The sequence below is a fragment of the Colius striatus genome, chromosome 27 (assembly GCF_028858725.1).
Source record: "Colius striatus isolate bColStr4 chromosome 27, bColStr4.1.hap1, whole genome shotgun sequence".
Classification (NCBI taxonomy): domain Eukaryota; kingdom Metazoa; phylum Chordata; class Aves; order Coliiformes; family Coliidae; genus Colius; species Colius striatus.
The window spans coordinates 1,711,184-1,777,806 of NC_084785.1; the positions used below are offsets into that span (position 1 = coordinate 1,711,184).

The window sequence follows — 66,623 nt, forward strand, 5'->3', positions numbered from 1 at the left end:
CCCCTGCCAACAGCGAGAAGGGCTCAAGGTTTATCTTGAGGGTTAAACGTGCCCCTATCCCAGCAGAGCTGTCCCTGAGGGGTTCAGCCAAAATAAAAGAGCCTCCCCCCGCAAATCCCTGACACACGGGCTGGGAACACTGCTGCCTCACAGCCCCCAAGGAAGCGAGGTGTGAGGAGAGACGGGCACTTGTGGGGAGGGACGGGCACCTGGGAGGAGGGACGGGCACCTTTCTTCCTTAATATAGCCTTTATTTCTTAAAAATGACGCCCCAGCACGTCAAGCTCTGTTTTCTCGAGCTGGAACGAGGTTTCTAAACGTTGTGCTCAGAGCTGGCAGCAGCAGGGTAATGGCATAGAAACAGGCTGAAGGAAAAGAAGTGAAGCAGAAAAGCAGAGTATGGGGGGGTTTGTTTCCTTCCCCTCACGCAGGGTGAGGAAGCAAGGACATAAATAATGCTGCTTCCAGTCAGGCTCCCTTGTGTGAGCGGAATACAACACCCCCCAGCCTTTCTCCAGCCAAACACCAGCGCTTGGAAATAACATTTAAAAGAAAGAAAAAAAAAACCAAACCCCCAATAAACCATTAAATTCCAGAGGTGCTCCTGGAGGCCTGGCAGGCCCAGGCCAGGGCGATGGCGGGGCTGCCAGTGCCACCTTCCGTCGGGCACCCCGCACTGCACAAGCAGGATTGCATCACCCGGCCCTTCCAGCCTGCCTCAAACCCTTCTCCTTGGGAAAAGCCCGACCCACAGGAGCTCCCGGCCCTTCACGGTCCCGGCAGCACGGCCCCCGGGGAGGTTTCTGCCCCTCAGGCCTGCCGGGGAGCCTCTGTCAGTACAGGATCGGTTTTATTCATGGAATTTTACAAATAACTGTACAATTCACGTGACATAAGTTATGTTCTTTGTTTTGACAGGTTATCTCTTACAACACCTGAGTTATTGAAATACTGAGATGGAACTTGAGCTTGGACTGGACACGGGAAGGGAAACACGGATGCAAATCCATAACAAGCTCCATTTGGGTCGTTTTCCCTCCTCGTCCTCCTGGCCCATCCCTTCCCCAACGGCGGGTACCAGCCTGCCCGAGCCACGGACCAGAGCTCTGTCCTCAGCTGAGGGAAGGTCCCTCTGCCAGGAGCCTTATTTCTCTGAGGGGTTTCACCCCTTCACACCCTCCCCATCCTCCTCCCTCCCCAAATCTTCCAGTTGCAGATTTCTCAACATCAACTCAGTTGACAAGAAAACAGGATTCAACCCGAAACCAGACAAACAACAGACTCAGGATCCACCCCGGGTGCTGAGGGGCTCGTACCAGCTCCCAAGGGGCTGTACCAACTGTGAGGGGCTCGTACCAGCTCCAAGAAAGCCCAATGTCACGCGTCCTTGCCATGTTTCCAGCTCTCAGGGATGCAGAGGACCTCCCTGGCACAGTTTACAAGCACCTCATGCTCTCCAGGGCACAGACAACAACATTTCCCCCTCCTCCCTTCACCTCCAAGGCAGAGGTTTTTCCATCTGAGCGTGCTGCTGAAGGGCTCCTGCCAGCCCCAGCTCGGCCCTGGCAGCAGCACAGCTGCCCTCTGCCCCGTGGAAAGCCGCCAGCAATACGGTGTTTTCCAAATACCTCCTTGCAAGAGAAAGAGAGGGCACGTATGCCATTCAGGGGACTCAGTTTTTCCACATCAAGTCAGTCAGACGGGGTTGCAGCTCTCTCAAGCAGGGAAAAGGAGTTTCCAATACCAATTTGCTCCCAGCTGCTGAGAATTCAGCAGCAACAGGTAATGAGTGTGAGGTGCCAGAGGCAGGACAAGGCACGCTGCTTCAGGACAGCTCTGTCCCACAGACCAGCATGGAGGGAAGAGGGACAATGACACAAACAAGAGACACTGGGAGGAATAAAGCAGAGCCTGTCTCTCCTTGAAGGCATCACCCACAGCAGCGAGCAGCCCAGGGACTGTGCGGTCCCTCTGGCTTGAAGGGTGCTCCCAAGATAATTAACCTTCTGGGTACCAAGGGGACAAAGTCATCTCAACAGACAGAGACCTAGAGACTCAGTGACAACCCTTAGGAGCCTAAAAGGAACATGATCCAGCTGGCACCTAAGGCAAAGCAGGAGCTACAGTGAGGTACAGCCAGCGATCAAACCTGGGTGAGACGTGACCAGGATAGTGCTGAGCCCACCCCAGGCTCTGCCAAGCACCGAGGGCCCTTGTCACATGCCAACAGGCAGAAAACCACCCAGCACACCTTCTTTCCAACACACTTTGGCTTTCCAACAGGAAAGGGAAGATGTGAGGAGCCTCAGCTCCAGCCCTCAGCACCGAGCAGCACCGGGGTGAGGTGACAGGATGGCCATCACCCCCCCCACCCCAGCAGCTGGGGAGCGAAGGAAGACGCTCAGTGAGAAGCACAAAACACCAAAACACATCCCAAACCATCCACACTGTGCCCCTCCAGCACTGTACCCACTAGGGGAAGGCTCCTCAACCAGCTCCTGCTTATCAGCGTGGCTGCAAACTGAGTTCCTGGGTGGGGTGGGCAACATTATCAATATGATAATAAATCAATTCACCTAGTGAATCTGGGGAAAGCCAGCCCAGAAAGCAGAGCTGTGGACACCCTTCTCTGGCTACTCCCTAAGGCTGGAAACACACAACCTAAAGAGGTTCACAGTCTAGTTTTGTTTTGTTTTCAAAACCCCCCACCCTCCCCCACCCCAAAGCTCAGCAGCAGCATTTAAAAACCGGTGTCTGTTCAGTCAGGGTGAGCTCAGCCCCCGTCTAAGGAACAAGCCCCTGGCTGTGGCCAGGCTGAGGCTCACTGTCCCACTCTGCCCTTGCCCCTCTCCTCACCAGCATCGCCACGCAGCTGCTCTCACAGAAGAAAGGGGCTTTTTCCCCCCGGCAGTACAGCAGCAGGGACCTCGGGGAGGGTCAGGACATCCTGCCCAGCCTTCTCCCACTGCACAGCCCAGGCGTCGAGGGGCAGTTTGGTGCTTTGGTGTCCTCTGCTCCGAAGGCTGATGCCCAGAATGTGCTTTTTTAAACCTCAAAACCAAAAAACCCCTCTCTCTTCACCCTGCTCTTCCCAGGGCATCATCATCTGTGCTGCTGAGGCAGGACGGGAGTCAAACCCAGATGTGGCTCCAGAGACGTTTCTGAAGACACAGCGAGGATGATGGTCAAATGATGAGCTGTGCTCCTTGAACCTCCTCTTCCTCAGCAGCCCTCTGTGCTTGGAGAGCAGAGCTCCAAAGACCAGCTGGCAGGTAACTCTCCAAGAAGTGTCTGTCTCCACCACATTAAAGGGGGTCAGGAGAACACCACATCCCATTGCAGGAGGAGGGGAGCTATTGGAGCTCCTACCTCCCAACACTGTCCTTCCCAGGAGATGTGAGAAGGGATATGACACTGGAAAGAGATCCTCTGGTCAGTTTAGTCCTGTGGCAAAGGGGATTAAGTTCCCCATCAGCCTTAAACCAAAAATAAAATGAAGTCTGTGGAACTGCCTGAAAAATGTCTCTTCTGCAGTGTGATGTCAGTGCCCGCACAGGTACCGCCGTATGCTTGCAGCAGGAAAAGGAAAGGAAAACAAAGAAATACCCCTCCCTCCCCCCCAAAAAAACCCAATCCCAAAACAATGTGAAAACTGGGCCAGGGCTGCAGGTTGGGCTGGTCCTACCCGATCTGGATCTGGCCAGAGTACATGGTGAGCAGCACCATGATGGTGAAGCCCGTCAGCAGCCCCGCGTTCTGGATGGCGAAGGTGATGAGGGCACTGCCGTTCTGCTCGTCCTCCCGGCTCACCTCGTTCATTTCAGGGAACTGGGAGAGAGAGGAAGGGCAAAGGTCAGCCACAGCACAGGTTCAGCCACAGCCAGGCTCCATCCTTCCCACCCCCTGGCAAATATTCACCCACCCTGTGCCAGGGCTCTCATGGGTGACGGCGTGGCCAGCGCGGGAGGTGGAGCGTTGGCCAGAGGGACAGAGCAAACATCCCCTGAGCTCCTCACTTACCATGTCAGCCAGTGCTATGTACAGGAACATCCCCCCAGCCAGGGCGAAGATCCAGTTGGCAGAGAAGTGGCTCCCTGCCACGATGCCAAAGGCCAAGCCCAGGTAACAGCAGCAGGCAGAGATGAAGTTGAAGAAGAGCGCTTGGCGGATGGTCATCCCGGCGTTGAGCAGGATGACAAAGTCCCCTGGGGGGAGAAGATGGGCAAGATGAGGAGGGAGGGGGCAGCAGTGAGGTGCTTTTGCAGGAGGTCAAGTGTGGGCTCCTGGTTGCCCGCTGGTGCCGAGCACTGACCACAGCAGCTGCCTGCCAGCTCCCGGCCATCAATCCGGACATTCAAACCCAAACCACTGCCCACCTCCCCCCTCCCAAACCAAACTCCTTCCTTCAGATGTCTCCATCTAAATTTACATCTCAGACATCATGTTACCTCGTTATTTTTAGAGCTGTGATTACTCAGTGTAGTTTCCAGCCTCGCCTTCCCCTCCCACCACCACATCCTCACTCTGTTTATCCCACCCCACGCTTGCTTTTCTCTCTCTCTCTCAGGACCAGGGAAGCTGCAGGGGCAGATCCCAGAGCCCTGGCAGCGCCTTTCCCCTGAGGACTCACACACCCAGCTCGTGTGGGAACTCCTCGCAGAGGATGGCCACCGAGGTGCTGATCCCTTGGAAGACAGAGACGGTGAAGGAGGCGCCGATGGCCAGGCCGTCGATGAAGTTGTGGAGGCCGTCGCTGAGGGTGATCATCCACGCCAGCGTGCCGATGTCCGAGTACCTCACCTCCTTCAGCCAGTAACACGCGCTCTGCGAGGCCTGCAGGTCCTGCCCCGCCAGCCCAGGTGGAAAGGGAGAGAGGAAGGAGAGAAGAGGGGGGTCACTAGGGAGTGCTCCTTCATCTGAGGGCCGAGGCTGCGGGTGCCACCGCTCCCCTCCACACTTGAAATCCCCACAGGGCTTGGCCCCGAGCTGTTCTCTGTCCCGCACTCACAGGGGATTTTGTCAGGGAGGTGCAATGGGCTCCGGAATCATTTGTTTTCCATGGGAGGGGACACTAACCTGGACAGAGAGGGAGCCCACCACCACCTTCTCATCCCCAGAGGGAGTCTTGCACTCCATCTCGCCGGTGATGTGTGGGATCATGTGGTCCAGGTCCCCATTCTGCAGCTTCTCAGTGATCCCCTCCTCCTGGTCCTTCTTGGAGGGCAGAGCCTCGGGGCCATAGTGGCTGTGCCCGTGATGATGCTGCAGGACAGGAGAGGGGGGATGTCACCCATCCATTTGTTTCTACCAGTTCCCCACCTGAGCAGCCCCTCCTCAAGCCTCACCTGGTCCTTCTGCTTCAGCAGCATCTTCAGGACCTTCTCTGTGAAGAAGAAGAGGTAGAAGCCCCCAAACACAACAGCGGACTTGGAAACGTAATAATCTTCCTGGGGGTTGAACCCAAAGGCCTGCAGGCAAAAGGGGACAAGTGACAGGACTGAGGAAGAGTCCCCAGCAGCATCCTTTGTCTTTTTGCCCCTGGCCTCTAACCTCAAAAAATGTCTTCGTGCCCCCTGACTTGCCCTCATTTCCCCAGCCAAGCCAGCACGGGATCCACCACCCCGCAGAGGAGCAGGGATGCTAAAAACAGGCTTGGAAACCCTCTGTGGTTGACACAAAGGGCATTAAATAGCTCTACTCTGCTTGAAGCAAAATAGAGGTCTCCTTGGAGAGATTCCCTTCCAAAAGAAGGGTGAAACAGCAGCTCTGGCCGCAGTCCTGAGGGCCTTCCAGCCTCCGTCACCTCACTCTCGGCTCCCCAGAGCGAGAGAGAACCAGCCCCCGAGAGAGAGAAAAGCACAGACCCCCCCGGTCCTCACCCTACCTCGGGAATGAGCTGGAAGAGGGCGTTGGAGTAGAGAGTTCCAATCGCCAGAGCTATGAAGTAGAGGAGCAGTCGCTTGTAAAAGGTCTTCTTCATGAAGGGTACGACACTGGCTCCCACCAGCGAGCAGAGGGAGATGACGGTGACGCAGAGGAAACCGTAACCCCAGACTGCAGGACAAACCCACCCCGGGGGCCATGGAGGGAAAGCAGATCAGCGTGGGGAAGGGGAGGCAGGGGAAGGGATCCACGCCAAAAGGAAAGAGAGAGAAAGGAGGGAGGGAGAGAAGAGGACATTCATTAGTGATTGCTTGTTCATCTGGCATGAGGGGAGAACCTGGTGCTGAGCGGCTTTGGAAATACTCAGAGGGCAGAGCTCACCCCAGACGACCCGGAGAGGAGCTCTGCCTCGGAGCAAACAGCTCTCTGGGCTGAGTTTTGGGTTGTTTCAGAGCCAACACCCCAGCTCTGCTCCCCGTGGGAACACCCAGCACACAGGTCCCTGTCCCCTGAGCATCTCGTACGCTCCGTCCCCCCGAGTCCCGGCAGGACAGAGCGCACGGAAGGCGTTTCAGTTCCTGGCAGAGCAGGAAACAAAAGCCTTTGCTGGTTTGGTTTTTTATCTTCAGCAAATAATAACAACAAAATGTCAGTTCTGGAGCTGAAAAAGGAGCCTTGAAAACAAACATTTCCCTCAGCGACACAGACGAGGCGTTCGCTGCCCGAGAGCAAAGCGGGCGGGCGAAACCCCGGCAGCAGCAAAGGCTCTGCCCAGGGGGAAGGCTGGAACCTCGCTGCAGGTTTCTCAGGCTGGAGCCTTGGATCCAGCTCATCACCTGCCCCGGAGCCACAGGGAAGCCCAGGTGTTTTGAAGGTGCCCAGTCCACGGCCCGAGAGCGTGCGGGCGTCGCTTCTTCAGCTCCAGAACAGGGCAATTAACACGGCAATTAAAGTTGCATCCGTCAGTCCCATCAGAGCACCAGGAAACCTCAGGTCAGCCAAAACCCCGGCGGCAACGTCGCTCTGGGAAACCAAGGAGGGGGGGAAAAAAACGGCAATTTGGGTACTTGCAAAAAATTGGATGACTTGAGAGGTAGCTGGTGGCTCTCTGGGGAAAAACTCCCTCCCAAAGCTGAGCCAGGGCAGGAAACAGCTTCTCCCAGCGCCTTCCAGGACCTGCAAGCTGGGCAGCAGCACTGCAAGGACCCAGCAGGGCCAGAGGACACGGCCTCCTCGCTCAAAGGGGTTTCCTGGTGCTGGGAGGAGCGCAAACAAAGCCCCTGCAGAGCCCCTGAGACAAAGCCCTGAGCCTCGGGTGGTGGAGGGATCGGTTGGATTCAGCAGGGTGGAGGCAGAGAAGGGTACCCAGAAGGGCTGGCCTCGGAGACGGGAGAGAGGCAGGGACTTTGTACCGCACCTCTGGGATGAGCTGGAAGAGCGCGTTAGAGAGCAGCGTGCCGATGGAGAGCGCGATGAAAAACGTGAGGACCCGGCTGAAAAAGGCCTTCTCGGTACACGGTACGATGAAGACTCCGAGCAGGGAGGCCACGTTAATCATCGACACACTGAGAAAACCAAAGCCCCACACTGCAGAATGAAAGAAAAACGAAGGGGGCCAGACATTACCCAGGCTCGTGGCGGGGAGGAGCCCGAGGCACCGCGGCCGGGCGCGGGGAGCGGCACGACAGCCCCGGCTCTGTGCCCCCCGGGGCCAACGGAGTGTCTCTGCCTGTGCTCAGGATGCTTCAGTTGCCACACAGACCAGCGTGTGGGTGGGAATGAAGCCACTTGGAACAGGCTTTCCCGAGCCACTGCTGTGCTCGGGGGAGCGGCCGATTCAAGACCTTGTGCTTCAGCAGGACCTGGATGTGTGAGAGCTCGGTGGCTGGAGGACTCCACACGTGCCAAACAACCCTCCTCCCACCGAGGAGGCTTCACAGCAACGTCCCTCCCATCATCCAGCTCCCACCTGCAGCATCTGCCACTGGGCTGAAATCCCCAGCGTGAGCCCACGGCACGAACCAGCCCGAGGAAGAGCCGCGGGGGGCTCTCAGCAAGCTGCCTCTGCTCATCGCTGCCAAACTGCCCATCTCACACCTCCTGGGATACCCCCTGTCCCCAAGCTCCGTGTCCAGGCTCTGGCAGCCCTTGTGCCCGCCCCGTTCCCCACTCACTTTCGGCTGAGCTGGGTCTGCTCTCCTCCGTCTGCTCGTTTTCCTCGTTTTCCAGCTTCTCAGAGGCACAAGCCCCCGATTCCAGCTGCTGCAGGATGGTGGGGCAAAACTCCTTGAACTCGCTGTGCCCCACGGCAGAGCCCTCGCTCAGGTTGTGGATGGCGAAAAGCTCCATGGAGCTGAAGCACTGGAGGGTGGGAAGAGACGGGCACGTGGCCGTGAGCCCCCCGCAGCACTGCCGGGATGCTTTGGGGGGTCTGTGGAGGTTCCCCCTTCCCTGCTTACCCGGGAGAGGTTCACCTGCTGCTGCGGGGGCTGGGACACGTTGGTGTGCCCCACTCCCACGTCCAGGCGGTTCAGCAGGGCCTTCAGCTGCTTCAGGCTCAGGCTCTCGCTCTCGCTGTACCGCTGCAGGAGGTCCTGAAGGAAGGAGGCTGCGGAGAGCACCGGGCCCACGGCGGCGTCTCTGCCCGCCCAGACCCGCGGGCAGGGCAGGAGGCAGAGCAGGACGAGCAGGCAGCGGCCCCAGGGGCCTGTGCTGGGGTTCATGGTGTCGCAGGGATGCTGAAAGAGAAGCCACGTGCTGCCCTCAGCTTTGGCATCCCACCGCCCACCATCCGATGGCTGGGGGGGGACCATGCAGCTCCACCTTGCTGGGGGCACCCAGATCCCCAGGAGGAACTCAATGTCTTTTCACAAGCCACACAAGACTGAGCCTCTGCTTTGCCCCCACCCCAAACAAAACCCCCAGCACCCCTTCCCCAAGCACCATGCTCACCACAGCCCTGCACTAGGGGGGCTTCCAGGCACTGTGCCGCACCTCAGTATCCCTTTGAGAGAGCAGCCAGGGCTCAGAAAAGCAGCCAACAAACCCCAGTGTCCTTAATAACAAACACTGACAGCCAGATTTGGCTGTGAGTGGGGTGAAGAGCTGCCACAGCAGCCCCCAGAGCCAGGACACACACCCCCTCGGGGACCTCTGCCCGCCCACGCCAGCGCTGGGAGGATGTGGGAGCTCAGGGGCCAGAGGTGGCTTTTTCATTAAGTTACAGTTTAACCACCATAATTAAGATGAACTGGGTTGTTCCTTCCCAGCCACAAACTGTAGGTGCTTTCACAGGGTTTGCCTACAGTCAATCCTTGCCCTGGCTGCTCCTTTCATCTGCACCGAGGATCAATGGAAGCGGGGAGCCAGGGGAGCTGGGGCTGAGCCGCCAGCACGAGGCGGCTGCAGATGAAGGGGTTCAGAGAGGTCAGGAGGGAGGCTGGAGCGGGGCCTGGGCCGCCCTTCTGGCAACAAGCAGCTTTGGGACTGGTAAGAAGCAGAGAAAGAATTCACTGTGCTCAGGGGAAGCAGTTTGAGGCTTGGGACAGATCCTGGCACGGGAGCCGTGCTGCCGCCGCCGCCGGCCTCTCCAGCACCTCTCCCGGCACCACGCTGTGCCGACAGCTCACAGATAGCTGTCTCCTCCGAAAAAAAAACACCAGCACAAGACATTTTTGAAGCTCAGCCAAACAATTGTTCTGAAAATAACCCAGGGCTCGGTTAGTGAGGCACTGGGCGGTGAGGCTGAGCCCGGCATGACCCCTGTTCCCACCCAGGACCCCGCTGGCCTCCTCCTAGACCTCGTTTTCCCCTCAGCGTCCACATTCCCCTAGGTTTTACAAGCTTTTCAAGCTTTGTTCTCCAGGCAAGCCAGGCCTGGGAGGTTTTAGCCTCCTCCTGCCAGGGCTTAGCTCAGATGCTTTGGCTTAACCCCTTCTCCTCCCAAAACAGGGGAGCGATCTCGGCTGCTGAGGCCGAGGATACCTGAGGCACCTCTGTCTCTTCAGCATCCCCCAGCGACAGCCAGGCCCCTTCCCTTGCCTCCTCCCGACCCAAATGCACCCCACCAGATGGGTCCCTCCCTGGGCAATGCCTCAGCAGCCACGTGGGTCATTTGGGTGGCCAGTGACTCCCACAAGGTACACAGATGCTGGCACACACACAGGTGCTGGCACACAGCCCACAGTGGCAAAGGCCTGTCCAGGGGACACGACATCCCGGAACAGGGCCATGGGCTGCCTTCTCCTCTCTGTGCCAGCCCCACGTCCCTCATCCTGCCCAGATCCATCCTGTCCGGACCACAACGATTATCCCTGACCCAAAACTCTCTTCTAGTGCCAAAATACCCAAAGCAAAGTGGAAAACAAAAAGCAGAGCCAGGCAGGGCTGTGAACTGCCCGGACTCGCTGCCTGTTTTGGGGCAGAGATGAGGCAGAGGAGCCGTCCCTCAGGGCGAAGGGCACAGGGTGGTCTGTGACCCCCCACAAACCCCATGGTGTCCCCAAGGCAAGGCAGGAGGGTGCTAAACACACCCGAGCCCCCCATCCTGGGCTAACGAGGAGCCGCAGCAATCCCCTGGGGACACACACCCCTCCTGAGCTCTCTCCGGCCGAGCTGGATCCCTCCAAACCCCCTCCCCGCAGCCCCCCGGCCTCCTGCCCGCTACCTTCAAGGGCGTCCTCTGCCCGGGCCCGGGGAGCCGCGGTGCCGCGCTCAGCCCAGCGCCTGACCTACTTTATCGCTCGCTGCCGCGCCGGGACGGGGCACAGGGAACCAGCCTCTGTGGCACGGGGACGGGATGCCCAGGAGCACGTCCCACGGGGCGCGTCCGGGAGCGATGCCCGGTGCTTATGAGCGCACAGGACGTGCCAGGGCCACGCAAAACCCCTCATGTTTTCCCACATCGCTCGGGTTCATTTCCCAGAGCTCATCGATCCCGCTCGCAAACCACCTCCCCCTCTGAGCGGGAAGGTGACGCCGGGAAGGAGAAAACGCTGGCAAAGCCGAGCAGGGCCCTGGCAACGGCAGCCCCGTGCCAGACCCTTCCCGAAACCCCGCGCTGGGACAACTCTGTCGCAAACCTGAGCTGGGAAACGGGGGGAGGAGGCACCAAAGGGTCCCCAAAACCAACCCCGCCAGGGAGGTTTGCAGCCAGCGGTCCCGACATCCTTCCTGAGCAGGAGCCGCGTCTGGCAGCCAGGGCAGGAGCTGGCCACCGCCAGGGAGAGTTTCCGTGCCTTGAGCCACGTTGGCCATGGCCTCCCTTCGTCCCCCGACCTGCTTCCACCCGGCTGCTTCTCCCCTCTTTCCCCGCACCGCCCTGTGCCCAGCCGCTCCGGCCCCATCTGGCCCCGGCCCTGCCACTCCGTGCCGCCCCCAGCCCCTGCCGCATCCCACAGCTGCCCCTCGGCCGGCCTCGCCTGGCTCCAGTCCCCGTCGCTGGCTGCTCTGCCCCACACCCGGCTCCTTCTCCTCACGCTCCGCCGCTCCCTTTGCCCTCACCGGGCTCCGCGGCGGCCCCAGAGCTGCCCCCAGGCCGTGCACGGGCTCCGAGGCGCGATGCCGGTGCTCAGACCCGCTCGGAGGCCGCCGAGCCCGTCCCTCCATCCCTGCCCGGAGCCCGCTCAGCCCCCGGAGCGCCCGCGGCCGCCGGGCCCAGCGCGGAGCCCAGCGCGGAGCCCCCGCAGCCCCCGGAGCGCCCGCGGCCGCCGGGCCCAGCGCGGAGCCCCCGCAGCCCCCTCAGCGCCCGCGGCCGCCGGGCCCAGCGCGGAGCCCAGCGCGGAGCCCCCGCAGCCCCCGGAGCGCCCGCGGCCGCCGGGCCCAGCGCGGAGCCCAGCGCGGAGCCCCCGCAGCCCCCTCAGCGCCCGCGGCCGCCGGGCCCAGCGCGGAGCCCCCGCAGCCCCCTCAGCGCCCGCGGCCGCCGGGCCCAGCGCGGAGCCCCCGCAGCCCCCTCAGCGCCCGCGGCCGCCGGGCCCAGCGCGGAGCCCCCGCAGCCCCCTCAGCGCCCGCCCGCGCGCGCCCTCACCTCACGCGCCGCCGCCGCCCGCTCGGGGCCGCGCAGGGCGCACGCTCGGCCGCCGGCACGGGGAGCGCTCCCATTGGCTGGCGCTGCGCATGGCCACGCCCCCTCCCGCCGAGGCCACGCCCCCGCCTCCCTGACACCCCCCCACCCCGACCCCCGAGACACGGCTCTGAACAGACCCACCGAGACACCCCCGGGTTACGGAGCACCCCTCAGCCTCTTTCAACCACTCCGAGGCACCTACAGAGGCCCCTGCCCAGCTCTTGGGGGGGGTACATGGCATTGAACAGACCCCCTCGGGAGCGCAGGGCATCCCTCAAATGCCCCCAACCCCTCTCTGGGGGCATAGGGCACCCCACAAAGCCCCCTGCCCACCTCTTGGGGATATAGGGCATTGCACAGACCATCCCCAGCCAGGGGAGCCGCTCCAGTGGGAATACCACACCCCCAACCTCTTCAGCCCCAGCATCCACTCAGCCCCTCAGAACCAAGTTTGACCCTGTGCCCAAACCCAGGCAGGGAGGAGGCTGCCAAAGTTCACCAATAAAAAAGGATAAAAACAGGGAATTATTAACTCAGGGGGCAAAGGGCAGAGGGACGGGCTCAGCTCCTGCCAGGGAGGGTGTGTGTCTGTGTCCCCCCCCACCCTGGGACATCCCCCAGGGAAAAAGGGCTCAGGACATCCCTCCCCTCTCTCTGCCCCCAACAACTGAGCCCACATCCAAAGGAAGGCAGAAACATTTTATTGAGGTTAAACACTCTCAAGAAAAAACAGAAAACCAATAAACCTTTGGCTTTTGAATGCAGCCCCTGCACAGGGCAGGAGGGAGGGGGAGCTGCAAGCAGGGCAGGGGGAGCAGTTTGATCCAGTCAAGCTGAGAGAAGTGGGAGCAGACGGGGTGTGCTCCAGCTTCCTCCCCCCGATGAAGCCCAAGAGCCCCCCCAGCTCTGGGTCTATGCCAGAACCTTTCCAAACATTCTTTGAAAACAGCCCTAAACCCAAGAACCACCAGACAGAAACAAGGAACGTTAAAAGACAAACCACATTGAAGGCAAACCAAGGCCGGTGGTGTGAGGAGGCTGGGCAGCAGCAGCACGGTGCTGGAGCCCAGCTGGAACTAGAGGAAGAAGAGTCTGTTGCAGAGCTGGGGGTTGGGCTTGCAGTGCAGGACCCGCCTCACCAGGAAGGCCAGCCTGTGGGCGTACTTGCAGGGGGCAGGGACCCGCACTGTGCCCGAACAGTTCCAGTACAGGTGACACAGCTTGAAAGTCAACCTGGGCAGAGGGAGAGAGGGAGAGGAGGGGCTTCATCCTGCTCCTGAGGTGAGACCGGCACCAGCCGCCTCCTCACCCACTGCCCAGGCTCAGCCCAGGGCCCCACTGCCTCCTGGGGCCCAAGGCTGGGGGGTTCAGGCAGGGATCCCCCTGCCCCTACCTCTGGAGGTGCTCGCAGCTGAGGTTGGCTGTGTTCAGCAGGCAGATGTAGCGTGTGGGCACGCTGCAGCCCTGGCGAGGGCAATGGGCCAACAGGAAGAAATCCTGCCTGCGAGGGAGGGAAGGACAAGGGGGGTTTGCACCCAAGGGGGGGGCTTTTTGTACACCAGGGGGTTGCTTTTGTACCTAAAGCTGTTCTTTTTGCACCCAATAAGTTGTTTTTGAACCCAAGTTGTTTTTTCACTCAGGAAGATTATCATCCCCGAGGGCTCATTTTTCATCCAGAGTGTTTTTTTCACTCCCAAATGGGTTGGGTTGGTTCCTCCCCCCCCCAAAGGCTTTTGTTTTGCACCTGAGAGAGTTTTTTTTGCACCCAAGGGGGTTTGCACTGGCACCCAAGGGGGCTGGGTTTGCACCCAAGGGGGTCTGTATTGGCACCCAAAGGTGTTCTTTGCAGCCAAGGGGGTTGGTTTCAGCCTGGGCAGCTCTGCAGGGCAGAGCCACCGCTGCCACTCACCACTCCAAGCTGGTCACCGTGTGGTCCATGACCGTTCCCGGCGGAGGGGACACGAATTCTTCTGGATCAAGGGCGTAGAAGTTGGTGCTGATTTGTTTCTGCACCACCATGGCCACCACACTGGGCTGATAGTTGTCAAAGGTGTTAAAGGTCTCCTGTAGCTGCGGGATCTCATACTTGAGGATAGTTTCCAGCTGGCTGTCAGACACACCATCCCTGTACAGGACGATCTTCTTGGGCAAGCAGTGGTTCATCTGGACAAGCAGGAATTAGAAGGAACTGGATTGGTATTGGCTTTTTCCCCTCCCAGCCCTGACTGACTGCAAGGGGGTGATGGATTCCCTGGCAAGAAGCTGGGCACCAGATGCCCACTGGGGCTCCAGAGCTGACAGTTCGGTGGTCATGGAAGCACAGAATGGTGGGGATTGGAAGGGACCTTTAGAGATCATCCAGTGCAACCCCTCTGCCAAAGCAGATCCACCTAGATCAGGTCACACAGGAATGTGTCCAGATGGGCTCTGAAGACTTCCAGAGAAGGAGCCTCCACACCCTCCCTGGTCAGTTCAGGCCCTCCCCCTGAGCTTTGCAGAAAGCCCCTCCTCCTACTCTGCTCCAGCAAAAGAAATTCAACCCAGGTTCCGGAAGGGCTGACAGGGCAGAGAGAGGCAGCATCTGCAGGTTCAGGGGAGTTTCTCTTCTTTTAGGGAGATATGAAACCCCTGGGAGGGTTTTTTGGGTAGCACCAGCCTGGGGGTTCAGCCTCACCTCGTGGAAGTGCTGGAGAGCATCGCTCAGGCAGAGCCGCAGGTTGTCAGTGATCTCTTGGTGGGGCATCTGGAAGACCACCCTGCTGTACCACTTGGTGAGGATGCTGGGGATGGAGCAGGGATGAGGGTCAGGCCCTCCCCTCCTCGGTGGTCAAAATCCACCTGAGCAGCCCCCAAGCAACCAAACCCACCCCCAGTGAAACAGTGCCAAGGCCACTGCCAACAGACATGCCAGTGGGGAACTGGCAGGTGGGGGGAGGCATTGGCTTCCCCCTCTTCTCCTGGGAAAGGGGAGGTGTGGGACCCCCAGCAGCCCCAGATCAGAGGGGGAGGGAAGGCTTCCCCTGCCCGTGGCATCACGTACTGATTCATGCTGGCCACGAAGCCAATGACAGACTGTGCGCCCTGGCTGTGGCAGATGTCCATGCCAATAACCATCAGCTGTTTCTGGGGAGATAAAAAGTAGTCAGAGAGAAGCCAGACACCTCTGGCTTTGTCCTGCCAGGATCTCTCCAGCTACACAAAACAGAGAGGCCAACTCTGCAGATGCTGCAGCACAGAGGGAAACCCCTGACCCAACAGCTCATAGCCCAGAGGGAAGCCCATGACCCAACAGTTCACAGCCCAGAGGGAAGCCCCATGACCCAACAGTTTACAGCCCAGAGCTTGCAGACACGTGTGTGGGTCTCTCCTGCCCTTACCAGGGGGATGTCGACCCCCCAGAGCTCGCCTCCCAGCTTGCAGTTGATCTGCAGCAGCACTTTCTGTGCCACAGCCTTCAATTTGCTCGGCTGGCCCATAAGGGTGTGTGCGTTGATGACCTGTGGCAAGGGGGGAAAAAACCCCAAACTCAAAGCAGGGAAAAAAGGCTGGAAATGCCCAGAGCCTCCCCATGCCCACGGGCCCCCTCTGCCAAGCCCCTCACCTACCTGGGAGGGCACTGGGAACTGCACACAGCAGAGCTTCTTGATGGCCCTGTACAAGTCGTCCCTGCTGCTGGAGGTCACGCACAGGACCAACTGCAGCTTGTCCTGCAGAGAAGCATCGTTCACACGAGCATCTGCTCAGCCCCACAGCCAGTTCCCCACCCTGAGCCTCCCCCCTCCTCACCTCCTTCCCCAGCACGGTTTGGATGCTCCTGGCGAAGGTGTCGATGCGATCATCGTTCAGCTCCAGCACGCCAGGCTCGCCCACCTGCATGCCCATGGGGCCACAGACACTCTGCATGGTGTCCACCAAATCCTTCACCAATGCCTGCAGGTGCCTTGGGTAAACCAGCAGCCAGTGATTCAGGGGGATCTAGGAGAGAGGTGAGGAGAGCTCAGCCAGGTGACTTCCAGCCCCATGGAGCCGTGGGAACAGGGGAAAAAGCAGCTCAAGAGGCGCCTAAATGGCACATGACAGCCCGTTCTTGCAGTCTGGAAGCCTCCAGCTGCTGTGGGAGGAGGTGGGAAAGCAGACACCACGACCACAGGCCTCTAACTCATTGTTAAACAGGCTGAAGCACCAAGTCAGCATAAACAAGGGAAGGGCTCCAGCAGGCTCAGCGCTCAGAAAACCCTCCTGGTTCTCAGGCAATGGGGTGTTGTTGCAAGGGCCAAGCTGTGGGCTCACCACTGAGATGGGGGCTTCTCGTGTGACCTCCCTGCTCCAGTTCAGGTCCTGGCCAGGGACGATGGAGATGCCCTGCAGGTTGATCCTCTCGGTGGGCAGGACCCGGCCCTGGGTCTGAACAGAGCAGAAACTCTCAGCAGCTCCGGTGCCGCTGCCTCTGCTGCCAGGGCGAGGGGAAGCTCAGAGCCCCTACCCTGCAGATGTCTGTGTCCAGGATGAGCCCCCAGGATGTGAGCTCCCGGGAGGCTTCAGGACTGTCCCTGATCTGGCGCAGGAGGCTGGTGAGACGCTCATAGTGCTGCCTGGGGCTCTGCAGCATCTCCCGCATCAAGTCCTGCCGGGGGAATGAGGCAGGCTGGGGAGTCCCTGGGTCTGAGCTGCCCCCACCAGCGGCTGCTCAGGGCTCAGCTCTCCAAACCCAGGGCAGCAGGGGACACACTCTCACCTTGACTGCTCGGCTGCCCTTTAGCTCCGAGTAGCCAGTCACGAAGCTGAGCTCCGGCACGAGCAGGATCAGGTCTGTCTGTTGCTGTGGGGAGGGGGCGCAGGCATCATCAGCAACGGGCATGACAAGGACAGACCGTGGGTCCCACTTGTCCCTCCCCAAGTCTCCTTCCCCAGCTCACCTTGCCATCTGGCCTCTGTTTTACCCTGGGCCTGTGGATGAGCAGAGGCTGGTTCAGCTCCCTGATGGTGATGCCGTAGTTTTTTCTGGCAAAAAGGCACGAGGCGAGACGTTCCCATCGCTGCTTACCCACCTGGGCTCAGAGCTGGACAGGTGCTCACCCAAGTGAGGCTGCAGGAGCACAGTCCTACCTGTAGTACTCCAGGAAAGTCATCTCCTCACCGCTGGCCTGGGTGAAACTGTCCTTCGGGGTCTTGTTCCAGTCGATGTCGTCGATGCGGTAGGTGCGGTTGTTGTAGCGGGTGATGACCACACAGCCCACCAGCTGCCTGGTGCACTCGTCCTGGAAACTGCCTTGGCAATGCTTGTTGATCAAGTGCCTGCAGCATGGGGAGAGGGAGGAGGAGGAAAGGCTCACAGCAACGTTCCCTGCCCGTGCTACCCCAGAAATAACATCCCTCTAGCCAAATGGCACCGGGCACAGCGCTGCTGCAAACCCCCCTCGGCCCCTCAAGGGCTGCTGTTCCCTTCCCTTACATGAGATTCAGGACGGTGTCATTGCGGATGACTTTGTGGATGGAGTCGACCACGAGGAAGAGGCCTCCGTCCCTCTTCTGAACACTGATGGAGTATCCTGGCCAGATTTGCAGCCTGTGCCCAGAAGGAAAGGCCCAACAGTGCCTGAGGTCACCCCGGAGCCGGTGGCACAGCGCTGCCAGGGCAGCTGGGCAGCCGTCCCGCTCATCCAGGAGCCCTCAAAACACAGGGGGATTTATTTTCCAGCTGCCTGCCAGCTCCCAGCTAACCACCCCTGAACTGCACTGCAGAAAACAGGCTCTCTGAGGTCAGGGCTAAGCAGGGCTGGCCAGGAGAGCTGACCTGGCAAAGATCTCCCAAGTTCCAGCCTCACCCTCCTGCCAGGGAGGACGGGGGCTGTCCCTGTCTTGCACCCAGGCAGCAGCAGGAGGAAAGCCCTGTGCAGCACCCACCTGTAATGCTGCAAGATTTTGGCCCGGGCAGGCTCAAAGAAATTTCTCCCAACAAGACTCAGATTTAAGATTCTCATCACCCTGGGAAAGAAAAATAAAAAGCTGTCTGCGCTGTGGCTCAGAGGAAGGAGGAGGAGGAAGGAATGGTGGGGGTGGGAAGGGCCCTGCAGAGCTCCTCCAGCCCAGCCCCCTGCTAAAGCAGGTTCCCCTCGATCAGGGTACACAGGAACACATGCAAGGTCTCCTCCCCCAAGCTCAGGGAGGGTCTCTACCTTTCCTCACCTCCTGAAAATCACACTGTAAAAGGGGATGCAGAGATCTGAGGTGGGCTCAAGGACCTTGGTTGGCTGGATGGTGATGGCAATCTCCTCCCCGTCACTCAGCCTCTGAGCCTTCAGGTTGACCGGCTGTGAGGGGAGACAGGATGGGAGGGAGCCCCAGGGCAGGGAGGGCATCCCCATGCTCCTAAATTGGCTACAACACCCACATCAGCCCTTACCTGGGGCAGCTGGATGGGCAGGAAGAGGACAGAGCCGTCGAAGGCCATCACGTCCCCCGTCGCTGCCTGGTTCTCCCTCAGCATGGCGAAGCGCATGCTCTTGCACTCCACCTCGGGGCTGCCAGCCACGGGGACACATCACTGCTGGTGGCTGCTCCTTCCACACCCCCCTCTGCCCCCCAGCCACACCACACCCAGGACTCCCAAAACCCCACAATGGGGAAAAGCTGGAGCCAAAGACATGAGGGGCTGTGTCCAGGAGCCCGGCCCCCCGTGCCCACACGGATACCTGAAGGTGACGTGGTATTGGTAGACAGCTTCATTCTGGCAGTGGATTTTAACCGAGTTCAGCCCCACAGTTACAGGGGTTCCCTTCGCCACTGGCTTCAACTCTGGTGCCCTACACGAGACAGGAGGGTGGCCAAGAGCAGAGAACGCTCTGGAGTTAAGACACAAGAGGAATTAACTGCCTCAAAACCTCACTCCCCTAGGTCTGACAGCGACGGGAGTGCACAAACTCATGGCTTAGAGTGTTCTTTTCCAGGAAAAAAGGTGGGAAGTGGACTGGAGACAATGATTTCCTTGTTCTCATACTCTAATTCACTGAAATAAGTTTGGTGAGGATCCCCTAACTAAAGCAAAAGCACAGAGGCACTGCTGGCAACAGTGGCCCACGTGTCCGTCAGAAGATGATAAAGAACAGGCTGAAAACGTTGATTTTAAACACCAGATTGGAACATATATGCTGAATGAGAAGAAGGGTAATTGACCCTACAGGCAGAGGCCCATTGGACTGCCTGGCCTCAGGTTAATTTAATCAGGAAGATCCAAATGAAGCAAATGGAAACGGTTGTCAGGTAACAGTTACAGTCCCAAATGTCTGACACGGGCAATTAAAGCTTGAGAAAAGGAGAAAAGTGAATTGAGCTAGAGTACAAAATAGAAACAGAGGCCGGGAACCCCCGGGGAACTGTGTCTGAGGAACTGCCCAGAGCTTTCACAGTGAGTTAACGAGTGTGCCTGCAGAGCTCAGTGTGCACACCGGGCACAAACCTGCCCTTCGGACAACACCCGGACCCCAAACGTGGAGCTGCCGCTTCACTCACTGTTTGAGGCCGGCGGCCGGGGCAGGTCTCGGGGCGGGCGGCGGGGCCGGCCGCGACTGCAGCGGGCGCGGGGCGGCGGGTTCGGCAGCACCAGGGGGCTTCTCGCGCGGCTGCCCGGCGGCGGCTCTCCCGGAGGAGCAGGGCAGCACGTCCCATCCTCTGCCTCGCCACAGCATCCTGCGAGCCCAGCAGGGGCAGAGGTGAGCCCCGGCACGCCGGGGACACGCCAGAGCCTGCCGCAACCCCGCTGCCCGTGCCTCACACGCAGCGGCCGCTCCCTGCTCGGAGAGGCTCCAAGAGGCGAGGCGGCCGCGGGCCCACGGCACCGAGGCAGGTGGTGTCAGGGGCAGCCTGTGAGCGTCCCGCAGCCCACCGCCCGCACCCAGCGCAAGGTGAGGGGGGGGCACAGGGGGCCGGGGAGCACTCACCGCCCGTGCAGGGACGGCGCTGCCGCCGCCCGCTCGTCGTCCCGCGCCGCAGGCTGATCATCCCCCGCGGCACCAGCGGCCGGGCCTGCGGCACGGAGAGGGCACGGTGGGCGCCGCGGCCAGGCCCGGCTCCTGCCCCATCCCCCGCGCACAAGCACCTACCGAGGGGCCGTGCCGCGGGCGCACAGGGCCGCGTGTCCAGGCCCAGGCCGCGCATCAGGGCCGACAGAGGCGGCGGGGAGAGCCGGCGGGTGGAAGCGCCGGGCTGGGGCAGCCTGTGGGCACGGCCGCGGGGGTCGCGGAGGGGACCCGGGGCGGCGGGGCCGGGGCCGGGCAGGCGGAAGGGCCGTGAGGGCTCCATGGCCGCGCCGTCGAAGCCGCCGCCTGGCGCGCGACAGGCACGCGCCGCGCGCTGGCCACGCCCCCTCCGCCCCGCGCGCGCTGCGACGCGGCCTCGGCCACGCCCCCTGCGGCGGCGCCCCCGTGCGGCGGAGGGAGGGAGCGCACGGCGGGACCGCGGGCGGTGCGGGGCTGGGACGGCAGAGGGCCGGCGCCGTGTGTTACACGCGCAGACTCCCGCAGGCACGCAGTGGAGCCCAGTGGGGGTGCCTGCTGTCTCTAGGGGGTTGCTCAGCCCCCCAACACAGCCCTGGCAGGGAGAAGGCTCTGTGTGTCCCCCTCCACAAGCCCTGGCCCCTCGGCTCTAGCAAGGCGGTGGCCCTGTGTGGTGGTGGGATGAGATGGGAGTACACTGAGAGACAGCCCCCGAGGAGGCAAAACAGGAAAGAAAAAAAGAGACTTGATGTTTTTCCCCAGCCAGGGGAGGCCAGGGCAGCCTCACCAACACGTGTGGGTACGGAAAGGGTGGATGTCAGGGGCCGGGATGATGCTGTTTTCTGAAGTATCCAGTGACAGGACATAAGCTGGAACACAAGTTCCACTTAAACACATGGGAAAACTGTTCCTTCAATAACATATATTTTGTTTGCCAGAGCAAGATGAGCTAGAGCAGGTCACGCAGGAACTCGTCCAGGTTGACTCCACAGCCCATCTGGGCAGCCTGTACAACCTATGCAGATTCCTATAATAACTAGAACTACACAAATGATTCCTCCCAACAACGTGCCCAACCACCCATTTAGAGACCAGCCACCTAATTCTTGCCAGATGTGGTGGAGACAATTCTTTTTGGCTGCATCCCTCATTGATTGACTGTCTCGTGCTATGTGAAACAAAAGGATCTAGTGGGGATGGCTGCAAGGTCACTGCTCCCCAAACAGGAAGATGATGATCTTTGCCAGGTTGTACACCAGCTTGGCGTAGGTTGTCTCAGACATCACATACAAGAGCAGGTTGTAGACGAACCTGTGCTCATAGGAGAAGCTGTAGAGCAGCACAAAAGGCACAGCGAAGCTCAGGAAGACCATCAGGCAGAAGAAGAACAGGAAGAGTTTCCTGGGGGGCAGAAGAAGGTGGCTGCATCCCAAGCCCATCTTGCCCACAGGATGGCAGGAGCCCCACGGGCTGGCTCCCCGTCCTTCTCGTTGCTGCCTTGGGCAGCGCAGGACACCCCACAAGGCCGGGAAAACAGCCCAGCCTAGGGCAAAGCGATGCTGCTCCCTGCCAGCTGCAGAGCCCCCAGGAGCCCCCCAGCACCCCCCAGCAGCCCGGCCTTGTGAGTGGGAGTCAGCCTCAGGGCAGGGGACAGCCAGGGGGGACACTCACCAGTATGTGTGTTTCTGTGTGTTATGCTCTCCATCTTCAGGCAGGGTCTGCTGCTGAGGGACGTCCAGGCCCCGCTCAGCCACGCTGTGATTCACAAAGCTATTCTCTCTACTCTCAGCCAGGCCATGGTTCTGAGAGTCATTCAGTCCATCCTCAGGCAGGCTGTAGTTCTGAGAGCCATTCAGTCCAACCTCAGCCTGGCTGTGGTTCTCTGTGCCGGTCTCTCTATCCTCATCCACGCTGCGGTTCTGAGAGCTGTCCAGTCCCAGCTCAGCCAGGCTCCGGTTCTCTCTGCTGTTCTCTATTTCCTCAGCCAGGCTTTGCTTCTCTTGGTGCCTCCTCAGCTTGGCCAGCTGCTTCTCCAGCTTCTTGTTCTTCTCAGTGGCCATTTCTAAGCACTGTTTTCTGTAAAGGTTCTGGGAAGAGGAGCCAGACACAGGCACTGAGCCCCTGACACAGCCCCAGCTGCTGCAGCTGCGGGACGTGGGCAGAGCAGGGGACACTCACCTCCCTTCTGAGCTGCTTCAGTTCTTTTTCTGTTGTGTGATGATTCTCTTCCTGCAAGCAGACACAGCAGGGGCTCAGGGCTCACAGCCACAGCCTCCCTTTGTGCAGAGCTCTGCACAGATTGTCTACTGGCTCCTCAGTCAGGCCCCAGAGCCTCTGATCTCCAGAAGCTGTATCCAACCTCAGCCAGGCTGTAGTGCAGTGAACTCACCCTCAGCTGGGCCATCTCCACCCTCAGCTGCTCCATCTCCAGCTGCATCTCCTCCAGCTGACATTCCTTCTTCTTCTTGCTTTCTAAATGATGTTTCCTAGCACGGTTCTGGGAAGAGGATTTGGACACAGACACTGAGCCCCTGACACAGCCCCAGCCACTGCAGCTGCAGGGCATGGGCACAGGAGGGGACACTCACCTCTGCTGCTCTGAGCTGCTCCACCAACTTCTCCAGCTCCTGATTCCGCTCCTGCATGTGGAAAGGAAAACAGAGGCTCAGGGGCTGCAGCTCATCCAAGGGGTTGCAAGCAAGCTTTGGCTCTGTGAGCTCACCTTCAGCTGGGTCACCTCCATGCTCAGCTGAGCTGTCTCCAGCTTCACCTGCTGCATCTCCTGGTCTTGGTGTTGGAGATGTGTCAAGGCCACGTTGTACTGCAAAGAGCAGCCAGACACAGGCACTGAGTTGCCTGACACAGCCCCAGCTGCCACAGCTGTGGGATGTGGACAGAGGAGGGGACACTCACCTCTGCTTTGAGCTGCTCCAGCCTTTCCAGCTTCTCCTGCACGCAAAAAGACAGCAGGGGCTCAGTGGCCACAGCCTCGTGCTGTGAAAGCCCCTCCATACCCATCACACTCTGCTGCATCTCCTCGCTGCCTTCCCCTTGTGCAGAGCTCTGCACAGATCCCCTGCTGGCTCCTCTGATCTCTCACAGATTGTGAACTCACCTTCAGCTGAACCATCTCCACTCTCATCCGCTCCATCTCCAGAGGCAGCTTCTCCTGCAGCTGACACTGTTTCTTTTCACTGGCATCCACATACTCACAGATGTTATGCATCTGGAAAGAGGATTTGGACACAGACACTGAGCCCCTGACCTGGCCCCAGCCACCACAGCTGCAGGGCATGGGCAGAGGAAGGGATACTCACCTCCCTTTTGATATTTGCCAGCTGATAACGATTCTCCTCCTGCACATGCAAAGGAAAGCAGAGGCTCAGCGGCTGCAGCTCATCCAACTGCAACCAGGCTTTGGCTCTGTGAGCTCACCTTCAGCTGGGTCACCTCCATGCTCTGCTCGGCCGTCTCATTCCTCAGCTTGGCCATCTCATTCCTCAGCTCCTGCATCTCCTGGTCTTGGCTTTGGAAATGCTGCAACAGCTGAGAGCTCTGGGAAGAGGAGCCAGACACAGACACTGAGCCCCTGACACAGCCCCAGCCACTGCAGCTGCAGGGCATGGGCAGAGCAGGGGACACTCACCTCCGCTGCTCTGAGCTGCTCCACCAACTTCTCCAGCTCCTGATTCCGCTCCTGCATGTTGAAAGGAAAGCAGAGGCTCAGGGACTGCAGCTCATCCAAGGGGTTGCAAGCAAGCTTTGGCTCTGTGAGCTCACCTTCAGCTCGGCCATCTCATTCCTCAGCTCGGCCGTCTCATTCCTCTGCTTGGCTGTCTCATTCTTCAGCTCCTGGATCTCCTGGCCTTGGCTTTGGAAATGCTGCAACAGCTGAGAGCTCTGGGAAGAGCAGCCAGACACAGACACTGAGCCCCTGACACAGCCCCAGCCACTGCAGCTGCGGGGCATGGGCACAGGAGGGGACACTCACCTCCACTGCTCTGAGCTGCTCCAGCAACTTCTCCAGCTCCTCATTCCGCTCCTGCATGTTGAAAGGAAAACAGAGGCTCAGGGGCTGCAGCTCATCCAAGGGGTTGCAAGCAAGCTTTGGCTCTGTGAGCTCACCTTCAGCTCGGCCATCTCATTCCTCAGCTCGGCCGTCTCATTCCTCTGCTTGGCCGTCTCATTCTTCAGCTCCTGGATCTCCTGGCCTTGGCTTTGGAAATGCTGCAACAGCTGAGAGCTCTGGGAAGAGTAGCCAGACACAGACACTGAGCCCCTGACACAGCCCCAGCCACTGCAGCTGCGGGACATGGGCACAGGAGGGGACACTCACCTCCACTGCTCTGAGCTGCTCCACCAACTTCTCCAGCTCCTCATTCCGCTCCTGCATGTTGAAAGGAAAACAGAGGCTCAGGGGCTGCAGCTCATCCAAGGGGTTGCAAGCAAGCTTTGGCTCTGTGAGCTCACCTTCACCTCGGCCATCTCATTCCTCAGCTCGGCCGTCTCATTCCTCTGCTTGGCCGTCTCATTCCTCAGCTCCTGGATCTCCTGGCCTTGGCTTTGGAAATGCTGCAACAGCTGAGAGCTCTGGGAAGAGGAGCCAGACACAGGCACTGAGCCCCTGACATAGCCCCAGCCGCTGCAGCTGCGGGACATGGGCAGAGCAGGGGACACTCACCTGTATTCTGAGCTGCTCCAGCTCTCCCAGCTTCTCCTCCTCCATGAACTTCTGCATGCAAAAGATAGCAGGGGCTCAGGGGCCACAGTCCCAGCCCCACGGTGTGGGAGCCCCTCCACACCTCTCGCACTCTGCTGCATCTCCTCAATGCCTTCCCCTTGTGCAGAGCTCTGCACAGATCCCCTGCTGGCTCCTCTGATCTCCAGGGGCCTTCTCTAACCTCAGCCAGGCTGTGGTTCTGTGAACTCACCTTCAGCTGAGCCATCCCCGCCACCAACTGGGCCACCTCCAGCTTCAGCCGATGCATCTCCCGTTCTCGGCTTTCAAATCGCTGCAACACCTCAGAGCTCTGGGAAGAGGAGCCACACACAGACACTGAGTCCTGACACATAGCTGCAGCCACTGCAGCTGTGGGCCGTGGGCAGAGCAGGGGACACTCACCTGTATTCTGAGCTGCTCCAGCTTTCCCAGCTTTTCCTCCTCCATGAACTTGTGCATGCAAAAGAGAGCAGGGGCTCAGTGTCCACAGCCCCAGCCCCACGGTGTGGGAGCTCCTCCACACCTCTCGCACTCTGCTGCATCTCCTCAATGCCTTCCCCTTGTGCAGAGCTCTGCACAGATCCCCTGCTGGCTCCTCTGATCTCCAGGGGCCTTCTCTAACCTCAGCCAGGCTGTGGTTCTGTGAACTCACCTTCAGCTGACCCATCCCCGCGAGCAGCTGGGCCACATCCAGCTTCAGCTGATGCATCTCCTGGTCTTGGCTTTCAAATAGCTGCAGCACCACAGAGCTCTGGGAAGAGGAGCCAGACACGGGCAATGAGCCCCTGACACAGCCCCAGCTGCCACAGCTGCAGGGCATGGGCAGAGGAAGGGATACTCACCTCCCTTCTGCTATTTGCCACCTGGTGACGATTCTCCTCCTGCACATGTAAAGGAAAGCAGAGGCTCAGCGGCTGCAGCTCATCCAACTGCAACCAGGCTTTGGCTCTGTGAGCTCACCTTCAGCTGGGTCACCTCCATGCTCTGCTCGGCCATCTCATTCCTCAGCTTGGCCATCTCATTCCTCAGCTCCTGCATCTCCTGGCCTTGGCTTTGGAAATGCTGCAACACCTGAGAGCTCTGGGAGGAGGTGGCAGACGCAGACACTGAGCCCCTGACACAGCCCCAACCACTGCAGCTGCAGGGCATGGGAACAGGAGGGGACACTCACCTCTGCTGCTCTGAGCTGCTCCAGCAACTTCTTCAGCTCTTGCTTCCCCTCCTGCATGTGGAAAGGAAAGCAGAGGCTTAGGGGCTGCAGCTGATCCAAGGGGTTGCAAGCAAGCTTTGGCTCTGTGAGCTCACCTTCAGCTGGGTCACCTCCATTCTCAGCTGAGCTGTCTCCAGCCTCATCTGCCGCATCTCCTGGTCTCGGTGTTGGAGATGTGTCAAGGCCTCCTCCTTCTGCAAAGAGCAGCCAGACACAGGCACTGAGCCCCTGACACAGCCCCAGCCGCTGCAGCTGCGGGCCGTGGGCAGAGCAGGGGACACTCACCACCACTCTGAGATGGTTCTGCCCGTTCAGGTCCAGACTATTGTCATGCACGTGGAAAGAGAGCAGGAGCTCAGCGGCTGCGGCCCATCCAACTGCACCTGTGCTGTGGCTCTGTGAAGTCACCTGCAGCTCGCCTATGTCCTCCTGCAGCTGCCACGAGGCTTGGCTCTGTCTTTCAAGACACTGCAATGCCTCGTTCTGGGAGGAGGAGACAGACACAGGCCCTGAGCCCCTGACCCAGCCCCAGGCGCCGCAGCCGCGGGCCGTGGGCAGAGCAGCGCTGCACACCTACCATACGCTGCCAGTCCCTGTCGCTGCTGCTTTGGGCCGTGGCACAGCACTGGGGCAGAATCTCCTGCACTCGGAGTTCTTCCCTCACCGCTGCCGCTGCCATGGCTGCACCTGTGTGTCAGGGCCAGCACGCTGTGAGGGGCTCGGCCACGGGCAGTGCCGGGCGTGGGGACAGTGCTTGGGCTCAGGCTGCCCACGCTGCCTCACACACAGCACGCGGCCCAGGCTGCCGCCTTCCCCCTGCACTGCTCACAGCCACACACACAGCCCAGCCAACGCCTGTGGGGACCCTGGGGACAGCCATCCCTCACCTTCCTCTGCTCTGTCAGCGACCTCCCGCTGCAAAGCCATCGCAAGGCAGGCCGTTGGCCAGTGCTCTCCAAGCTCCTGCCAACTGGTACTGAGGTTCTCCTCGAAATGCCCCTTTTATACCGACCAGCCTCCCCTGTCACGGGTGACATCAGAATGGGAGCTGCTGCCCGTGGCAACACGACCGACCTCTCCTGTCACGGGTGACATCAGAATGGGAGCTGCTGCCCGTGGCAACACGGCCAACCACACCCTGGGCTGCCACAGCTCCCATCCCAGGAGCCTGGCTGTGCACCTACCAGCTGGGACAAGCAGCATTGACAAAAGCACAGTCACTGGGGTGTGAATATTCATTTTCTTCATGTGCATCTACTGCACGGGCCAGTACATGGTGAAACTGCCTCTGCACAAGGGAACTAACTTGGTAGAAAGGTCCTTGCTGGTTGTTTTGAGGGGGACGAGCTCAGGTTGCTCCCATATGATCACAGCTCACCGCTTGCGATCAGTTTCTGCTGCTGTCACTCTGTCAGCAGTACCGAGGTGCTCAGCACTGGCTGGCGTGCTCATTGCCCTTCAGCACTTAGACTTGCTGATCTGGGCTGTAGAAGTTTACACAAAAGGGTCAGCTCTTCTGCTCTTTGTATCTTTGGTGTCTGAGGACCCCGTGGGAGGCTAAAGCCCTGTTGCAATGAAATCTGGCAACGGATGTAAAGGACATGAAGGGCTCCTTCCAGTGTGTGGGCAGCAAAAGGAAGATGAGGGAGCATGTGAGCCTGCTGCTGAACGAGGTGGTGCCCTGGTGATGGAGGATACGGAGCAGGCAGAGCTGCTGAATGCCGCCTTGGCTTCGGTCTTTTGTGTGACCATTCCCCAGCTCTAATGCAGGCAGTGCTACGGGAGGCGACTCCAAGTCTACTTCTGATGCCTCAGAGTAACAACAGAGATATCGGTGCTGTGTTCAGTGTATTCTTCAAGAATCAATGGGAATCAAAGTGAGAATTCCACCATGACTGTGCGTGCGTGTTTCTTTTATGCTTTAATTTAACGGCATCACAAGGCTGTAACACAAGTGTTCTTGGGTCTTGAGGTTTCCCTCCTCCTGCCGAGCTGGACTCTGGATACCGGGTAATGGAGCTGCTTCATACACCGGCGCTCAGCCCATGGCTCCAGCATGTCTGTTACACCTTTGTGCTGAGGGCCGAGCTCAGACTCTGCTCCGTTCCTCTTGCGGCGGTAGCGGCCTGGCGCCCTGCAGCCGTCCTCCAGGCGGGCACCGGGCCCGGCGGAGCCCTGCTGTGGCCGTAAGGGGCAGGAGCGGCGGCGGGAGCGGGCCCCGGCTGAGGCGACAGGAGCGGGTGGCGGCTGAGGCGGCAGGAGCGGGCCCCGGCTGAGGCGGCAGGAGCGGGCCCCGGCTGAGGCGGCAGGAGCGGGCCCCGGCTGAGGCGGCAGGAGCGAGCCCCGGCTGAGGCGGGCGACAGGAGCGGGCCCCGGCTGAGGCGGGCGACAGGAGCGGGCCCCGGCTGAGGCGGCAGGAGCGGGCCCCGGCTGAGGCGACAGGAGCGGGCCCCGGCTGAGGCGGCAGGAGCGGGCCCCGGCTGAGGCGGCAGGAGCGGGCCCCGGCTGAGGCGACAGGAGCGGGCCCCGGCTGAGGCGACAGGAGCGGGCCCCGGCTGAGGCGGCAGGAGCGGGCCCCGGCTGAGGCGGCAGGAGCGGGCCCCGGCTGAGGCGGCAGGAGCGGGTGGCGGCTGAGGCGGGCGACAGGAGCGAGTCCCGGCTGAGGCGGCAGGAGCGGGCCCCGGCTGAGGCGGCAGGAGCGGGCCCCGGCTGAGGCGGCAGGAGCGGGCCCCGGCTGAGGCGGCAGGAGCGGGCCCCGGCTGAGGCGGCAGGAGCGGGCCCCGGCTGAGGCGACAGGAGCGGGCGGCGGCTGAGGCGGCAGGAGCGGGCCCCGGCTGAGGCGGCAGGAGCGGGCCCCGGCTGAGGCGACAGGAGCGGGTGGCGGCTGAGGCGGCAGGAGCGGGCCCCGGCTGAGGCGGTAGGAGCGGGCCCCGGCTGAGGCGGGCGTTGGGCGGGCGCTGCCCTCAGCCACGCGCGGGGCGGGGCCGGCGCCAGGCGCGGCGTGTGCGGAGCTGAGGGCACCGACAGCTCGACCCGGAGGCAGCGCGGGCCGCAGGTACAGGCGGGGGCCGGGGCCGGGGCCGACAGAGCATTGCGGCGCTTATCCGGCCGGAGCCTGGCTGGCGATCGCCCGGCCGGCGGCGGGCCCGTGGCGCGCGAGCCTCGGGTCACCTTGCTGCGGCGGGGCCGGGCCGGGGCCGGACGGGACGCCGGGGGCTCGCGTCGGACGGCGCTTCCCCGCCCTCGGGCCCGGCCGGGCGGCCGCGGGCTGCTGAGGCGACGGCCCCGGGGCGAGGGCCGAGCTCTCTCCCGGCGGGCCGCGACGTCTCGCCGGTGCTCCGGGAAGCGGCGGCAGCAGCAGCCTCCGGGGTCGCCGGCGGGCGAGCGCTCGGCGGCGCTGGCGGGGGAGGGAGCGGAGGCCGCGCTCCGTTATCCGTTGCGTAATGGCCGCGCAGCGCCGCTCGGGGCCGCGGGCGCGCTCCCGCCGTGCCGGCGGTGTCGGGAAGCTGTCGCCTCCGAGCGCCTCGGCTCTTCTTCTTTTCCTTTCTCCTGCAACTGGGTTTGTTCGTTTGGTTGCGGGTTCTCCTCTCCTCAGCTGTGGCACTCAGCCCCCTGTCTGTTCTGCATTGAAACGCCCGGTTTGGTGTTTCCCTGTCGCAGCTTCCGTGCAGGCGTTGCCTCGCTGTGCGCTACACCTCAAGAGGCCAATGTCAGGCAGCGGTTCACTGCCAGCCTTTTATTCCTTGATGGTTTTATGGCTTTGGCTCTTTTCTTTGGTTCCTTCTTTATTCTTCATTGTTTAATTCTCCTTTGGTGCTGAGCTGAGGGAGCCCTGGCCCAGGCTGCCCAGGGAGGCTGTGGAGGCTCCTTCTCGGGAGGTTTCCAACCCTCCCGGACACATTCCTGTGCCCCCTGGGCGAGGGGAACCTGCTGGAGCAGGGGCTGAGCTGGAGGAGCTCTGCAGGGCCCTTCCCACCCCAATCCTGCTGGGATTCTGTGACATATTGTGGTGGTTGTACTGATTTTATTCTTTTAGGAGAGAAGATCACAAGAAGAAGGAGGCTTTGTTTAAAACCAAGGCTGCCAGAGCAAGATGAGCTAGAGCAGGTCACGCAGGAACTCGTCCAGGTTGACTCCACAGCCCATCTGGGCAGCCTGTACAACCTATGCAGATTCCTATAATAACTAGAACTACACAAATGATTCCTCCCAACAACGTGCCCAACCACCCATTTAGAGACCAGCCACCTAATTCTTGCCAGATGTGGTGGAGACAATTCTTTTTGGCTGCATCCCTCGTTGATTGACTGTCTCGTGCTACGTGAAAGAAAAGGATCTAGTGGGGATGGCTACAAGGTCACTGCTCCCCAAACAGGAAGATGAAGATCTTTGCCAGGTTGTACACCAGTTTGGCGTAGGTTGTCTCAGACATCACATACAAGAGCAGGTTGTAGACGAACCTGTGTTCATAGAAGAAGCTGTAGAGCAGCACGAAAGGCACAGCGAAGCTCAGGAAGACCATCAGGCAGAAGAAGAACAGGAAGAGTTTCCTGGGGGGCAGAAGAAGGTGGCTGCATCCCAAGCCCATCTTGCCCACAGGATGGCAGGAGCCCCACGGGCTGGCTCCCCGTCCTTCTCGTTGCTGCCTTGGGCAGCGCAGGACACCCCACAAGGCCGGGAAAACAGCCCAGCCTAGGGCAAAGCGATGCTGCTCCCTGCCAGCTGCAGAGCCCCCAGGAGCCCCCCAGCACCCCCCAGCAGCCCGGCCTTGTGAGTGGGAGTCAGCCTCAGGGCAGGGGACAGCCAGGGGGGACACTCACCAGTATGTGTGTTTCTTTGTGTTATGCTCTCCATCTTCAGGCAGGGTCTGCTGCTGAGGGACGTCCAGGCCCCGCTCAGCCACGCTGTGATTCACAAAGCTATTCTCTCTACTCTCAGCCAGGCCATGGTTCTGAGAGTCATTCAGTCCATCCTCAGGCAGGCTGTGGTTCTGAGAGCCATTCAGTCCAACCTCAGCCTGGCTGTGGTTCTCTGTGCCGGTCTCTCTATCCTCATCCACGCTGCGGTTCTGAGAGCGGTCCAGTCCCAGCTCAGCCAGGCTCTGGTTCTCTCTGCTGTTCTCTATATCCTCTGCCAGGCTTTGCTTCTCTTGGTGCCTCCTCAGCTTGGCCAGCTGCTTCTCCAGCTTCTTGTTCTTCTCAGTGACCATTTCTAAGCACTGTTTTCTGTAAAGGTTCTGGGAAGAGGAGCCAGACACAGGCAATGAGCCCCTGACACAGCCCCAGCTGCTGCAGCTGCGGGACGTGGGCAGAGCAGGGGACACTCACCACCCTTCTGAGCTGCTCCAGCACTTTTTCTGTTGTGTGATGAATTTCCTGCAAGCAGACACAGCAGGGGCTCAGGGCTCACAGCCCCAGCCTCCCTTTGTGCACAGCTCTGCACAGATTGTCTATTGGCTCCTCAGTCAGGCCCCAGAGCCTCTGATCTCCAGAAGCTGTATCCAACCTCAGCCAGGCTGTAGTGCAGTGAACTCACCCTCAGCTGGGCCATCTCCACCCTCAGCTGCTCCATCTCCAGCTGCATCTCCTCCAGCTGACTTTCCTTCTTCTTGTTGCTTTCTAAATGATGTTTCCTAGCACGGTTCTGGGAAGAGGATTTGGACACAGACACTGAGCCCCTGACACAGCCCCAGCCACTGCAGCTGCAGGGCATGGGCACAGGAGGGGACACTTACCGCTGCTGCTCTGAGCTGCTCCAGCAACTTCTTCAGCTCCTGATTCCACTCCTGCATGTGGAAAGGAAAGCAGAGACTCAGGGGCTGCAGCTCATCCAAGGGGTTGCAAGCAAGCTTTGGCTCTGTGAGCTCACCTTCAGCTGGGTCACCTCCATTCTCAGCTGAGCTGTCTTCAGCTTCACCTGCCGCATCTCCTGGTCTCGGTGTTGGAGATGTGTCAAGGCCGCGTTGTACTGCAAAGAGCAGCCAGACACAGGCACTGAGCGCCTGACACAGCCCCAGCTGCCACAGCTGTGGGATGTGGGCAGAGGAGGGGACACTCACCTCTGCGTTGAGCTGCTCCAGCCTTTCCAGCTTCTCCTGCACGTACTTCTGCATGCAGAAAGACAGCAGGGGCTCAGTGGCCACAGCCTCGTGCTGTGAGAGCCCCTCCATACCCATCACACTCTGCTGCATCTCCTCGCTGCCTTCCCCTCGTGCAGAGCTCTGCACAGATTGTCTACTGGCTCCTCAGTCAGGTCCCAGAGCCTCTGATCTCCAGAGGCTGTATCCAACCTCAGCCAGGCTGTAGTGCAGTGAACTCACCTTCAGCTGAACCACCTCCACCCTCAGTCGCTCCATCTGCAGAGGCAGCTTCTCCTGCACCTGCCACTGTTTCTTTACACTGGCATCCACATCCTGACAGATGTTATGCATCAGGAAAGAGGATTTGGACACAGACACTGAGCCCCTGACCTGGCCCCAGCCACCACAGCTGCAGGGCATGGGCAGAGGAGGGGACACTCACCTCCCTTCTGATCTTTGCCAGCTGGTGACGATTCTTCTCCTGCACATGCAAAGGAAAGCAGAGGCTCAGCGGCTGCAGCTCATCCAACTGCAACCAGGCTTTGGCTCTGTGAGCTCACCTTCAGCTGGGTCACCTCCATTCTCAGCTGAGCTGTCTCCAGCTTCATCTGCCGCATCTCCTGGTCTCGGTGTTGGAGATGTGTCAAGGCCTCGTTGTTCTGCAAAGAGCAGCCAGACACAGACACTGAGCCCCTGACACAGCCCCAGCCGCTGCAGCTGCGGGCCGTGGGCAGAGCAGGGGACACTCACCACCACTCTGAGATGGTTCTGCCCGTTCTGCAGGTCCAGACAATTGTCCTGCACGTGGAAAGAGAGCAGGGGCTCAGCAGCTGCGGCCCATCCAACTGCACCCGGGCTGTGGCTCTGTGAACTCACCTGCAGCTCGCCTATGTCCTCCTGCAGCTGCCACGAGGCTTGGCTCTGTCTTTCAAGACACTGCAATGCCTCGTTCTGGGAGGAGGAGACAGACACAGGCCCTGAGCCCCTGACCCAGCCCCAGGCGCCGCAGCCGCGGGCCGTGGGCAGAGCAGCGCTGCACACCTACCATACGCTGCCAGTCCCCGTCGCTGCTGCTTTGGGCCGTGGCACAGCACTGGGGCAGAATCTCCTGCACTCGGAGTTCTTCCCTCACCGCTGCCGCTGCCATGGCTGCACCTGTGTGTCAGGGCCAGCACGCTGTGAGGGGCTCGGCCACGGGCAGTGCCGGGCGTGGGGACAGTGCTTGGGCTCAGGCTGCCCACGCTGCCTCACACACAGCACGCGGCCCAGGCTGCCGCCTTCCCCCTGCACTGCTCACAGCCACACACACAGCCCAGCCAGCGCCTGTGGGGACCCTGGGGACAGCCATCCCTCACCTTCCTCTGCTCTGTCAGCGACCTCCCGCTGCAAAGCCATCGCAAGGCAGGCCGTTGGCCAGTGCTCTCCAAGCTCCTGCCAACTGGTACTGAGGTTCTCCTCGAAATTCCCCTTTTATACCCACCAGCCTCCCCTGTCACGGGTGACATCAGAATGGGAGCTGCTGCCCGTGGCAACATGACCGACCTCTCCTGTCACGGGTGACATCAGAATGGGAGCTGCTGCCCGTGGCAACACGGCCAACCACACCCTGGGCTGCCACAGCTCCCATCCCAGGAGCCTGGCTGTGCACCTACCAGCTGGGACAAGCAGCATTGACAAAAGCACAGTCACTGGGGTGTGAATATTCATTTTCTTCATGTGCATCTACTGCACGGGCCAGTACATGGTGAAACTGCCTCTGCACAAGGGAACTAACTTGGTAGAAAGGTCCTTGCTGGTTGTTTTGAGGGGGACGAGCTCAGGTTGCTCCCATATGATCACAGCTCACCGCTTGCGATCAGTTTCTGCTGCTGTCACTCTGTCAGCAGTACCGAGGTGCTCAGCACTGGCTGGCGTGCACATGCCCTTCAGCACTTAGACTTGCTGATCTGGGCTGTAGAAGTTTACACAAAAGGGTCAGCTCTTCTGCTCTTTGTATCTTTGGTGTCTGAGGACCCCGTGGGAGGCTAAAGCCCTGTTGGAATGAAATCAGGCAAGGGATGTAAAGGACATGAAGGGCTCCTTCCAGTGTGTGGGCAGCAAAAGGAAGATGAGGGAGCATGTGAGCCTGCTGCTGAACGAGGTGGTGCCCTGGTGATGGAGGATACGGAGCAGGCAGAGCTGCTGAATGCCGCCTTGGCTTCGGTCTTTTGTGTGACCATTCCCCAGCTCTAATGCAGGCAGTGCTACGGGAGGGGACTCCAAGTCTACTTCTGATGCCTCAGAGTAACAACAGAGATATCGGTGCTGTGTTCAGTGTATTCTTCAAGAATCAATGGGAATCAAAGTGAGAATTCCACCATGACTGTGCGTGCGTGTTTCTTTTATGCTTTAATTTAACGGCATCACAAGGCTGTAACACAAGTGTTCTTGGGTCTTGAGGTTTCCCTCCTCCTGCCGAGCTGGACTCTGGATACCGGGTAATGGAGCTGCTTCATACACCGGCGCTCAGCCCATGGCTCCAGCATGTCTGTTACACCTTTGTGCTGAGGGCCGAGCTCAGACTCTGCTCCGTTCCTCTTGCGGCGGTAGCGGCCTGGCGCCCTGCAGCCGTCCTCCAGGCGGGCACCGGGCCCGGCGGAGCCCTGCTGTGGCCGTAAGGGGCAGGAGCGGCGGCGGGAGCGGGCCCCGGCTGAGGCGGGCGACAGGAGCGGGCCCCGGCTGAGGCGGCAGGAGCGGGCCCCGGCTGAGGCGGGCGACAGGAGCGGGCCCCGGCTGAGGCGGCAGGAGCGGGTGGCGGCTGAGGCGACAGGAGCGGGCCCCGGCTGAGGCGGCAGGAGCGGGCCCCGGCTGAGGCGGCAGGAGCGGGCCCCGGCTGAGGCGACAGGAGCGGGCCCCGGCTGAGGCGGCAGGAGCGGGCCCCGGCTGAGGCGGCAGGAGCGGGCCCCGGCTGAGGCGACAGGAGCGGGCCCCGGCTGAGGCGGCAGGAGCGGGCCCCGGCTGAGGCGGGCGACAGGAGCGGGCCCCGGCTGAGGCGGGCGACAGGAGCGGGCCCCGGCTGAGGCGGCAGGAGCGGGCCCCGGCTGAGGCGACAGGAGCGGGCGGCGGCTGAGGCGGCAGGAGCGGGCCCCGGCTGAGGCGGCAGGAGCGGGCCCCGGCTGAGGCGACAGGAGCGGGTGGCGGCTGAGGCGGCAGGAGCGGGCCCCGGCTGAGGCGGTAGGAGCGGGCCCCGGCTGAGGCGGGCGTTGGGCGGGCGCTGCCCTCAGCCACGCGCGGGGCGGGGCCGGCGCCAGGCGCGGCGTGTGCGGAGCTGAGGGCACCGACAGCTCGACCCGGAGGCAGCGCGGGCCGCAGGTACAGGCGGGGGCCGGGGCCGGGGCCGACAGAGCATTGCGGCGCTTATCCGGCCGGAGCCTGGCTGGCGATCGCCCGGCCGGCGGCGGGCCCGTGGCGCGCGAGCCTCGGGTCACCTTGCTGCGGCGGGGCCGGGCCGGGGCCGGACGGGACGCCGGGGGCTCGCGTCGGACGGCGCTTTCCCGCCCTCGGGCCCGGCCGGGCGGCCGCGGGCTGCTGAGGCGACGGCCCCGGGGCGAGGGCCGAGCTCTCTCCCGGCGGGCCGCGACGTCTCGCCGGTGCTCCGGGAAGCGGCGGCAGCAGCAGCCTCCGGGGTCGCCGGCGGGCGAGCGCTCGGCGGCGCTGGCGGGGGAGGGAGCGGAGGCCGCGCTCCGTTATCCGTTGCGTAATGGCCGCGCAGCGCCGCTCGGGGCCGCGGGCGCGCTCCCGCCGTGCCGGCGGTGTCGGGAAGCTGTCGCCTCCGAGCGCCTCGGCTCTTCTTCTTTTCCTTTCTCCTGCAACTGGGTTTGTTCGTTTGGTTGCGGGTTCTCCTCTCCTCAGCTGTGGCACTCACCCCCCTGTCTGTTCTGCATTGAAACGCCCGGTTTGGTGTTTCCCTGTCGCAGCTTCCGTGCAGGCGTTGCCTCGCTGTGCGCTACACCTCAAGAGGCCAATGTCAGGCAGCGGTTCACTGCCAGCCTTTTATTCCTTGATGGTTTTATGGCTTTGGCTCTTTTCTTTGGTTCCTTCTTTATTCTTCATTGTTTAATTCTCCTTTGGTGCTGAGCTGAGGGAGCCCTGGCCCAGGCTGCCCAGGGAGGCTGTGGAGGCTCCTTCTCGGGAGGTTTCCAACCCTCCCGGACACATTCCTGTGCCCCCTGGGCGAGGGGAACCTGCTGGAGCAGGGGCTGAGCTGGAGGAGCTCTGCAGGGCCCTTCCCACCCCAATCCTGCTGGGATTCTGTGACATATTGTGGTGGTTGTACTGATTTTATTCTTTTAGGAGAGAAGATCACAAGAAGAAGGAGGCTTTGTTTAAAACCAAGGCTGCCAGAGCAAGATGAGCTAGAGCAGGTCACGCAGGAACTCGTCCAGGTTGACTCCACAGCCCATCTGGGCAGCCTGTACAACCTATGCAGATTCCTATAATAACTAGAACTACACAAATGATTCCTCCCAACAACGTGCCCAACCACCCATTTAGAGACCAGCCACCTAATTCTTGCCAGATGTGGTGGAGACAATTCTTTTTGGCTGCATCCCTCGTTGATTGACTGTCTCGTGCTACGTGAAAGAAAAGGATCTAGTGGGGATGGCTACAAGGTCACTGCTCCCCAAACAGGAAGATGAAGATCTTTGCCAGGTTGTACACCAGTTTGGCGTAGGTTGTCTCAGACATCACATACAAGAGCAGGTTGTAGACGAACCTGTGTTCATAGAAGAAGCTGTAGAGCAGCACGAAAGGCACAGCGAAGCTCAGGAAGACCATCAGGCAGAAGAAGAACAGGAAGAGTTTCCTGGGGGGCAGAAGAAGGTGGCTGCATCCCAAGCCCATCTTGCCCACAGGATGGCAGGAGCCCCACGGGCTGGCTCCCCGTCCTTCTCGTTGCTGCCTTGGGCAGCGCAGGACACCCCACAAGGCCGGGAAAACAGCCCAGCCTAGGGCAAAGCGATGCTGCTCCCTGCCAGCTGCAGAGCCCCCAGGAGCCCCCCAGCACCCCCCAGCAGCCCGGCCTTGTGAGTGGGAGTCAGCCTCAGGGCAGGGGACAGCCAGGGGGGACACTCACCAGTATGTGTGTTTCTTTGTGTTATGCTCTCCATCTTCAGGCAGGGTCTGCTGCTGAGGGACGTCCAGGCCCCGCTCAGCCACGCTGTGATTCACAAAGCTATTCTCTCTACTCTCAGCCAGGCCATGGTTCTGAGAGTCATTCAGTCCATCCTCAGGCAGGCTGTGGTTCTGAGAGCCATTCAGTCCAACCTCAGCCTGGCTGTGGTTCTCTGTGCCGGTCTCTCTATCCTCATCCACGCTGCGGTTCTGAGAGCGGTCCAGTCCCAGCTCAGCCAGGCTCTGGTTCTCTCTGCTGTTCTCTATATCCTCTGCCAGGCTTTGCTTCTCTTGGTGCCTCCTCAGCTTGGCCAGCTGCTTCTCCAGCTTCTTGTTCTTCTCAGTGACCATTTCTAAGCACTGTTTTCTGTAAAGGTTCTGGGAAGAGGAGCCAGACACAGGCAATGAGCCCCTGACACAGCCCCAGCTGCTGCAGCTGCGGGACGTGGGCAGAGCAGGGGACACTCACCACCCTTCTGAGCTGCTCCAGCACTTTTTCTGTTGTGTGATGAATTTCCTGCAAGCAGACACAGCAGGGGCTCAGGGCTCACAGCCCCAGCCTCCCTTTGTGCACAGCTCTGCACAGATTGTCTATTGGCTCCTCAGTCAGGCCCCAGAGCCTCTGATCTCCAGAAGCTGTATCCAACCTCAGCCAGGCTGTAGTGCAGTGAACTCACCCTCAGCTGGGCCATCTCCACCCTCAGCTGCTCCATCTCCAGCTGCATCTCCTCCAGCTGACTTTCCTTCTTCTTGTTGCTTTCTAAATGATGTTTCCTAGCACGGTTCTGGGAAGAGGATTTGGACACAGACACTGAGCCCCTGACACAGCCCCAGCCACTGCAGCTGCAGGGCATGGGCACAGGAGGGGACACTTACCGCTGCTGCTCTGAGCTGCTCCAGCAACTTCTTCAGCTCCTGATTCCACTCCTGCATGTGGAAAGGAAAGCAGAGACTCAGGGGCTGCAGCTCATCCAAGGGGTTGCAAGCAAGCTTTGGCTCTGTGAGCTCACCTTCAGCTGGGTCACCTCCATTCTCAGCTGAGCTGTCTTCAGCTTCACCTGCCGCATCTCCTGGTCTCGGTGTTGGAGATGTGTCAAGGCCGCGTTGTACTGCAAAGAGCAGCCAGACACAGGCACTGAGCGCCTGACACAGCCCCAGCTGCCACAGCTGTGGGATGTGGGCAGAGGAGGGGACACTCACCTCTGCGTTGAGCTGCTCCAGCCTTTCCAGCTTCTCCTGCACGTACTTCTGCATGCAGAAAGACAGCAGGGGCTCAGTGGCCACAGCCTCGTGCTGTGAGAGCCCCTCCATACCCATCACACTCTGCTGCATCTCCTCGCTGCCTTCCCCTCGTGCAGAGCTCTGCACAGATTGTCTACTGGCTCCTCAGTCAGGTCCCAGAGCCTCTGATCTCCAGAGGCTGTATCCAACCTCAGCCAGGCTGTAGTGCAGTGAACTCACCTTCAGCTGAACCACCTCCACCCTCAGTCGCTCCATCTGCAGAGGCAGCTTCTCCTGCACCTGCCACTGTTTCTTTACACTGGCATCCACATCCTGACAGATGTTATGCATCAGGAAAGAGGATTTGGACACAGACACTGAGCCCCTGACCTGGCCCCAGCCACCACAGCTGCAGGGCATGGGCAGAGGAGGGGACACTCACCTCCCTTCTGATCTTTGCCAGCTGGTGACGATTCTTCTCCTGCACATGCAAAGGAAAGCAGAGGCTCAGCGGCTGCAGCTCATCCAACTGCAACCAGGCTTTGGCTCTGTGAGCTCACCTTCAGCTGGGTCACCTCCATTCTCAGCTGAGCTGTCTCCAGCTTCATCTGCCGCATCTCCTGGTCTCGGTGTTGGAGATGTGTCAAGGCCTCGTTGTTCTGCAAAGAGCAGCCAGACACAGACACTGAGCCCCTGACACAGCCCCAGCCGCTGCAGCTGCGGGCCGTGGGCAGAGCAGGGGACACTCACCACCACTCTGAGATGGTTCTGCCCGTTCTGCAGGTCCAGACAATTGTCCTGCACGTGGAAAGAGAGCAGGGGCTCAGCAGCTGCGGCCCATCCAACTGCACCCGGGCTGTGGCTCTGTGAACTCACCTTCAGCTCGCCTATGTCCTCCTGCAGCTGCCACGAGGCTTGGCTCTGTCTTTCAAGACACTGCAATGCCTCGTTCTGGGAGGAGGAGACAGACACAGGCCCTGAGCCCCTGACCCAGCCCCAGGCGCCGCAGCCGCGGGCCGTGGGCAGAGCAGCGCTGCACACCTACCATACGCTGCCAGTCCCCGTCGCTGCTGCTTTGGGCCGTGGCACAGCACTGGGGCAGAATCTCCTGCACTCGGAGTTCTTCCCTCACCGCTGCCGCTGCCATGGCTGCACCTGTGTGTCAGGGCCAGCACGCTGTGAGGGGCTCGGCCACGGGCAGTGCCGGGCGTGGGGACAGTGCTTGGGCTCAGGCTGCCCACGCTGCCTCACACACAGCACGCGGCCCAGGCTGCCGCCTTCCCCCTGCACTGCTCACAGCCACACACACAGCCCAGCCAGCGCCTGTGGGGACCCTGGGGACAGCCATCCCTCACCTTCCTCTGCTCTGTCAGCGACCTCCCGCTGCAAAGCCATCGCAAGGCAGGCCGTTGGCCAGTGCTCTCCAAGCTCCTGCCAACTGGTACTGAGGTTCTCCTCGAAATTCCCCTTTTATACCCACCAGCCTCCCCTGTCACGGGTGACATCAGAATGGGAGCTGCTGCCCGTGGCAACATGACCGACCTCTCCTGTCACGGGTGACATCAGAATGGGAGCTGCTGCCCGTGGCAACACGGCCAACCACACCCTGGGCTGCCACAGCTCCCATCCCAGGAGCCTGGCTGTGCACCTACCAGCTGGGACAAGCAGCATTGACAAAAGCACAGTCACTGGGGTGTGAATATTCATTTTCTTCATGTGCATCTACTGCACGGGCCAGTACATGGTGAAACTGCCTCTGCACAAGGGAACTAACTTGGTAGAAAGGTCCTTGCTGGTTGTTTTGAGGGGGACGAGCTCAGGTTGCTCCCATATGATCACAGCTCACCGCTTGCGATCAGTTTCTGCTGCTGTCACTCTGTCAGCAGTACCGAGGTGCTCAGCACTGGCTGGCGTGCACATGCCCTTCAGCACTTAGACTTGCTGATCTGGGCTGTAGAAGTTTACACAAAAGGGTCAGCTCTTCTGCTCTTTGTATCTTTGGTGTCTGAGGACCCCGTGGGAGGCTAAAGCCCTGTTGGAATGAAATCAGGCAAGGGATGTAAAGGACATGAAGGGCTCCTTCCAGTGTGTGGGCAGCAAAAGGAAGATGAGGGAGCATGTGAGCCTGCTGCTGAACGAGGTGGTGCCCTGGTGATGGAGGATACGGAGCAGGCAGAGCTGCTGAATGCCGCCTTGGCTTCGGTCTTTGTGTGACCATTCCCCAGCTCTAATGCAGGCAGTGCTACGGGAGGGGACTCCAAGTCTACTTCTGATGCCTCAGAGTAACAGCAGAGATATCGGTGCTGTGTTCAGTGTATTCTTCAAGAATCAATGGGAATCAAAGTGAGAATTCCACCATGACTGTGCGTGCGTGTTTCTTTTATGCTTTAATTTAACGGCATCACAAGGCTGTAACACAAGTGTTCTTGGGTCTTGAGGTTTCCCTCCTCCTGCCGAGCTGGACTCTGGATACCGGGTAATGGAGCTGCTTCATACACCGGCGCTCAGCCCATGGCTCCAGCATGTCTGTTACACCTTTGTGCTGAGGGCCGAGCTCAGACTCTGCTCCGTTCCTCTTGCGGCGGTAGCGGCCTGGCGCCCTGCAGCCGTCCTCCAGGCGGGCACCGGGCCCGGCGGAGCCCTGCTGTGGCCGTAAGGGGCAGGAGCGGCGGCGGGAGCGGGCCCCGGCTGAGGCGGGCGACAGGAGCGGGCCCCGGCTGAGGCGGGCGACAGGAGCGGGCCCCGGCTGAGGCGGCAGGAGCGGGTGGCGGCTGAGGCGACAGGAGCGGGCCCCGGCTGAGGCGGCAGGAGCGGGCCCCGGCTGAGGCGGGCGACAGGAGCGGGCCCCGGCTGAGGCGGCAGGAGCGGGCCCCGGCTGAGGCGACAGGAGCGGGCCCCGGCTGAGGCGGCAGGAGCGGGCCCCGGCTGAGGCGGGCGACAGGAGCGGGCCCCGGCTGAGGCGGCAGGAGCGGGCCCCGGCTGAGGCGACAGGAGCGGGTGGCGGCTGAGGCGGCAGGAGCGGGCCCCGGCTGAGGCGGCAGGAGCGGGCCCCGGCTGAGGCGGCAGGAGCGGGCCCCGGCTGAGGCGACAGGAGCGGGTGGCGGCTGAGGCGGCAGGAGCGGGCCCCGGCTGAGGCGGTAGGAGCGGGCCCCGGCTGAGGCGGGCGACAGGAGCGGGTGGCGGCTGAGGCGGCAGGAGCGGGCCCCGGCTGAGGCGGCAGGAGCGGGCCCCGGCTGAGGCGGCAGGAGCGGGCCCCGGCTGAGGCGGGCGTTGGGCGGGCGCTGCCCTCAGCCACGCGCGGGGCGGGGCCGGCGCCAGGCGCGGCGTGTGCGGAGCTGAGGGCACCGACAGCTCGACCCGGAGGCAGCGCGGGCCGCAGGTACAGGCGGGGGCCGGGGCCGGGGCCGACAGAGCATTGCGGCGCTTATCCGGCCGGAGCCTGGCTGGCGATCGCCCGGCCGGCGGCGGGCCCGTGGCGCGCGAGCCTCGGGTCACCTTGCTGCGGCGGGGCCGGGCCGGGGCCGGACGGGACGCCGGGGGCTCGCGTCGGACGGCGCTTTCCCGCCCTCGGGCCCGGCCGGGCGGCCGCGGGCTGCTGAGGCGACGGCCCCGGGGCGAGGGCCGCGCTCTCTCCCGGCGGGCCGCGACGTCTCGCCGGTGCTCCGGGAAGCGGCGTCAGCAGCAGCCTCCGGGGTCGCCGGCGGGCGAGCGCTCGGCGGCGCTGGCGGGGGAGGGAGCGGAGGCCGCGCTCCGTTATCCGTTGCGTAATGGCCGCGCAGCGCCGCTCGGGGCCGCGGGCGCGCTCCCGCCGTGCCGGCGGTGTCGGGAAGCTGTCGCCTCCGAGCGCCTCGGCTCTTCTTCTTTTCCTTTCTCCTGCAACTGGGTTTGTTCGTTTGGTTGCGGGTTCTCCTCTCCTCAGCTGTGGCACTCACCCCCCTGTCTGTTCTGCATTGAAACGCCCGGTTTGGTGTTTCCCTGTCGCAGCTTCCGTGCAGGCGTTGCCTCGCTGTGCGCTACACCTCAAGAGGCCAATGTCAGGCAGCGGTTCACTGCCAGCCTTTTATTCCTTGATGGTTTTATGGCTTTGGCTCTTTTCTTTGGTTCCTTCTTTATTCTTCATTGTTTAATTCTCCTTTGGTGCTGAGCTGAGGGAGCCCTGGCCCAGGCTGCCCAGGGAGGCTGTGGAGGCTCCTTCTCGGGAGGTTTCCAACCCTCCCGGACACATTCCTGTGCCCCCTGGGCGAGGGGAACCTGCTGGAGCAGGGGCTGAGCTGGAGGAGCTCTGCAGGGCCCTTCCCACCCCAATCCTGCTGGGATTCTGTGACATATTGTGGTGGTTGTACTGATTTTATTCTTTTAGGAGAGAAGATCACAAGAAGAAGGAGGCTTTGTTTAAAACCAAGGCTGCCAGAGCAAGATGAGCTAGAGCAGGTCACGCAGGAACTCGTCCAGGTTGACTCCACAGCCCATCTGGGCAGCCTGTACAACCTATGCAGATTCCTATAATAACTAGAACTACACAAATGATTCCTCCCAACAACGTGCCCAACCACCCATTTAGAGACCAGCCACCTAATTCTTGCCAGATGTGGTGGAGACAATTCTTTTTGGCTGCATCCCTCGTTGATTGACTGTCTCGTGCTACGTGAAAGAAAAGGATCTAGTGGGGATGGCTACAAGGTCACTGCTCCCCAAACAGGAAGATGAAGATCTTTGCCAGGTTGTACACCAGTTTGGCGTAGGTTGTCTCAGACATCACATACAAGAGCAGGTTGTAGACGAACCTGTGTTCATAGAAGAAGCTGTAGAGCAGCACGAAAGGCACAGCGAAGCTCAGGAAGACCATCAGGCAGAAGAAGAACAGGAAGAGTTTCCTGGGGGGCAGAAGAAGGTGGCTGCATCCCAAGCCCATCTTGCCCACAGGATGGCAGGAGCCCCACGGGCTGGCTCCCCGTCCTTCTCGTTGCTGCCTTGGGCAGCGCAGGACACCCCACAAGGCCGGGAAAACAGCCCAGCCTAGGGCAAAGCGATGCTGCTCCCTGCCAGCTGCAGAGCCCCCAGGAGCCCCCCAGCACCCCCCAGCAGCCCGGCCTTGTGAGTGGGAGTCAGCCTCAGGGCAGGGGACAGCCAGGGGGGACACTCACCAGTATGTGTGTTTCTTTGTGTTATGCTCTCCATCTTCAGGCAGGGTCTGCTGCTGAGGGACGTCCAGGCCCCGCTCAGCCACGCTGTGATTCACAAAGCTATTCTCTCTACTCTCAGCCAGGCCATGGTTCTGAGAGTCATTCAGTCCATCCTCAGGCAGGCTGTGGTTCTGAGAGCCATTCAGTCCAACCTCAGCCTGGCTGTGGTTCTCTGTGCCGGTCTCTCTATCCTCATCCACGCTGCGGTTCTGAGAGCGGTCCAGTCCCAGCTCAGCCAGGCTCTGGTTCTCTCTGCTGTTCTCTATATCCTCTGCCAGGCTTTGCTTCTCTTGGTGCCTCCTCAGCTTGGCCAGCTGCTTCTCCAGCTTCTTGTTCTTCTCAGTGACCATTTCTAAGCACTGTTTTCTGTAAAGGTTCTGGGAAGAGGAGCCAGACACAGGCAATGAGCCCCTGACACAGCCCCAGCTGCTGCAGCTGCGGGACGTGGGCAGAGCAGGGGACACTCACCACCCTTCTGAGCTGCTCCAGCACTTTTTCTGTTGTGTGATGAATTTCCTGCAAGCAGACACAGCAGGGGCTCAGGGCTCACAGCCCCAGCCTCCCTTTGTGCACAGCTCTGCACAGATTGTCTATTGGCTCCTCAGTCAGGCCCCAGAGCCTCTGATCTCCAGAAGCTGTATCCAACCTCAGCCAGGCTGTAGTGCAGTGAACTCACCCTCAGCTGGGCCATCTCCACCCTCAGCTGCTCCATCTCCAGCTGCATCTCCTCCAGCTGACTTTCCTTCTTCTTGTTGCTTTCTAAATGATGTTTCCTAGCACGGTTCTGGGAAGAGGATTTGGACACAGACACTGAGCCCCTGACACAGCCCCAGCCACTGCAGCTGCAGGGCATGGGCACAGGAGGGGACACTTACCGCTGCTGCTCTGAGCTGCTCCAGCAACTTCTTCAGCTCCTGATTCCACTCCTGCATGTGGAAAGGAAAGCAGAGACTCAGGGGCTGCAGCTCATCCAAGGGGTTGCAAGCAAGCTTTGGCTCTGTGAGCTCACCTTCAGCTGGGTCACCTCCATTCTCAGCTGAGCTGTCTTCAGCTTCACCTGCCGCATCTCCTGGTCTCGGTGTTGGAGATGTGTCAAGGCCGCGTTGTACTGCAAAGAGCAGCCAGACACAGGCACTGAGCGCCTGACACAGCCCCAGCTGCCACAGCTGTGGGATGTGGGCAGAGGAGGGGACACTCACCTCTGCGTTGAGCTGCTCCAGCCTTTCCAGCTTCTCCTGCACGTACTTCTGCATGCAGAAAGACAGCAGGGGCTCAGTGGCCACAGCCTCGTGCTGTGAGAGCCCCTCCATACCCATCACACTCTGCTGCATCTCCTCGCTGCCTTCCCCTCGTGCAGAGCTCTGCACAGATTGTCTACTGGCTCCTCAGTCAGGTCCCAGAGCCTCTGATCTCCAGAGGCTGTATCCAACCTCAGCCAGGCTGTAGTGCAGTGAACTCACCTTCAGCTGAACCACCTCCACCCTCAGTCGCTCCATCTGCAGAGGCAGCTTCTCCTGCACCTGCCACTGTTTCTTTACACTGGCATCCACATCCTGACAGATGTTATGCATCAGGAAAGAGGATTTGGACACAGACACTGAGCCCCTGACCTGGCCCCAGCCACCACAGCTGCAGGGCATGGGCAGAGGAGGGGACACTCACCTCCCTTCTGATCTTTGCCAGCTGGTGACGATTCTTCTCCTGCACATGCAAAGGAAAGCAGAGGCTCAGCGGCTGCAGCTCATCCAACTGCAACCAGGCTTTGGCTCTGTGAGCTCACCTTCAGCTGGGTCACCTCCATTCTCAGCTGAGCTGTCTCCAGCTTCATCTGCCGCATCTCCTGGTCTCGGTGTTGGAGATGTGTCAAGGCCTCGTTGTTCTGCAAAGAGCAGCCAGACACAGACACTGAGCCCCTGACACAGCCCCAGCCGCTGCAGCTGCGGGCCGTGGGCAGAGCAGGGGACACTCACCACCACTCTGAGATGGTTCTGCCCGTTCTGCAGGTCCAGACAATTGTCCTGCACGTGGAAAGAGAGCAGGGGCTCAGCAGCTGCGGCCCATCCAACTGCACCCGGGCTGTGGCTCTGTGAACTCACCTTCAGCTCGCCTATGTCCTCCTGCAGCTGCCACGAGGCTTGGCTCTGTCTTTCAAGACACTGCAATGCCTCGTTCTGGGAGGAGGAGACAGACACAGGCCCTGAGCCCCTGACCCAGCCCCAGGCGCCGCAGCCGCGGGCCGTGGGCAGAGCAGCGCTGCACACCTACCATACGCTGCCAGTCCCCGTCGCTGCTGCTTTGGGCCGTGGCACAGCACTGGGGCAGAATCTCCTGCACTCGGAGTTCTTCCCTCACCGCTGCCGCTGCCATGGCTGCACCTGTGTGTCAGGGCCAGCACGCTGTGAGGGGCTCGGCCACGGGCAGTGCCGGGCGTGGGGACAGTGCTTGGGCTCAGGCTGCCCACGCTGCCTCACACACAGCACGCGGCCCAGGCTGCCGCCTTCCCCCTGCACTGCTCACAGCCACACACACAGCCCAGCCAGCGCCTGTGGGGACCCTGGGGACAGCCATCCCTCACCTTCCTCTGCTCTGTCAGCGACCTCCCGCTGCAAAGCCATCGCAAGGCAGGCCGTTGGCCAGTGCTCTCCAAGCTCCTGCCAACTGGTACTGAGGTTCTCCTCGAAATTCCCCTTTTATACCCACCAGCCTCCCCTGTCACGGGTGACATCAGAATGGGAGCTGCTGCCCGTGGCAACATGACCGACCTCTCCTGTCACGGGTGACATCAGAATGGGAGCTGCTGCCCGTGGCAACACGGCCAACCACACCCTGGGCTGCCACAGCTCCCATCCCAGGAGCCTGGCTGTGCACCTACCAGCTGGGACAAGCAGCATTGACAAAAGCACAGTCACTGGGGTGTGAATATTCATTTTCTTCATGTGCATCTACTGCACGGGCCAGTACATCGTGAAACTGCCTCTGCACAAGGGAACTGACTTGGTGGAAAGGTCCTTGCTGGTTGTTTTGAGGGGGACGAGCTCAGGTTGCTCCCATATGATCACAGCTCACCGCTTGCGATCAGTTTCTGCTGCTGTCACTCTGTCAGCAGTACCGAGGTGCTCAGCACTGGCTGGCGTGCACATGCCCTTCAGCACTTAGACTTGCTGATCTGGGCTGTAGAAGTTTACACAAAAGGGTCAGCTCTTCTGCTCTTTGTATCTTTGGTGTCTGAGGACCCCGTGGGAGGCTAAAGCCCTGTTGGAATGAAATCAGGCAAGGGATGTAAAGGACATGAAGGGCTCCTTCCAGTGTGTGGGCAGCAAAAGGAAGATGAGGGAGCATGTGAGCCTGCTGCTGAACGAGGTGGTGCCCTGGTGATGGAGGATACGGAGCAGGCAGAGCTGCTGAATGCCGCCTTGGCTTCGGTCTTTTGTGTGACCATTCCCCAGCTCTAATGCAGGCAGTGCTACGGGAGGCGACTCCAAGTCTACTTCTGATGCCTCAGAGTAACAACAGAGATATCGGTGCTGTGTTCAGTGTATTCTTCAAGAATCAATGGGAATCAAAGTGAGAATTCCACCATGACTGTGCGTGCGTGTTTCTTTTATGCTTTAATTTAACGGCATCACAAGGCTGTAACACAAGTGTTCTTGGGTCTTGAGGTTTCCCTCCTCCTGCCGAGCTGGACTCTGGATACCGGGTAATGGAGCTGCTTCATACACCGGCGCTCAGCCCATGGCTCCAGCATGTCTGTTACACCTTTGTGCTGAGGGCCGAGCTCAGACTCTGCTCCGTTCCTCTTGCGGCGGTAGCGGCCTGGCGCCCTGCAGCCGTCCTCCAGGCGGGCACCGGGCCCGGCGGAGCCCTGCTGTGGCCGTAAGGGGCAGGAGCGGCGGCGGGAGCGGGCCCCGGCTGAGGCGGGCGACAGGAGCGGGCCCCGGCTGAGGCGGCAGGAGCGGGCCCCGGCTGAGGCGGGCGACAGGAGCGGGCCCCGGCTGAGGCGGCAGGAGCGGGTGGCGGCTGAGGCGACAGGAGCGGGCCCCGGCTGAGGCGGCAGGAGCGGGCCCCGGCTGAGGCGGGCGACAGGAGCGGGCCCCGGCTGAGGCGGCAGGAGCGGGCCCCGGCTGAGGCGGCAGGAGCGGGCCCCGGCTGAGGCGGCAGGAGCGGGCCCCGGCTGAGGCGGCAGGAGCGGGCCCCGGCTGAGGCGACAGGAGCGGGCGGCGGCTGAGGCGGCAGGAGCGGGCCCCGGCTGAGGCGGCAGGAGCGGGCCCCGGCTGAGGCGACAGGAGCGGGTGGCGGCTGAGGCGGCAGGAGCGGGCCCCGGCTGAGGCGGTAGGAGCGGGCCCCGGCTGAGGCGGGCGTTGGGCGGGCGCTGCCCTCAGCCACGCGCGGGGCGGGGCCGGCGCCAGGCGCGGCGTGTGCGGAGCTGAGGGCACCGACAGCTCGACCCGGAGGCAGCGCGGGCCGCAGGTACAGGCGGGGGCCGGGGCCGGGGCCGACAGAGCATTGCGGCGCTTATCCGGCCGGAGCCTGGCTGGCGATCGCCCGGCCGGCGGCGGGCCCGTGGCGCGCGAGCCTCGGGTCACCTTGCTGCGGCGGGGCCGGGCCGGGGCCGGACGGGACGCCGGGGGCTCGCGTCGGACGGCGCTTTCCCGCCCTCGGGCCCGGCCGGGCGGCCGCGGGCTGCTGAGGCGACGGCCCCGGGGCGAGGGCCGAGCTCTCTCCCGGCGGGCCGCGACGTCTCGCCGGTGCTCCGGGAAGCGGCGGCAGCAGCAGCCTCCGGGGTCGCCGGCGGGCGAGCGCTCGGCGGCGCTGGCGGGGGAGGGAGCGGAGGCCGCGCTCCGTTATCCGTTGCGTAATGGCCGCGCAGCGCCGCTCGGGGCCGCGGGCGCGCTCCCGCCGTGCCGGCGGTGTCGGGAAGCTGTCGCCTCCGAGCGCCTCGGCTCTTCTTCTTTTCCTTTCTCCTGCAACTGGGTTTGTTCGTTTGGTTGCGGGTTCTCCTCTCCTCAGCTGTGGCACTCACCCCCCTGTCTGTTCTGCATTGAAACGCCCGGTTTGGTGTTTCCCTGTCGCAGCTTCCGTGCAGGCGTTGCCTCGCTGTGCGCTACACCTCAAGAGGCCAATGTCAGGCAGCGGTTCACTGCCAGCCTTTTATTCCTTGATGGTTTTATGGCTTTGGCTCTTTTCTTTGGTTCCTTCTTTATTCTTCATTGTTTAATTCTCCTTTGGTGCTGAGCTGAGGGAGCCCTGGCCCAGGCTGCCCAGGGAGGCTGTGGAGGCTCCTTCTCGGGAGGTTTCCAACCCTCCCGGACACATTCCTGTGCCCCCTGGGCGAGGGGAACCTGCTGGAGCAGGGGCTGAGCTGGAGGAGCTCTGCAGGGCCCTTCCCACCCCAATCCTGCTGGGATTCTGTGACATATTGTGGTGGTTGTACTGATTTTATTCTTTTAGGAGAGAAGATCACAAGAAGAAGGAGGCTTTGTTTAAAACCAAGGCTGCCAGAGCAAGATGAGCTAGAGCAGGTCACGCAGGAACTCGTCCAGGTTGACTCCACAGCCCATCTGGGCAGCCTGTACAACCTATGCAGATTCCTATAATAACTAGAACTACACAAATGATTCCTCCCAACAACGTGCCCAACCACCCATTTAGAGACCAGCCACCTAATTCTTGCCAGATGTGGTGGAGACAATTCTTTTTGGCTGCATCCCTCGTTGATTGACTGTCTCGTGCTACGTGAAAGAAAAGGATCTAGTGGGGATGGCTACAAGGTCACTGCTCCCCAAACAGGAAGATGAAGATCTTTGCCAGGTTGTACACCAGTTTGGCGTAGGTTGTCTCAGACATCACATACAAGAGCAGGTTGTAGACGAACCTGTGTTCATAGAAGAAGCTGTAGAGCAGCACGAAAGGCACAGCGAAGCTCAGGAAGACCATCAGGCAGAAGAAGAACAGGAAGAGTTTCCTGGGGGGCAGAAGAAGGTGGCTGCATCCCAAGCCCATCTTGCCCACAGGATGGCAGGAGCCCCACGGGCTGGCTCCCCGTCCTTCTCGTTGCTGCCTTGGGCAGCGCAGGACACCCCACAAGGCCGGGAAAACAGCCCAGCCTAGGGCAAAGCGATGCTGCTCCCTGCCAGCTGCAGAGCCCCCAGGAGCCCCCCAGCACCCCCCAGCAGCCCGGCCTTGTGAGTGGGAGTCAGCCTCAGGGCAGGGGACAGCCAGGGGGGACACTCACCAGTATGTGTGTTTCTTTGTGTTATGCTCTCCATCTTCAGGCAGGGTCTGCTGCTGAGGGACGTCCAGGCCCCGCTCAGCCACGCTGTGATTCACAAAGCTATTCTCTCTACTCTCAGCCAGGCCATGGTTCTGAGAGTCATTCAGTCCATCCTCAGGCAGGCTGTGGTTCTGAGAGCCATTCAGTCCAACCTCAGCCTGGCTGTGGTTCTCTGTGCCGGTCTCTCTATCCTCATCCACGCTGTGGTTCTGAGAGCGGTCCAGTCCCAGCTCAGCCAGGCTCTGGTTCTCTCTGCTGTTCTCTATATCCTCTGCCAGGCTTTGCTTCTCTTGGTGCCTCCTCAGCTTGGCCAGCTGCTTCTCCAGCTTCTTGTTCTTCTCAGTGACCATTTCTAAGCACTGTTTTCTGTAAAGGTTCTGGGAAGAGGAGCCAGACACAGGCAATGAGCCCCTGACACAGCCCCAGCTGCTGCAGCTGCGGGACGTGGGCAGAGCAGGGGACACTCACCACCCTTCTGAGCTGCTCCAGCACTTTTTCTGTTGTGTGATGAATTTCCTGCAAGCAGACACAGCAGGGGCTCAGGGCTCACAGCCCCAGCCTCCCTTTGTGCACAGCTCTGCACAGATTGTCTATTGGCTCCTCAGTCAGGCCCCAGAGCCTCTGATCTCCAGAAGCTGTATCCAACCTCAGCCAGGCTGTAGTGCAGTGAACTCACCCTCAGCTGGGCCATCTCCACCCTCAGCTGCTCCATCTCCAGCTGCATCTCCTCCAGCTGACTTTCCTTCTTCTTGTTGCTTTCTAAATGATGTTTCCTAGCACGGTTCTGGGAAGAGGATTTGGACACAGACACTGAGCCCCTGACACAGCCCCAGCCACTGCAGCTGCAGGGCATGGGCACAGGAGGGGACACTTACCGCTGCTGCTCTGAGCTGCTCCAGCAACTTCTTCAGCTCCTGATTCCACTCCTGCATGTGGAAAGGAAAGCAGAGACTCAGGGGCTGCAGCTCATCCAAGGGGTTGCAAGCAAGCTTTGGCTCTGTGAGCTCACCTTCAGCTGGGTCACCTCCATTCTCAGCTGAGCTGTCTTCAGCTTCACCTGCCGCATCTCCTGGTCTCGGTGTTGGAGATGTGTCAAGGCCGCGTTGTACTGCAAAGAGCAGCCAGACACAGGCACTGAGCGCCTGACACAGCCCCAGCTGCCACAGCTGTGGGATGTGGGCAGAGGAGGGGACACTCACCTCTGCGTTGAGCTGCTCCAGCCTTTCCAGCTTCTCCTGCACGTACTTCTGCATGCAGAAAGACAGCAGGGGCTCAGTGGCCACAGCCTCGTGCTGTGAGAGCCCCTCCATACCCATCACACTCTGCTGCATCTCCTCGCTGCCTTCCCCTCGTGCAGAGCTCTGCACAGATTGTCTACTGGCTCCTCAGTCAGGTCCCAGAGCCTCTGATCTCCAGAGGCTGTATCCAACCTCAGCCAGGCTGTAGTGCAGTGAACTCACCTTCAGCTGAACCACCTCCACCCTCAGTCGCTCCATCTGCAGAGGCAGCTTCTCCTGCACCTGCCACTGTTTCTTTACACTGGCATCCACATCCTGACAGATGTTATGCATCAGGAAAGAGGATTTGGACACAGACACTGAGCCCCTGACCTGGCCCCAGCCACCACAGCTGCAGGGCATGGGCAGAGGAGGGGACACTCACCTCCCTTCTGATCTTTGCCAGCTGGTGACGATTCTTCTCCTGCACATGCAAAGGAAAGCAGAGGCTCAGCGGCTGCAGCTCATCCAACTGCAACCAGGCTTTGGCTCTGTGAGCTCACCTTCAGCTGGGTCACCTCCATTCTCAGCTGAGCTGTCTCCAGCTTCATCTGCCGCATCTCCTGGTCTCGGTGTTGGAGATGTGTCAAGGCCTCGTTGTTCTGCAAAGAGCAGCCAGACACAGACACTGAGCCCCTGACACAGCCCCAGCCGCTGCAGCTGCGGGCCGTGGGCAGAGCAGGGGACACTCACCACCACTCTGAGATGGTTCTGCCCGTTCTGCAGGTCCAGACAATTGTCCTGCACGTGGAAAGAGAGCAGGGGCTCAGCAGCTGCGGCCCATCCAACTGCACCCGGGCTGTGGCTCTGTGAACTCACCTGCAGCTCGCCTATGTCCTCCTGCAGCTGCCACGAGGCTTGGCTCTGTCTTTCAAGACACTGCAATGCCTCGTTCTGGGAGGAGGAGACAGACACAGGCCCTGAGCCCCTGACCCAGCCCCAGGCGCCGCAGCCGCGGGCCGTGGGCAGAGCAGCGCTGCACACCTACCATACGCTGCCAGTCCCCGTCGCTGCTGCTTTGGGCCGTGGCACAGCACTGGGGCAGAATCTCCTGCACTCGGAGTTCTTCCCTCACCGCTGCCGCTGCCATGGCTGCACCTGTGTGTCAGGGCCAGCACGCTGTGAGGGGCTCGGCCACGGGCAGTGCCGGGCGTGGGGACAGTGCTTGGGCTCAGGCTGCCCACGCTGCCTCACACACAGCACGCGGCCCAGGCTGCCGCCTTCCCCCTGCACTGCTCACAGCCACACACACAGCCCAGCCAGCGCCTGTGGGGACCCTGGGGACAGCCATCCCTCACCTTCCTCTGCTCTGTCAGCGACCTCCCGCTGCAAAGCCATCGCAAGGCAGGCCGTTGGCCAGTGCTCTCCAAGCTCCTGCCAACTGGTACTGAGGTTCTCCTCGAAATTCCCCTTTTATACCCACCAGCCTCCCCTGTCACGGGTGACATCAGAATGGGAGCTGCTGCCCGTGGCAACATGACCGACCTCTCCTGTCACGGGTGACATCAGAATGGGAGCTGCTGCCCGTGGCAACACGGCCAACCACACCCTGGGCTGCCACAGCTCCCATCCCAGGAGCCTGGCTGTGCACCTACCAGCTGGGACAAGCAGCATTGACAAAAGCACAGTCACTGGGGTGTGAATATTCATTTTCTTCATGTGCATCTACTGCACGGGCCAGTACATGGTGAAACTGCCTCTGCACAAGGGAACTAACTTGGTAGAAAGGTCCTTGCTGGTTGTTTTGAGGGGGACGAGCTCAGGTTGCTCCCATATGATCACAGCTCACCGCTTGCGATCAGTTTCTGCTGCTGTCACTCTGTCAGCAGTACCGAGGTGCTCAGCACTGGCTGGCGTGCACATGCCCTTCAGCACTTAGACTTGCTGATCTGGGCTGTAGAAGTTTACACAAAAGGGTCAGCTCTTCTGCTCTTTGTATCTTTGGTGTCTGAGGACCCCGTGGGAGGCTAAAGCCCTGTTGGAATGAAATCAGGCAAGGGATGTAAAGGACATGAAGGGCTCCTTCCAGTGTGTGGGCAGCAAAAGGAAGATGAGGGAGCATGTGAGCCTGCTGCTGAACGAGGTGGTGCCCTGGTGATGGAGGATACGGAGCAGGCAGAGCTGCTGAATGCCGCCTTGGCTTCGGTCTTTTGTGTGACCATTCCCCAGCTCTAATGCAGGCAGTGCTACGGGAGGCGACTCCAAGTCTACTTCTGATGCCTCAGAGTAACAACAGAGATATCGGTGCTGTGTTCAGTGTATTCTTCAAGAATCAATGGGAATCAAAGTGAGAATTCCACCATGACTGTGCGTGCGTGTTTCTTTTATGCTTTAATTTAACGGCATCACAAGGCTGTAACACAAGTGTTCTTGGGTCTTGAGGTTTCCCTCCTCCTGCCGAGCTGGACTCTGGATACCGGGTAATGGAGCTGCTTCATACACCGGCGCTCAGCCCATGGCTCCAGCATGTCTGTTACACCTTTGTGCTGAGGGCCGAGCTCAGACTCTGCTCCGTTCCTCTTGCGGCGGTAGCGGCCTGGCGCCCTGCAGCCGTCCTCCAGGCGGGCACCGGGCCCGGCGGAGCCCTGCTGTGGCCGTAAGGGGCAGGAGCGGCGGCGGGAGCGGGCCCCGGCTGAGGCGACAGGAGCGGGTGGCGGCTGAGGCGGCAGGAGCGGGCCCCGGCTGAGGCGGCAGGAGCGGGCCCCGGCTGAGGCGGCAGGAGCGAGCCCCGGCTGAGGCGGGCGACAGGAGCGGGCCCCGGCTGAGGCGGGCGACAGGAGCGGGCCCCGGCTGAGGCGGCAGGAGCGGGCCCCGGCTGAGGCGACAGGAGCGGGCCCCGGCTGAGGCGACAGGAGCGGGCCCCGGCTGAGGCGACAGGAGCGGGCCCCGGCTGAGGCGGCAGGAGCGGGCCCCGGCTGAGGCGGCAGGAGCGGGCCCCGGCTGAGGCGACAGGAGCGGGCCCCGGCTGAGGCGGCAGGAGCGGGCCCCGGCTGAGGCGGCAGGAGCGGGCCCCGGCTGAGGCGGCAGGAGCGGGTGGCGGCTGAGGCGGGCGACAGGAGCGGGCCCCGGCTGAGGCGGCAGGAGCGGGCCCCGGCTGAGGCGGTAGGAGCGGGCCCCGGCTGAGGCGGGCGTTGGGCGGGCGCTGCCCTCAGCCACGCGCGGGGCGGGGCCGGCGCCAGGCGCGGCGTGTGCGGAGCTGAGGGCACCGACAGCTCGACCCGGAGGCAGCGCGGGCCGCAGGTACAGGCGGGGGCCGGGGCCGGGGCCGACAGAGCATTGCGGCGCTTATCCGGCCGGAGCCTGGCTGGCGATCGCCCGGCCGGCGGCGGGCCCGTGGCGCGCGAGCCTCGGGTCACCTTGCTGCGGCGGGGCCGGGCCGGGGCCGGACGGGACGCCGGGGGCTCGCGTCGGACGGCGCTTCCCCGCCCTCGGGCCCGGCCGGGCGGCCGCGGGCTGCTGAGGCGACGGCCCCGGGGCGAGGGCCGCGCTCTCTCCCGGCGGGCCGCGACGTCTCGCCGGTGCTCCGGGAAGCGGCGGCAGCAGCCTCCGGGGTCGCCGGCGGGCGAGCGCTCGGCGGCGCTGGCGGGGGAGGGAGCGGAGGCCGCGCTCCGTTATCCGTTGCGTAATGGCCGCGCAGCGCCGCTCGGGGCCGCGGGCGCGCTCCCGCCGTGCCGGCGGTGTCGGGAAGCTGTCGCCTCCGAGCGCCTCGGCTCTTCTTCTTTTCCTTTCTCCTGCAACTGGGTTTGTTCGTTTGGTTGCGGGTTCTCCTCTCCTCAGCTGTGGCACTCACCCCCCTGTCTGTTCTGCATTGAAACGCCCGGTTTGGTGTTTCCCTGTCGCAGCTTCCGTGCAGGCGTTGCCTCGCTGTGCGCTACACCTCAAGAGGCCAATGTCAGGCAGCGGTTCACTGCCAGCCTTTTATTCCTTGATGGTTTTATGGCTTTGGCTCTTTTCTTTGGTTCCTTCTTTATTCTTCATTGTTTAATTCTCCTTTGGTGCTGAGCTGAGGGAGCCCTGGCCCAGGCTGCCCAGGGAGGCTGTGGAGGCTCCTTCTCGGGAGGTTTCCAACCCTCCCGGACACATTCCTGTGCCCCCTGGGCGAGGGGAACCTGCTGGAGCAGGGGCTGAGCTGGAGGAGCTCTGCAGGGCCCTTCCCACCCCAATCCTGCTGGGATTCTGTGACATATTGTGGTGGTTGTACTGATTTTATTCTTTTAGGAGAGAAGATCACAAGAAGAAGGAGGCTTTGTTTAAAACCAAGGCTGCCAGAGCAAGATGAGCTAGAGCAGGTCACGCAGGAACTCGTCCAGGTTGACTCCACAGCCCATCTGGGCAGCCTGTACAACCTATGCAGATTCCTATAATAACTAGAACTACACAAATGATTCCTCCCAACAACGTGCCCAACCACCCATTTAGAGACCAGCCACCTAATTCTTGCCAGATGTGGTGGAGACAATTCTTTTTGGCTGCATCCCTCGTTGATTGACTGTCTCGTGCTACGTGAAAGAAAAGGATCTAGTGGGGATGGCTACAAGGTCACTGCTCCCCAAACAGGAAGATGAAGATCTTTGCCAGGTTGTACACCAGTTTGGCGTAGGTTGTCTCAGACATCACATACAAGAGCAGGTTGTAGACGAACCTGTGTTCATAGAAGAAGCTGTAGAGCAGCACGAAAGGCACAGCGAAGCTCAGGAAGACCATCAGGCAGAAGAAGAACAGGAAGAGTTTCCTGGGGGGCAGAAGAAGGTGGCTGCATCCCAAGCCCATCTTGCCCACAGGATGGCAGGAGCCCCACGGGCTGGCTCCCCGTCCTTCTCGTTGCTGCCTTGGGCAGCGCAGGACACCCCACAAGGCCGGGAAAACAGCCCAGCCTAGGGCAAAGCGATGCTGCTCCCTGCCAGCTGCAGAGCCCCCAGGAGCCCCCCAGCACCCCCCAGCAGCCCGGCCTTGTGAGTGGGAGTCAGCCTCAGGGCAGGGGACAGCCAGGGGGGACACTCACCAGTATGTGTGTTTCTTTGTGTTATGCTCTCCATCTTCAGGCAGGGTCTGCTGCTGAGGGACGTCCAGGCCCCGCTCAGCCACGCTGTGATTCACAAAGCTATTCTCTCTACTCTCAGCCAGGCCATGGTTCTGAGAGTCATTCAGTCCATCCTCAGGCAGGCTGTGGTTCTGAGAGCCATTCAGTCCAACCTCAGCCTGGCTGTGGTTCTCTGTGCCGGTCTCTCTATCCTCATCCACGCTGCGGTTCTGAGAGCGGTCCAGTCCCAGCTCAGCCAGGCTCTGGTTCTCTCTGCTGTTCTCTATATCCTCTGCCAGGCTTTGCTTCTCTTGGTGCCTCCTCAGCTTGGCCAGCTGCTTCTCCAGCTTCTTGTTCTTCTCAGTGACCATTTCTAAGCACTGTTTTCTGTAAAGGTTCTGGGAAGAGGAGCCAGACACAGGCAATGAGCCCCTGACACAGCCCCAGCTGCTGCAGCTGCGGGACGTGGGCAGAGCAGGGGACACTCACCACCCTTCTGAGCTGCTCCAGCACTTTTTCTGTTGTGTGATGAATTTCCTGCAAGCAGACACAGCAGGGGCTCAGGGCTCACAGCCCCAGCCTCCCTTTGTGCACAGCTCTGCACAGATTGTCTATTGGCTCCTCAGTCAGGCCCCAGAGCCTCTGATCTCCAGAAGCTGTATCCAACCTCAGCCAGGCTGTAGTGCAGTGAACTCACCCTCAGCTGGGCCATCTCCACCCTCAGCTGCTCCATCTCCAGCTGCATCTCCTCCAGCTGACTTTCCTTCTTCTTGTTGCTTTCTAAATGATGTTTCCTAGCACGGTTCTGGGAAGAGGATTTGGACACAGACACTGAGCCCCTGACACAGCCCCAGCCACTGCAGCTGCAGGGCATGGGCACAGGAGGGGACACTTACCGCTGCTGCTCTGAGCTGCTCCAGCAACTTCTTCAGCTCCTGATTCCACTCCTGCATGTGGAAAGGAAAGCAGAGACTCAGGGGCTGCAGCTCATCCAAGGGGTTGCAAGCAAGCTTTGGCTCTGTGAGCTCACCTTCAGCTGGGTCACCTCCATTCTCAGCTGAGCTGTCTTCAGCTTCACCTGCCGCATCTCCTGGTCTCGGTGTTGGAGATGTGTCAAGGCCGCGTTGTACTGCAAAGAGCAGCCAGACACAGGCACTGAGCGCCTGACACAGCCCCAGCTGCCACAGCTGTGGGATGTGGGCAGAGGAGGGGACACTCACCTCTGCGTTGAGCTGCTCCAGCCTTTCCAGCTTCTCCTGCACGTACTTCTGCATGCAGAAAGACAGCAGGGGCTCAGTGGCCACAGCCTCGTGCTGTGAGAGCCCCTCCATACCCATCACACTCTGCTGCATCTCCTCGCTGCCTTCCCCTCGTGCAGAGCTCTGCACAGATTGTCTACTGGCTCCTCAGTCAGGTCCCAGAGCCTCTGATCTCCAGAGGCTGTATCCAACCTCAGCCAGGCTGTAGTGCAGTGAACTCACCTTCAGCTGAACCACCTCCACCCTCAGTCGCTCCATCTGCAGAGGCAGCTTCTCCTGCACCTGCCACTGTTTCTTTACACTGGCATCCACATCCTGACAGATGTTATGCATCAGGAAAGAGGATTTGGACACAGACACTGAGCCCCTGACCTGGCCCCAGCCACCACAGCTGCAGGGCATGGGCAGAGGAGGGGACACTCACCTCCCTTCTGATCTTTGCCAGCTGGTGACGATTCTTCTCCTGCACATGCAAAGGAAAGCAGAGGCTCAGCGGCTGCAGCTCATCCAACTGCAACCAGGCTTTGGCTCTGTGAGCTCACCTTCAGCTGGGTCACCTCCATTCTCAGCTGAGCTGTCTCCAGCTTCATCTGCCGCATCTCCTGGTCTCGGTGTTGGAGATGTGTCAAGGCCTCGTTGTTCTGCAAAGAGCAGCCAGACACAGACACTGAGCCCCTGACACAGCCCCAGCCGCTGCAGCTGCGGGCCGTGGGCAGAGCAGGGGACACTCACCACCACTCTGAGATGGTTCTGCCCGTTCTGCAGGTCCAGACAATTGTCCTGCACGTGGAAAGAGAGCAGGGGCTCAGCAGCTGCGGCCCATCCAACTGCACCCGGGCTGTGGCTCTGTGAACTCACCTGCAGCTCGCCTATGTCCTCCTGCAGCTGCCACGAGGCTTGGCTCTGTCTTTCAAGACACTGCAATGCCTCGTTCTGGGAGGAGGAGACAGACACAGGCCCTGAGCCCCTGACCCAGCCCCAGGCGCCGCAGCCGCGGGCCGTGGGCAGAGCAGCGCTGCACACCTACCATACGCTGCCAGTCCCCGTCGCTGCTGCTTTGGGCCGTGGCACAGCACTGGGGCAGAATCTCCTGCACTCGGAGTTCTTCCCTCACCGCTGCCGCTGCCATGGCTGCACCTGTGTGTCAGGGCCAGCACGCTGTGAGGGGCTCGGCCACGGGCAGTGCCGGGCGTGGGGACAGTGCTTGGGCTCAGGCTGCCCACGCTGCCTCACACACAGCACGCGGCCCAGGCTGCCGCCTTCCCCCTGCACTGCTCACAGCCACACACACAGCCCAGCCAGCGCCTGTGGGGACCCTGGGGACAGCCATCCCTCACCTTCCTCTGCTCTGTCAGCGACCTCCCGCTGCAAAGCCATCGCAAGGCAGGCCGTTGGCCAGTGCTCTCCAAGCTCCTGCCAACTGGTACTGAGGTTCTCCTCGAAATTCCCCTTTTATACCCACCAGCCTCCCCTGTCACGGGTGACATCAGAATGGGAGCTGCTGCCCGTGGCAACATGACCGACCTCTCCTGTCACGGGTGACATCAGAATGGGAGCTGCTGCCCGTGGCAACACGGCCAACCACACCCTGGGCTGCCACAGCTCCCATCCCAGGAGCCTGGCTGTGCACCTACCAGCTGGGACAAGCAGCATTGACAAAAGCACAGTCACTGGGGTGTGAATATTCATTTTCTTCATGTGCATCTACTGCACGGGCCAGTACATGGTGAAACTGCCTCTGCACAAGGGAACTAACTTGGTAGAAAGGTCCTTGCTGGTTGTTTTGAGGGGGACGAGCTCAGGTTGCTCCCATATGATCACAGCTCACCGCTTGCGATCAGTTTCTGCTGCTGTCACTCTGTCAGCAGTACCGAGGTGCTCAGCACTGGCTGGCGTGCACATGCCCTTCAGCACTTAGACTTGCTGATCTGGGCTGTAGAAGTTTACACAAAAGGGTCAGCTCTTCTGCTCTTTGTATCTTTGGTGTCTGAGGACCCCGTGGGAGGCTAAAGCCCTGTTGGAATGAAATCAGGCAAGGGATGTAAAGGACATGAAGGGCTCCTTCCAGTGTGTGGGCAGCAAAAGGAAGATGAGGGAGCATGTGAGCCTGCTGCTGAACGAGGTGGTGCCCTGGTGATGGAGGATACGGAGCAGGCAGAGCTGCTGAATGCCGCCTTGGCTTCGGTCTTTTGTGTGACCATTCCCCAGCTCTAATGCAGGCAGTGCTACGGGAGGCGACTCCAAGTCTACTTCTGATGCCTCAGAGTAACAACAGAGATATCGGTGCTGTGTTCAGTGTATTCTTCAAGAATCAATGGGAATCAAAGTGAGAATTCCACCATGACTGTGCGTGCGTGTTTCTTTTATGCTTTAATTTAACGGCATCACAAGGCTGTAACACAAGTGTTCTTGGGTCTTGAGGTTTCCCTCCTCCTGCCGAGCTGGACTCTGGATACCGGGTAATGGAGCTGCTTCATACACCGGCGCTCAGCCCATGGCTCCAGCATGTCTGTTACACCTTTGTGCTGAGGGCCGAGCTCAGACTCTGCTCCGTTCCTCTTGCGGCGGTAGCGGCCTGGCGCCCTGCAGCCGTCCTCCAGGCGGGCACCGGGCCCGGCGGAGCCCTGCTGTGGCCGTAAGGGGCAGGAGCGGCGGCGGGAGCGGGCCCCGGCTGAGGCGGGCGACAGGAGCGGGCCCCGGCTGAGGCGGCAGGAGCGGGCCCCGGCTGAGGCGGGCGACAGGAGCGGGCCCCGGCTGAGGCGGCAGGAGCGGGTGGCGGCTGAGGCGACAGGAGCGGGCCCCGGCTGAGGCGGCAGGAGCGGGCCCCGGCTGAGGCGGGCGACAGGAGCGGGCCCCGGCTGAGGCGGCAGGAGCGGGCCCCGGCTGAGGCGACAGGAGCGGGCCCCGGCTGAGGCGGCAGGAGCGGGCCCCGGCTGAGGCGGGCGACAGGAGCGGGCCCCGGCTGAGGCGGCAGGAGCGGGCCCCGGCTGAGGCGGGCGACAGGAGCGGGCCCCGGCTGAGGCGGCAGGAGCGGGCCCCGGCTGAGGCGGCAGGAGCGGGCCCCGGCTGAGGCGACAGGAGCGGGTGGCGGCTGAGGCGGCAGGAGCGGGCCCCGGCTGAGGCGGCAGGAGCGGGCCCCGGCTGAGGCGGCAGGAGCGGGCCCCGGCTGAGGCGACAGGAGCGGGTGGCGGCTGAGGCGGCAGGAGCGGGCCCCGGCTGAGGCGGTAGGAGCGGGCCCCGGCTGAGGCGGGCGTTGGGCGGGCGCTGCCCTCAGCCACGCGCGGGGCGGGGCCGGCGCCAGGCGCGGCGTGTGCGGAGCTGAGGGCACCGACAGCTCGACCCGGAGGCAGCGCGGGCCGCAGGTACAGGCGGGGGCCGGGGCCGGGGCCGACAGAGCATTGCGGCGCTTATCCGGCCGGAGCCTGGCTGGCGATCGCCCGGCCGGCGGCGGGCCCGTGGCGCGCGAGCCTCGGGTCACCTTGCTGCGGCGGGGCCGGGCCGGGGCCGGACGGGACGCCGGGGGCTCGCGTCGGACGGCGCTTTCCCGCCCTCGGGCCCGGCCGGGCGGCCGCGGGCTGCTGAGGCGACGGCCCCGGGGCGAGGGCCGCGCTCTCTCCCGGCGGGCCGCGACGTCTCGCCGGTGCTCCGGGAAGCGGCGGCAGCAGCAGCCTCCGGGGTCGCCGGCGGGCGAGCGCTCGGCGGCGTTGGCGGGGGAGGGAGCGGAGGCCGCGCTCCGTTATCCGTTGCGTAATGGCCGCGCAGCGCCGCTCGGGGCCGCGGGCGCGCTCCCGCCGTGCCGGCGGTGTCGGGAAGCTGTCGCCTCCGAGCGCCTCGGCTCTTCTTCTTTTCCTTTCTCCTGCAACTGGGTTTGTTCGTTTGGTTGCGGGTTCTCCTCTCCTCAGCTGTGGCACTCACCCCCCTGTCTGTTCTGCATTGAAACGCCCGGTTTGGTGTTTCCCTGTCGCAGCTTCCGTGCAGGCGTTGCCTCGCTGTGCGCTACACCTCAAGAGGCCAATGTCAGGCAGCGGTTCACTGCCAGCCTTTTATTCCTTGATGGTTTTATGGCTTTGGCTCTTTTCTTTGGTTCCTTCTTTATTCTTCATTGTTTAATTCTCCTTTGGTGCTGAGCTGAGGGAGCCCTGGCCCAGGCTGCCCAGGGAGGCTGTGGAGGCTCCTTCTCGGGAGGTTTCCAACCCTCCCGGACACATTCCTGTGCCCCCTGGGCGAGGGGAACCTGCTGGAGCAGGGGCTGAGCTGGAGGAGCTCTGCAGGGCCCTTCCCACCCCAATCCTGCTGGGATTCTGTGACATATTGTGGTGGTTGTACTGATTTTATTCTTTTAGGAGAGAAGATCACAAGAAGAAGGAGGCTTTGTTTAAAACCAAGGCTGCCAGAGCAAGATGAGCTAGAGCAGGTCACGCAGGAACTCGTCCAGGTTGACTCCACAGCCCATCTGGGCAGCCTGTACAACCTATGCAGATTCCTATAATAACTAGAACTACACAAATGATTCCTCCCAACAACGTGCCCAACCACCCATTTAGAGACCAGCCACCTAATTCTTGCCAGATGTGGTGGAGACAATTCTTTTTGGCTGCATCCCTCGTTGATTGACTGTCTCGTGCTACGTGAAAGAAAAGGATCTAGTGGGGATGGCTACAAGGTCACTGCTCCCCAAACAGGAAGATGAAGATCTTTGCCAGGTTGTACACCAGTTTGGCGTAGGTTGTCTCAGACATCACATACAAGAGCAGGTTGTAGACGAACCTGTGTTCATAGAAGAAGCTGTAGAGCAGCACGAAAGGCACAGCGAAGCTCAGGAAGACCATCAGGCAGAAGAAGAACAGGAAGAGTTTCCTGGGGGGCAGAAGAAGGTGGCTGCATCCCAAGCCCATCTTGCCCACAGGATGGCAGGAGCCCCACGGGCTGGCTCCCCGTCCTTCTCGTTGCTGCCTTGGGCAGCGCAGGACACCCCACAAGGCCGGGAAAACAGCCCAGCCTAGGGCAAAGCGATGCTGCTCCCTGCCAGCTGCAGAGCCCCCAGGAGCCCCCCAGCACCCCCCAGCAGCCCGGCCTTGTGAGTGGGAGTCAGCCTCAGGGCAGGGGACAGCCAGGGGGGACACTCACCAGTATGTGTGTTTCTTTGTGTTATGCTCTCCATCTTCAGGCAGGGTCTGCTGCTGAGGGACGTCCAGGCCCCGCTCAGCCACGCTGTGATTCACAAAGCTATTCTCTCTACTCTCAGCCAGGCCATGGTTCTGAGAGTCATTCAGTCCATCCTCAGGCAGGCTGTGGTTCTGAGAGCCATTCAGTCCAACCTCAGCCTGGCTGTGGTTCTCTGTGCCGGTCTCTCTATCCTCATCCACGCTGCGGTTCTGAGAGCGGTCCAGTCCCAGCTCAGCCAGGCTCTGGTTCTCTCTGCTGTTCTCTATATCCTCTGCCAGGCTTTGCTTCTCTTGGTGCCTCCTCAGCTTGGCCAGCTGCTTCTCCAGCTTCTTGTTCTTCTCAGTGACCATTTCTAAGCACTGTTTTCTGTAAAGGTTCTGGGAAGAGGAGCCAGACACAGGCAATGAGCCCCTGACACAGCCCCAGCTGCTGCAGCTGCGGGACGTGGGCAGAGCAGGGGACACTCACCACCCTTCTGAGCTGCTCCAGCACTTTTTCTGTTGTGTGATGAATTTCCTGCAAGCAGACACAGCAGGGGCTCAGGGCTCACAGCCCCAGCCTCCCTTTGTGCACAGCTCTGCACAGATTGTCTATTGGCTCCTCAGTCAGGCCCCAGAGCCTCTGATCTCCAGAAGCTGTATCCAACCTCAGCCAGGCTGTAGTGCAGTGAACTCACCCTCAGCTGGGCCATCTCCACCCTCAGCTGCTCCATCTCCAGCTGCATCTCCTCCAGCTGACTTTCCTTCTTCTTGTTGCTTTCTAAATGATGTTTCCTAGCACGGTTCTGGGAAGAGGATTTGGACACAGACACTGAGCCCCTGACACAGCCCCAGCCACTGCAGCTGCAGGGCATGGGCACAGGAGGGGACACTTACCGCTGCTGCTCTGAGCTGCTCCAGCAACTTCTTCAGCTCCTGATTCCACTCCTGCATGTGGAAAGGAAAGCAGAGACTCAGGGGCTGCAGCTCATCCAAGGGGTTGCAAGCAAGCTTTGGCTCTGTGAGCTCACCTTCAGCTGGGTCACCTCCATTCTCAGCTGAGCTGTCTTCAGCTTCACCTGCCGCATCTCCTGGTCTCGGTGTTGGAGATGTGTCAAGGCCGCGTTGTACTGCAAAGAGCAGCCAGACACAGGCACTGAGCGCCTGACACAGCCCCAGCTGCCACAGCTGTGGGATGTGGGCAGAGGAGGGGACACTCACCTCTGCGTTGAGCTGCTCCAGCCTTTCCAGCTTCTCCTGCACGTACTTCTGCATGCAGAAAGACAGCAGGGGCTCAGTGGCCACAGCCTCGTGCTGTGAGAGCCCCTCCATACCCATCACACTCTGCTGCATCTCCTCGCTGCCTTCCCCTCGTGCAGAGCTCTGCACAGATTGTCTACTGGCTCCTCAGTCAGGTCCCAGAGCCTCTGATCTCCAGAGGCTGTATCCAACCTCAGCCAGGCTGTAGTGCAGTGAACTCACCTTCAGCTGAACCACCTCCACCCTCAGTCGCTCCATCTGCAGAGGCAGCTTCTCCTGCACCTGCCACTGTTTCTTTACACTGGCATCCACATCCTGACAGATGTTATGCATCAGGAAAGAGGATTTGGACACAGACACTGAGCCCCTGACCTGGCCCCAGCCACCACAGCTGCAGGGCATGGGCAGAGGAGGGGACACTCACCTCCCTTCTGATCTTTGCCAGCTGGTGACGATTCTTCTCCTGCACATGCAAAGGAAAGCAGAGGCTCAGCGGCTGCAGCTCATCCAACTGCAACCAGGCTTTGGCTCTGTGAGCTCACCTTCAGCTGGGTCACCTCCATTCTCAGCTGAGCTGTCTCCAGCTTCATCTGCCGCATCTCCTGGTCTCGGTGTTGGAGATGTGTCAAGGCCTCGTTGTTCTGCAAAGAGCAGCCAGACACAGACACTGAGCCCCTGACACAGCCCCAGCCGCTGCAGCTGCGGGCCGTGGGCAGAGCAGGGGACACTCACCACCACTCTGAGATGGTTCTGCCCGTTCTGCAGGTCCAGACAATTGTCCTGCACGTGGAAAGAGAGCAGGGGCTCAGCAGCTGCGGCCCATCCAACTGCACCCGGGCTGTGGCTCTGTGAACTCACCTGCAGCTCGCCTATGTCCTCCTGCAGCTGCCACGAGGCTTGGCTCTGTCTTTCAAGACACTGCAATGCCTCGTTCTGGGAGGAGGAGACAGACACAGGCCCTGAGCCCCTGACCCAGCCCCAGGCGCCGCAGCCGCGGGCCGTGGGCAGAGCAGCGCTGCACACCTACCATACGCTGCCAGTCCCCGTCGCTGCTGCTTTGGGCCGTGGCACAGCACTGGGGCAGAATCTCCTGCACTCGGAGTTCTTCCCTCACCGCTGCCGCTGCCATGGCTGCACCTGTGTGTCAGGGCCAGCACGCTGTGAGGGGCTCGGCCACGGGCAGTGCCGGGCGTGGGGACAGTGCTTGGGCTCAGGCTGCCCACGCTGCCTCACACACAGCACGCGGCCCAGGCTGCCGCCTTCCCCCTGCACTGCTCACAGCCACACACACAGCCCAGCCAGCGCCTGTGGGGACCCTGGGGACAGCCATCCCTCACCTTCCTCTGCTCTGTCAGCGACCTCCCGCTGCAAAGCCATCGCAAGGCAGGCCGTTGGCCAGTGCTCTCCAAGCTCCTGCCAACTGGTACTGAGGTTCTCCTCGAAATTCCCCTTTTATACCCACCAGCCTCCCCTGTCACGGGTGACATCAGAATGGGAGCTGCTGCCCGTGGCAACATGACCGACCTCTCCTGTCACGGGTGACATCAGAATGGGAGCTGCTGCCCGTGGCAACACGGCCAACCACACCCTGGGCTGCCACAGCTCCCATCCCAGGAGCCTGGCTGTGCACCTACCAGCTGGGACAAGCAGCATTGACAAAAGCACAGTCACTGGGGTGTGAATATTCATTTTCTTCATGTGCATCTACTGCACGGGCCAGTACATGGTGAAACTGCCTCTGCACAAGGGAACTAACTTGGTAGAAAGGTCCTTGCTGGTTGTTTTGAGGGGGACGAGCTCAGGTTGCTCCCATATGATCACAGCTCACCGCTTGCGATCAGTTTCTGCTGCTGTCACTCTGTCAGCAGTACCGAGGTGCTCAGCACTGGCTGGCGTGCACATGCCCTTCAGCACTTAGACTTGCTGATCTGGGCTGTAGAAGTTTACACAAAAGGGTCAGCTCTTCTGCTCTTTGTATCTTTGGTGTCTGAGGACCCCGTGGGAGGCTAAAGCCCTGTTGGAATGAAATCAGGCAAGGGATGTAAAGGACATGAAGGGCTCCTTCCAGTGTGTGGGCAGCAAAAGGAAGATGAGGGAGCATGTGAGCCTGCTGCTGAACGAGGTGGTGCCCTGGTGATGGAGGATACGGAGCAGGCAGAGCTGCTGAATGCCGCCTTGGCTTCGGTCTTTTGTGTGACCATTCCCCAGCTCTAATGCAGGCAGTGCTACGGGAGGGGACTCCAAGTCTACTTCTGATGCCTCAGAGTAACAACAGAGATATCGGTGCTGTGTTCAGTGTATTCTTCAAGAATCAATGGGAATCAAAGTGAGAATTCCACCATGACTGTGCGTGCGTGTTTCTTTTATGCTTTAATTTAACGGCATCACAAGGCTGTAACACAAGTGTTCTTGGGTCTTGAGGTTTCCCTCCTCCTGCCGAGCTGGACTCTGGATACCGGGTAATGGAGCTGCTTCATACACCGGCGCTCAGCCCATGGCTCCAGCATGTCTGTTACACCTTTGTGCTGAGGGCCGAGCTCAGACTCTGCTCCGTTCCTCTTGCGGCGGTAGCGGCCTGGCGCCCTGCAGCCGTCCTCCAGGCGGGCACCGGGCCCGGCGGAGCCCTGCTGTGGCCGTAAGGGGCAGGAGCGGCGGCGGGAGCGGGCCCCGGCTGAGGCGGGCGACAGGAGCGGGCCCCGGCTGAGGCGGCAGGAGCGGGCCCCGGCTGAGGCGGGCGACAGGAGCGGGCCCCGGCTGAGGCGGCAGGAGCGGGTGGCGGCTGAGGCGACAGGAGCGGGCCCCGGCTGAGGCGGCAGGAGCGGGCCCCGGCTGAGGCGGGCGACAGGAGCGGGCCCCGGCTGAGGCGGCAGGAGCGGGCCCCGGCTGA

General features: G+C 61.1%; 3 protein-coding genes and 3 long non-coding RNA genes across 7 annotated transcripts; 3 read left to right on the forward strand and 3 right to left on the reverse strand.

The window, feature by feature from the left end:
• Positions 1 to 3,639: 3,639 nt before the first annotated feature.
• SLC39A14 (solute carrier family 39 member 14) lies at positions 3,640 to 11,940 on the reverse strand. 2 transcript variants are annotated; one of them, XM_062015799.1, is made up of 9 exons: positions 11,909 to 11,940; positions 8,343 to 8,621; positions 8,058 to 8,244; positions 5,885 to 6,054; positions 5,346 to 5,468; positions 5,077 to 5,262; positions 4,635 to 4,842; positions 4,021 to 4,205; positions 3,640 to 3,828 (listed from the first exon to the last, which is right to left on the reverse strand). In XM_062015799.1, the coding sequence occupies exons 2-9, from the start codon at positions 8,604 to 8,606 to the stop codon at positions 3,682 to 3,684; spliced, it is 1,470 nt and encodes a 489-aa protein (XP_061871783.1). In that variant the 5' UTR covers positions 8,607 to 8,621; positions 11,909 to 11,940; the 3' UTR covers positions 3,640 to 3,681. The 2 variants fall into 2 exon arrangements, with proteins under 2 accessions (XP_061871783.1, XP_061871782.1); XM_062015798.1 differs by lacking the exon at positions 11,909 to 11,940 and adding an exon at positions 10,550 to 10,611.
• An 870-nt stretch (positions 11,941 to 12,810) lies between these two features.
• Positions 12,811 to 20,245, reverse strand: PIWIL2 (piwi like RNA-mediated gene silencing 2). The gene is made up of 22 exons (XM_062015755.1): positions 20,047 to 20,245; positions 19,885 to 19,969; positions 19,457 to 19,633; positions 18,923 to 18,953; positions 18,640 to 18,740; positions 18,351 to 18,468; positions 18,134 to 18,258; positions 17,852 to 17,932; positions 17,400 to 17,513; positions 17,054 to 17,242; positions 16,864 to 16,948; positions 16,683 to 16,766; positions 16,431 to 16,571; positions 16,238 to 16,351; positions 15,734 to 15,922; positions 15,553 to 15,654; positions 15,325 to 15,444; positions 14,988 to 15,070; positions 14,622 to 14,727; positions 13,857 to 14,110; positions 13,341 to 13,448; positions 12,811 to 13,180 (listed from the first exon to the last, which is right to left on the reverse strand). The coding sequence occupies exons 1-22, from the start codon at positions 20,243 to 20,245 to the stop codon at positions 13,024 to 13,026; spliced, it is 2,763 nt and encodes a 920-aa protein (XP_061871739.1). The 3' UTR covers positions 12,811 to 13,023.
• Positions 20,246 to 20,845: 600 nt separating this feature from the next.
• Positions 20,846 to 26,850, reverse strand: LOC133628032 (trichohyalin-like). Its single transcript, XM_062015756.1, has 21 exons — positions 26,446 to 26,850; positions 26,154 to 26,351; positions 25,964 to 26,062; positions 25,619 to 25,738; positions 25,501 to 25,539; positions 25,311 to 25,409; positions 25,061 to 25,108; positions 24,870 to 24,968; positions 24,620 to 24,670; positions 24,409 to 24,528; positions 24,275 to 24,325; positions 24,064 to 24,183; positions 23,930 to 23,980; positions 23,719 to 23,838; positions 23,585 to 23,635; positions 23,374 to 23,475; positions 23,054 to 23,164; positions 22,661 to 22,759; positions 22,527 to 22,577; positions 22,117 to 22,167; positions 20,846 to 22,025 (listed from the first exon to the last, which is right to left on the reverse strand). Exons 1-21 carry the CDS (start codon positions 26,545 to 26,547, stop codon positions 21,606 to 21,608), a joined length of 2,202 nt encoding a protein of 733 aa, XP_061871740.1. The 5' UTR covers positions 26,548 to 26,850; the 3' UTR covers positions 20,846 to 21,605.
• Positions 26,851 to 41,571: 14,721 nt separating this feature from the next.
• Positions 41,572 to 47,087, forward strand: LOC133628057 (uncharacterized). The gene is made up of 2 exons (XR_009820503.1): positions 41,572 to 41,701; positions 46,963 to 47,087. It is a non-coding gene; the product is annotated as an uncharacterized LOC133628057 (long non-coding RNA).
• A 645-nt stretch (positions 47,088 to 47,732) lies between these two features.
• Positions 47,733 to 53,358, forward strand: LOC133628054 (uncharacterized). Its single transcript, XR_009820498.1, has 2 exons — positions 47,733 to 47,972; positions 53,234 to 53,358. It is a non-coding gene; the product is annotated as an uncharacterized LOC133628054 (long non-coding RNA).
• Positions 53,359 to 54,132: 774 nt separating this feature from the next.
• LOC133628056 (uncharacterized) lies at positions 54,133 to 59,676 on the forward strand. The gene is made up of 2 exons (XR_009820499.1): positions 54,133 to 54,293; positions 59,552 to 59,676. It is a non-coding gene; the product is annotated as an uncharacterized LOC133628056 (long non-coding RNA).
• Positions 59,677 to 66,623: the final 6,947 nt, after the last annotated feature.

Bases quoted from the DNA above. Each gene is read 5' to 3' on its own strand.
- PIWIL2 (XM_062015755.1), bottom strand. From the start codon at position 20,245: ATGGAGCCCTCACGGCCCTTCCGCCTGCCCGGCCCCGGCCCCGCCGCC. The intron at 18,954-19,456 runs GTGAGTGAAGCG...AACTTATTTCAG, and splicing joins CCGGCCGCCGGCCTCAAACA to TGAATTAGAGTATGAGAACA. The intron at 15,655-15,733 runs GTGAGGAGGGGG...GCTTCTCTGCAG, and splicing joins AAACCGTGCTGGGGAAGGAG to GACAAGCTGCAGTTGGTCCT.
- SLC39A14 (XM_062015799.1), bottom strand. From the start codon at position 8,606: ATGAACCCCAGCACAGGCCCCTGGGGCCGCTGCCTGCTCGTCCTGCTC. The intron at 5,263-5,345 runs GTGAGGCTTGAG...CCTGTCCTGCAG, and splicing joins TGCTGAAGCAGAAGGACCAG to CATCATCACGGGCACAGCCA. The intron at 4,206-4,634 runs GTGTGTGAGTCC...TTCTCCCCCCAG, and splicing joins GGAGTTCCCACACGAGCTGG to GGGACTTTGTCATCCTGCTC.
- LOC133628032 (XM_062015756.1), bottom strand. From the start codon at position 26,547: ATGGCAGCGGCAGCGGTGAGGGAAGAACTCCGAGTGCAGGAGATTCTG. The intron at 26,063-26,153 runs GTGAGTGTCCCC...TGCTCTTTGCAG, and splicing joins AGAACCATCTCAGAGTGGTG to AAGGAGGAGGCCTTGACACA. The intron at 23,981-24,063 runs GTGAGCTCACAG...TTCAACATGCAG, and splicing joins ATGAGATGGCCGAGCTGAAG to GAGCGGAATGAGGAGCTGGA.